At 44.9% G+C, this 72,089-nt stretch overlaps 1 long non-coding RNA gene across 1 annotated transcript; it reads left to right on the plus strand.

Annotated features, from left to right (window-relative positions):
* Positions 1 to 24,534: 24,534 nt before the first annotated feature.
* LOC148148103 (uncharacterized) lies at positions 24,535 to 38,296 on the plus strand. Its single transcript, XR_015759315.1, has 3 exons — positions 24,535 to 24,611; positions 35,011 to 35,093; positions 38,219 to 38,296. It is a non-coding gene; the product is annotated as an uncharacterized LOC148148103 (long non-coding RNA).
* Positions 38,297 to 72,089: the final 33,793 nt, after the last annotated feature.

Genomic DNA, 72,089 nt, shown 5'->3' on the forward strand with positions numbered 1-72,089 from the left:
GACACACACACTCACAGCGAGGGAGGGACACACACACACAGCGAGGGAGGGACACACACACACAGCGAGGGAGGGACACACACACAGCGAGGGAGGGAGGGACACACACACAGCGAGGGAGGGACACACACACTCACAGCGAGGGAGGGACACACACACTCACAGCGAGGGAGGGACACACACACTCACAGCGAGGGAGGGACACACACACACAGCGAGGGAGGGACACACACACACAGCGAGGGAGGGAGGGACACACACAGCGAGGGAGGGAGGGACACACACACACACAGTGAGGGGGACACGCACACACTGCAAGAGTCAGAGACTTGCACACACACAGCGAGGGAGGGACACACACACACACACACACACACACTGAGGGTGGGACAAGCACACACACAGCGAGGTTGAGGCACGCAGACTGGTTGAGGGTGAGACGTGCTCAGAAAGCGAGAGGGGACACACACACACACCGCGAGGGGACACACACACACAAAGTGAGGGAGGGTGACACGCAGACATCTGCACACACAAACACACACACACAGTGAGGGAGGGAAATGCTCACACACAGAGTGAGGGAGGTACAAACACACAGTGAGGGAGGTACAAACACACAGTGAGGCAGGTATAAACACACAGTGAGGAGAGTTACACACACACAGCGAGGGAAGTGGACATACACGCATACACACACACAAACACAGAACAATGGAGGGACACGTGCACACACGTGTCTCCTCGGACGGGTAATCGTCCAGCTCTCACTCCAGTCTGCTCCCTCACAGGGTCACCATCTCTGTGACTCCCAGGTACAACTAGGCCTCGATCCTCAGTGCTAATTTATATTCTCCCAGGTGAGAGTCAGCCTCAAGCTCCTGCTCCAAGTTGTTCCCTCACACGGTCACTCCCTCTGTGAATCGGTGCTGATTTTGAGCCTCCTGCTCTGCTTTTTATCCAAATCCAGGTCCCAGTCGGCCTCGACCCTCGCTGCTGATTTATATTCTCCCTCTCTGTGCTGCACTCGCTCAGGGTCTCTCCCCTTGCGACTCCCAGGTAATGGTCTGCATCAAGCCTCAGCTGAGATTTATAACATCCCATTCCGCACTGCTCTCTTACAGGATCGCCGCTGTGCCTGAGGACAGTGGGAAAGAGGAGGATTAGACAGAGCAGAGGGTGTTACAGTGATTGAGGGAGCTGTATGGGGATGAAACAGGTTATCTGGGGAGCTAGGCAGACCTGCAGCAACTAAAGAACGTTACTGGAAGATACAGCGAGAGTTGCAGACACTGAAGAAGGCAAAGGAAACAAAGAGATGGTGGCTTGTTCATGACGGAGCTTTGTAGAGTCTCAAGGGCTTCAAAGTTTGTGAGAAGATTTGTAGCTCAGGTGCTCGTTGTTGTGGTACTGTTTGCCGAGTTGGGAATTTGTGTTGCAGATGTTTCGTCCCCTGTCTAGGTGACATCCTCAGGGAGCCTCCTGTGAAGCGCTTCTGTGATGTTTCCTCCGGCATTTATAGTGATTTGTACCTGCCGCTTCTGGTTGTCAGTTCCAGCTGTCCGCTGCAGTGGTCGGTTTATTGGGTCCAGGCCGATGTGCTTATTGATTGAATCTTTGGATGAGTGCCATGCCTCCAGGAATTGCCTGGCTGTTCTCTGTTTGGCTTGTCCTATAATAGTAGTGTTGTCCCAGTCGAACGCACGTTGCTTGTCATCTACGTGTGTGGCTACTAAGGATAGCTGGTCGTGTCGTTTCATGGCGAGTTGGTGTTCATGGATGCGGATCGTTAGCTGTCTTCCTGTTTGTCCTATATAGTGTTTTGTGCAGTCCTTGCATGGGATTTTGTACATTACATTGGTTTTGCTCATGCTGGGTATCGGGTCCTTCGTCCTGGTGAGTTGTTGTCTGAGAGCGGCTGTTGGTTTGTGTGCTGTTATGAGTCCCAGTGGTTGCAGTAGTCTGGCTGACAGTTCAGAAATGTTCTTGATGTATGGTAGTGTGGCTCGTCATTTGGGTTGCGGCATGTCCTCGTTCCGTTGTCTTTCCCTGAGGCATCTGTGGATGAAATTGCGTGGAGGTTGACCCCACCTGCAGCTCACCAATAGGATAAACAACACACTGAGAAACCTACAAAAAAACGGACAGATAACCAGGTTTGACCTACAGAGAATGAAAACTGAAAGCAACAACACCCCAGATTCTATGGACTACCTAAAGTGCACAAACCAGACATCCCACTCAGACCCATAGTATCACTACCAGGGACACCATCACACAAACTGGCTAAAGAACTACAGCAGAAACTGAGACACCTGATCTGCGGATCCAGACACTCTATACAATCAACACAGGAATTCTTCGACATCATCAGAAATATACACATAGCCAAGGAAGAAACTATGGTCTCATTCGATGTAACGGCACTGTTCATCTCTGTCGACAAAACCCTAGCCAGAGAAACAATAGCCAACCTGCTGGACATACAGAACAGACAACAGGACATTGAACCTATCAACAAAGACGGCACACTCAATACTGGATCTGTGCCTCACAACACACTTCACATTCAACAACCAAATATATGAACAAATCCACGGCACACCCACGGGCTCACCCATCTCTGGATTCATAGCAGAAGCGGTAATGCAAAGATTAGAACAAACAGTCTTACCGCAAATTCAACCCAAACTCTGGGTCAGATATGTGGATGACACCTTTGTAATCATTAAAAACACAGAAATAGAGAACACACACCGGATCATCAACACCACACTCACAGGAATCCGATTCACTCGAGAGAAAGAAAAGGACAATCAACTCCCATTCCTAGACGTGACGGTACAGAGAACACCGAACGGAGAATTCACCACAAAGGTTTACAGGAAAGCCCCACACACAGACCAAGTCCTGAACTACGAAAGCAACCACCCCAACACACACAAAAGAAGTTGCATCAAGACACTGTTCAAAAGGGCCACAACGCACTGCAGTACACCAGAACTGCAAAAAGAGGAAGAAGAACACCGATATAATGTATTCGCCAAAAACGGATACCCCCGCAATTTCATTAGGGATTGTCTGTATGGATTTGCGAGACGACTGTCCTCTGCTGGGGATGAGGGCCGTGCAGATGATGTGGTTTATATGGAGTTCATTAAGGTCTTTGACAAGGTCCCACACGGAAAGCTGGTCCAAAAGGGAAGATCCCATAGGATCAAAGGTAAGTTGGTACATTGGCTCCACAATTGGTGGAGGGTTGGTTTTGTGATTGAAAGCCTTTGCCTAGCGGATGTACCACAGGGATCTGTGCAGGAACCATTGCTGTTCATTATGGACATTAATCACTCGGATGTGAAAGCAGAAGGTATCATTAGTAGGTTTGCTGATGACATGAAAGGTGAGGATGTTGTCCACAGTGAGGGGGATGGTCTCAGGCTGCAGTCTGATATCGATCAGATGATAACCTGAGCAGAGTAATGGCAGACAGAGTTTACTTCTGATCACTGTGAGGTAATGCACTGTGGCAAGTCTAATAAACGAATGATATACATCATGAATGGTAGGTCCTCCTGGAGTACTGAGGAACACAGGGACCTTGGTGGGCAAGTCCCTAGATGTCTGAAGGTGTCAGCACAGGTAGACAGGGTGGGGAATACACCTGAACTGGGAGCAGGAGGGGGACCCACATCTTAGTGGGTAACGTTGCTGGAGCTGCTCGAGAGGACTTAAACTCGTCTGGCAGGACTGTGTGACCCCAAAGAGTCATAAGGCCAGAAAGAAAGTTGAGGCTGGTACAAATGTTCAAGAGAGCAATATAAGTCGGCAAGGCAGGCAAGAACATAGCAGACAATTAGGGAAAACTGGTGGATTAACCTGCAGTTATTTCAATGCAAAGGGCCAGACAGATAAGGCAGATGACCCCAGAGCATGGATGGGAACATGGGACTGGGATACCATAGGTATTACAGAAACACAGCTGAGGGAGCGACAGGACCAGCAGCTGAATGTTCCGGAGACAGATGCTACAGGAAGGATAGAACAGGAGGCAAAACAGGAGGAGAGCTGGTGCTTTTGATTGGGGGAAACATCCCAGCAGTACCTAGAGGGAGCATTCATGTAGGATTGTCCAGTTAAGCGATATTGGTGGAACTGAGAAATAATAATTGGCTATTAGTTTTCTACGGTCGTTCTACAGCGATAGGCAATGGGAGATAAAGGAGCAAATATGTCAGGAGATTTCAGATATCTCTTATAATAATAGGGTTGTAATGATAGGGGATCTTAACCGTTCCAAACCTGGACTGGGATTGGTACTAAGTTAAACATTTGGATGGAAGAAATTTGTTAAGTGTGTTCTGAAAACTCCCAGTCATTATGTAAGTGGCCCAACTGGAGAATGGGGCTAAACCTGACCTCCCCTTGCGAAACAAGGTAGGTAACGGCACTGGGGTGTTAGTGGGGGAACACTTTGGAAAGTTACCACAATTATATTAGTTTGAAAATAGCGATGAAAAAGGACAGGCCTGGTCCACAAGTTAAAGTTATTCAATGAAGCAAGATAGTATTAGACACGAATTTTTAAAGTAGATCTGGGGAGGCTATTTGCAGATAAAGGGAAGTCTGGCAAGTAGGAATATTGTAAAACCGAGATAAAAGGAGCGTTCAGCGCCAGCGTGTTCCTGTTAGTGTGCAGCTCAATGCTGACAGAATTCGGAACACTGGCTAAGTTTTGAGGCTCTGGTCACGAGAAAAGGAGTCACATGTCAGATATAACTGGCTGACTCAAGGGAATCCCTTCAGGAGCATCGGGGCAGTAGAAATACACTTAGGATGGAAATCAGGAATGTAAAAATGGGACACGAGATAGCTTTGGCAGAGAAAGTTAAGGAGAATCCAAAGAGACTCTACAAGTGTATTAAGAGCAAAAGAAGAGCTCGGGACAAACCTGATATCCTTAATGATCAATGAAGCCAACGATGTGTGAAACTACAAGATCCGAAACAAATATTTCACTTTGGAGCTTACTGTGGATAAAGACTGGGGCGCTCTGCGAAGTAAACAGTGTTTGGCCTGACCACTATTGGAATACTGTGTGCAATTCTGGTCTCAATGCCATCGGAAGGATGTCGTGGAACATGAAAGGGTTCAGAAGAAATGACCAAAGATGTTGCCAGGGTTGGAGGGTTTGCGCTTCAGGGAAAAGCCTGAATAGGCTGGGGCTGTTTTCAGTTGAACATGGGAAGCTGAGGAGTTAACCGATAAAAGGTGTTTAAAATCATGATGGTCATCGACAGGGTCAATTGACAAGGTCATTTCCCCAGGCGAGGGAAACTTTTCAAAGGGATCTAAAGGACAACTGGCTCCCGCAGAGTGGATGGAATAAGCTGCCAGAGCAAATAGTGGAGGCTGATAGAAATACATTTAAAAGGCATGTGGATGGGTGTATGAATAGCAAAGGTTTAGAGGGATATTGGCAAAATTGTGGCAAATGCGATTAGAAACGTCATGCAGGAGTTGGTCCGAAGGGCCTGTTTCCGTGCTGTACATCTCTATGACTCAATATCTTGAAATTAGTCCACATTATAGAAAAGGAGGTGCTGGAGGTTTTAAAACACAAAGGTAGATAAATCCCCAGGACCTGATCAAATGTATCTCAAGACATTGTGGGAAGCTGGTGAAGAAATTGTAGGGCTCCTAGCAGAGATATTTGTACCATAGAGTGCTATGTGTGATAGGCTGTTAGACTGGAGGGTGGCATTGTGGACAGTGAAGAAGGTTTTCTAAGATTACAAAGGGATCCGGATGAAATGTGTGAATGGCTGAGAAACTGTAGATGGAGTTCAATCTGAATAAATGCGAGATAATGCATTTGGGACAACAAACACGGGCAGGGCTTATACAATTAATGGCAAGACCTTCGGTAGTGTTGTAGAACAGAGGGGCCTCAGGGTTCAGCTACATAATTCTTTGAAGTTTGCAACATGGAGAGACAGGATAGTTTAAAAAAAGGTGCTTGCCACACTTGCTTTCATTGCTCAGTCCTTTGGATGTAGGAGTTGGAAGTCATATTGAGATTATACAGGCCATTGGTGAGTCCTCTTCTGGAATACTGTGTCCAGTTCTGGTTGACCAGTTATAGGAAGGATATTATTAAGCTGGAAAGGGTTGGGAGGAGATTTACTGGGATGTGGCTGGGTACGAAAGGCTTCAGTATAAAGAAAGGCTGAATAGGTTGGTATTTTCACTGAAACCTGAATGTTGACAGATGACCTCATAGAAGTTTATAAAATCATGAGGAGGATAGATAGAGTTAATGGGAGTTGTCTTTTCCCATGGACAGGGGAGTTTCAAGACAAGGCACTACATTTTTAAGTTTAGAGGAGAGACATTTAAAAAAAAGACATGAGAGACACATTGTTACACAGAGGGTGGGTTGTGTGTGGAATGGTCTTCCCAAGAAAGGGGTGAATGTGGGGACAATTACAATGTTTAAAAGACAGTTGGATTAATACAGGAATAGGAAAGGTTTGAAGGGATATGATCCAGGAACAGGCATGTGGGACGCGATTAGTTTTAGAGTATGGTTAGCGTTAAGCAACAGTGTGGTAAGACTCTCTGACTATAATTATAATGTTGTGTCATTAATTAAAAAAAGGCTGCATGAGAAAGCCAGGGAACTACAGACTGATGAGCGAGACATCAGGGTGGGTCAGTTGTTGGAGGTCATTCTGAGAGGTAGGCCTTACATGCATTTGGAAAAATAAGGCCTGTTTACAGACAGCCAGCATGGCTTTGTGCATGTTATCCCATGTCCCACAAACTTGACTGGAGTTTGCTCAAGATGTGACCAAAAAGATAGACGAAGGCAGAGCAACAGACGTTGTTTCTGGCTTTCGCAAACCCTTGTTCAGGATGTAGCATGATACATTGGTTAGTAGGGGTAGATCACAAGGGACCAGGGAGAGCTAGCCAACTGGATACAAAATGGAATGACAGTGGGAGACAGAGGGTGGTGGGAGAGGGTTGTTGTTCAGACTGGAGGCCTCTGACCAGCAGTGTGCTGTAAGGATTGGTGCTGGGACCACTGTTGTGCACCACTTACATAAACAATTTGAGTGAAAATATAGGAGTCCATGTTAATATGTTTATAGATACCAAGATTAGTGGAAGAGTGGGCAGGGAATATAGTTATCAAAGGGGATGTTAATCAACTGGGCCAAGAAATGAAAGATGGAGTTTAATTCAGGTGTTGGATTTAGTTAAGACAAACCAGGGAGGACTAACACGGGTAATGGTTGGGCCCTGGGCAGTGTTGTAGAAAAGAGAGACCAAGGGGTGCAGTTACATTGTTCCTTGGACTGGCATCACAGGGTGACAGGGTGTTAAAAGTAACAATTGGCACACTTGTCTTCATTAGATTAGATTAGATTAGATTACATTAGATTACATACAGTGTGTTAACAGGCCCTTCGGCCCAACAAGTCCACACCGCCCCGCCGAAGCGCAACCCACCCATACATTTACCCCTTATCTAACACTACGGGCAATTTAGCATGGCCAATTCACCTGACCTGCACATCTTTGGACTGTGGGAGGAAACCGGAGCACCCGGAGGAAACCCACGCAGACACGGGGAGAACGTGCAAACTCCACACAGTCAGTCGCCTGAGGCGGGAATTGAACCCGGGTCTCTGGCGCTGTGAGGTAGCAGTGCTAACCACTGGTCAGAGCATTCAGTACATGAGTTGGAGATATTGGTAACATTGTGGTCAATATTTCTCCTGGGCAGAGGAGGCCACGGGGTGACCTTATAAAGGTTTATGAAACCATGTAGTGTTTAAATAAGGTGAATTGCCAAGGGGAGGTGAGTCCAAAGCTAGAGGCATAAACATGAGGTGAGAGAGCAAGGATTTAAAGAGGGAGCTGACGGGCAACATTATCCGCAGAGGATGGTGCATAGATGGAACGGGCCGCCAGAGGAAATGGTAAAAACAAGTACAATTACAACATGGAAAAGACACTCGGGCAGGGACGTGGAGAGGAGAAGGTTTGAAGGGATATGAGCCAAACACAGGCAAACGCGACTCATTCCATTTCGGAATCATCAGCCGAAGAGTCATGCCGCACAGAAACAGACCCGATGTCTCCAGTTATTGGAGGAGAAGACTATCGAGACAAGGCATGTTGTAGAGACTGAAGCAAGTTATAGCGATACGGATGGCCATCTGGACTGGAGGTTTCAAATATGTGAAATAATTGGTGAGAGGGGAGGAGATGACAGAGATAGGAACTGTTATAGGAGTTAGAATGATTGAAGACACTGGTCCTCAATACAAGCCATAGATACAATGTTGGAGAGGGAATAGGGAACAGAAAGATCCCAGGCAGCATTACCACTCTCTCGTGGGAGGCCTGCATTCCCCTCAGTTGTTCTGATGCTCCCTAAGAAAGCACAGGCCTGGACTGATAACTGGGAACTCCTGATTCTGTCTCATTACAACAAGACTTGCAGCAGGCGTGGTGATTGAGCCTGGGTTGTGTTTGTACTGTGCTCCCCCTCCAGCACTTTCTCTATGTCATGTCTTATTAGCTGTTGTTTGGATCCCCCTTATTACTTTCTGCTCTGTGCACTGGAATGATCTTACCTGGCAGCAGGATTTATTGTAGACTCCCGACCTCCCTGACTTTGTCTTTCTGGCTGACCAACCATCGTCCAAACCAGCAGTTGGCAAGTCTATTGAGTCAGGAACTCCATGAGTACCTGTAGAAGACACAGAAATAGGCAGAATGGGAAATTAGACGAATGCTTTGAGGTTTACACATATAGAATGGCACTGAGACCACAGAGATCTGGAAAATCCCAGTCTCCATTCCTGACCTGTGCTGCCTCATCTCTCTGGAGTGGAGAATTCTGTTGGCTCATGATCTGGAGTAGCTTCAAAAGTGAGAGACGGTGACAGAGGCAGCAATTAGACCCACACAGTGAGGGATACCACATGGTGAGGTACTGAGTCACATCACCAAAGTGCCGGGTCAAATAATTGTGCAGGAAGAAAGGGTTTTGATTCATGTTGCACTGGGATATACAAACTGTGAGCAGGGGAAGTGATGGCCTGCTCACTTTATCCAGAAACTCAGCAAGTGTTCTCTGGACACAGGTTCAAATCCCACCATTGCAAATGATTGAATGTGAAGTAAATGCTTCAAAAACGATGTAATTAAAAACCTGTAAATGAGTATTAAACAATTGCTGATGTTAAGAAAAACCCATCGGGTGCATTCCTGTCTTTAGTGAAGTAATCTAAGATGCGACTAGGATATCACAGGTATTACAGAAACACAGCTGAGGGAGGGACAGGACAGGCAGCTCAATGTCCCAGGGGACAGATGCTGCAGGAAGGACAGAAGGGGAGCTGAGAGAGGAGGAGAGGTGCTGGTTCTGACTGGGTGAACCATCCCAGCAGGACTGAGAGAGGATATTCCTGCGGGACCGCCCAGTGACGCTGTGTCCGAAGGATGAATCAGAAACAATGGGTCTTCCCTTTCCTCTGATTGTTCTACAGACCCCGAGAGCCCCGCCCTCCTGCTCCTTGACCTTCTCAAGATGGCGGCTCTGAGCGCTCCCTCTTCCCTCAAACAAATGGTGGCCGTGACGCTGGGCCGCTTCCCTGATCAAAGAGCGCCGCCTCCTTACCCGGGGCCTGGAGGGTCTTTTTCGAGTTATTTTTAACCTGTATCCAGGACTTGTAAAATCTCTCCGCTCCTTTCTCCCAGTGAGGCTCCCACACACCGGCTCTGAGCGCCGCTCTCTGAAGCCAATCGCAGCCGCTGCCGGAGAAAGCAGCTCCATGTCAGAGAACATAGAACATAGAACAATACAGCGCAGTACAGGCCCTTCGGCCCTCGATGTTGCGCCGATCCAAGCCCACCTAACCTACACTAGCCCACTATCCTCCATATGCCTATCCAATGCCCACTTAAATGCACATAATGAGGGAGAGTCCACCACTGCTACTGGCAGGGCATTCCATGAACTCACGACTCGCTGAGTAAAGAACCTACCCCTAACATCTGTCCTATACCTACCCCCCCCCCCCCCCCTTAATTTAAAGCTATGCCCCCTTGTAATAGCTGACTCCATACGTGGAAAAAGATTCTCACTGTCGACCCTATCTAAACCCTTAATCATCTTATACACCTCTATCAAGTCACCCCGAAACCTTCTTTTCTCCAATGAAAGCAACCCCAAGTGCCTCAGCCTTTCCTCATACGACCTTTCTACCATACCAGGCAACATCCTGGTAAACCTCCTCTGCACCCGTTCCAGTGCCTCCACATCCTTCCTATAGTATGGCGACCAAAACTGCACACAATACTCCAGATGTGGCCGCACCAGAGTCTTATACAACTGCAACATGACCTCGGTACTCCGGAACTCAATTCCTCTACCAATAAAAGCCAGTACGCCATATGCCTTCTTCACCGCACTATTTACCTGGGTGGCAACTTTCAAAGATTTGTGTACATGGACACCAAGATCTCTCTGCTCATCCACACTACCAAGTATCCGACCGTTAGCCCAGTACCCCATCTTTTTATTACACTTACCAAAGTGAATCACCTCACACTTAGCTACATTGAACTCCATTTGCCACCTTTCTGCCCAGTGGTGGCCAATGGCTCTGCAATCTCTTCCCTTGCTTCCCAGAGAATCCTAGGATAAATGCCATCAGGCCCAGGGGACGAATCTATTTTCACCTTTCCAGAATTTCCAACACCTCTTCTCTACATACCTCAAAGCCATCCATTCTACTTAATTGTGACTCAGTACTCACATTGACAACAATGTCCTGTTCCTGATTGAATACTGACGAAAAGTATTCATTCAGTGTCTCCCCAATCTCTTCAGCCTCCACACGCAACTTCCCACTACTATCCTTGACTGGACCTAGTCCTACCCTAGTCATTCTTTTATTCCTGACATACCTATAGAAAGCCTTAGGGTTTTCCCTAATCCTACCAACTAAGGACCTTTCATGTCCCCTCCTTGCTGCTCTTAGCTCTCTCTTCAGGTCCTTCCTGGCTACCTTATAACTCTCAATCGCCCCAATTGAACCTTCACGCCTCATCTTTACATAGGCCGCCCTCTTCCATTTAACAAGGGATTCCAATTCCTTATTAAACCAAGGCTCCCTCACACGACCCTTTCCTCCCTGCCTGACGGGCACATACTTATCAAGGACACTCACTAGTTGCTCCTTGAACAAGCTCCACATATCAATTACACCCTTGCCTTGAAGCTTACTTTTCCAGGCCACACATCCTAAGTCATGCCTCACAGCATCATAATTTCCCTGCCCCCAGCTATAACTCTTGCCCTGTAGTGCACACTTATCCCTCTCCATCACTAGAGTAAAGGTCACCGAATTGTGGTCACTGTCCCCAAAGTGCTCACCTACCTCTAATTCTAACACCTGGCCTGGTTCATTACCCAGAACCAAATCCAGTATGGCCTCACCTCTTGTTGGCCTATCTACATATTGTGTCAGGAAACCCTCCTGCACACATTGGACAAACACTGACCCATCTAACGAACTTGAGCGATAGCTTTCCCAATTAATATCAGGAAAGTTAAAGTCCCCCATAACAACCACCCTATTACTTTCACTCTTCTCTTGAATCATCCTCGCAATCCTTTCTTCTACGTTTCTAGGACTATTAGGAGGCCTGTAAAAAACTCCTAACAGGGTGAGCTCACCTTTCCTATTCCTAACCTCAGCCCAAACTACCTCAGATGGCGAGTCTTCATCCATCGTCCTTTCCACAGCTGTAATACTATCTTTGACAAGCAATGCCACACCTCCCCCTCTTTTACCCCCACCTCTGACCCTACTAAAACATTTAAACCCTGGAACCTGCAACAGCCAATCCTATCCCTGTTCTACCCATGTCTCCGTAATAGCCACAACATCGAAGTCCCAGGTACCAACCCACGCTGCAAGTTCACCTACCTTATTTCGTATACTTCTTGCATTGAAGTATACACACTTCAAACCACTTTCCTGTTTACAGGCACCCTCCTTTGAAATTGATGCCATGTTCCTAACCTCCCTACATTCCAGGTCCTGCACCCTAAAGCTACAGTCTGGGATCCCATGCCCCTGCAGAGTTAGTTTAAACCCCCCAAGAGCACCAGCAAACCTCCCACCAAGGATACTGGTGCCCCTCAGGTTCAGGTGTAGACCATCCTGTTTATAGAGGTCCCACCTTCCCCAGAAAGAACCCCAGTTATCCAAATACCGGAATCCCTCCCTCCTGCACCATCCCTGTAGCCACGCATTTAACTGTTCTCTCTCCCTATTCCTCGACTCTCTATCACGTGGCACGGGTAACAAACCAGAGACAACAACTCTGTTCGTTCTAACTTTGAGCTTCCAACCTAGCTCCCTGAAAGCCTGCCTAACATCCTCAGCGCTCCACCTACCTATGTCATTGGTGCCAATGTGGACCACGACTTTGGGCTGCTCCCCCTCCCCCTTAAGGACCCGGAAAACACGATCAGAGACGTCACGTACTCTTGCACCTGGGAGGCAACATACCAAACGTGAGTCTCTCTCGTTCCCACAAAACCTCCTATCTGTGCCCCGAACAATCGAGTCCCCAATTACTATTGCTCTGCTCTTCTCCACCCTTCCCTTCTGAGTAACGGGGACAGGCTCCGTGCCAGAGGCCTGAGCCCCGTTACTTGCCCCTGGTAAGTCGTCCCCCCCACATGTATCCAAAACGGTATACTTGTTCTTGAGGGGAACGGCCGCAGGGGGTCCCTGCACTGGCTGCTTCCTCCCAGTCCCCCTCACTGTCACCCATCTATCTGCCATCTTTGGAGTTACTACTTCCCTAAAGCTCCGATCTATGACCCCCTCTGCCTCCCGAATGATCCTAAGTTCATCCAACTCCAGCTCCAGTTCCCTAACATGGTCTTGAAGGAGCTGGAGATGGGTGCACTTCCTGCAAGTGTTGTCAGCAGGGACGTCCATGGCATCCCTCACCTCAAACATGTTGCAAGAGGAACATTGCACTGCCTTCACTGCCATCCCTCTGAAAGTAACCTTTTCTAAAAAAAAAACTGGGTCTAAAGAATACAACAAGCAAAATGCAGCACTTACCTACTTACCACAACGGGTTTTATTATTTAGGTTAGAGGAGAAGGGCGGGTGGGAGACACTACCTCTGTAGTGCCTCGGGTTCTTCTCCTGCGCGCTTTTAAAGGGAAAAAAAAACCTACCCGGCTGCCCCTCTGGTCTTCGTCACTTCCCCCTGCTGCTCCCGCTCTTTCTGTAAAGAGAGAAAAAAAAACACCGCTGCCCGCTACCGGTAAGTAATTTTAAAACAAACTGTCTTACCTTCGCTGCTGCTCGCACTCAAAGTGCACTCCCTCTCCTCTGATCAGTATGACACTGCGCATGCTCTACATAGAAACCAAACTGCGCGTGCGTCTGAGATTATCAGTGAGTTTACAGAGAATATTCATATCTGCACAGGATCATGGGTGAAATATTAGCCATTAACAATTGCTCTGTCGAGTTACAGTCATTGAGCTGATTACTATACAAATAGATTATTCGGTCCAACTTAACCATACTAGCCAGGTATGAAAATTACCAATCGTTCTGGGAGTTTGAAAATAAGTTTCTTACTCGAGTTGTGTAAACCGAAGAAGGGCTTATGCCCGAAACGTCGATTCTCCTGCTCCTTGGATGCTGCCTGACCTGCTGCGCTTTTCCAGCAACACATTTCAGCTCTGATCTGCAGCCCTCACTTTTTCTCTGTGAATTACTCACGCCGACCTGTGAATTATTCTCAGCTCGTCCCCTACGCTTTTGCAAAATCACCCATGTGTTTATCTAAGGATTGTATAAATCTACCTAATGTCCGTTATCAGATTTACATCTCAACCATTTCTTAAAAATCTCACATTGATTCATGGGAGAGGTTTAATGCTCCACTATGTCGTGAGAATGATCAATCTTGCAAAATAGTTTGCTTTCTGACCAATCCTGAAGCGTTCACTCCCCGAGAATGCTTTGGCGCCGCTCCTCACTCACTCTGGCTCGACGACCGGCCGCTGCTCGGTCCTCCTGTTCCGCCCCTTCCTCCCAATTGCGGACTTAATTCAGGCGCGACTCATCAGGCTAAGGGACAAGGGAGGTTAGAGTCGATGCCTTGTGATGTGGTGAAAATATCCGGAATCTTGGATCGAGAGGTCTGAGTTTATTCCCCAGCTTGTTCAGGTGTGTGTAATAACAACTTGATGAAGAAAAAACAAGGGAAGGCAGGAACAGAGTAAAAACAATAGAACATGCAGACAATGTGGTGCGGCTCTCAATGCTCTGGTGATTTTAGCCTTTACCATGTGTTTCAGGGCCCCAGGGCATCCCAGTACAGACTGTGCCACTCCTCCTTGTGCACAGCCAGATACCACGATTGTGGGGCAAAGTGATGTGATGGGGTACAGATTCTGGATTAATGGTGCTGGAAGTGCACAGCAGTTCAGGCTGCATCCGAGGAGTAGTAAAATCGACGTTTCGGGCAAAAGCCCTTCATCAGGAATAAAGGCAGAGAGCCTGAAGCGTGGAGAGATAAGCTAGAGGAGGGTGGGGGTGGGGAGAAAGTAGCATAGAGTACAATAGGTGAGTGGGGGAGGGGATGAAGGTGATAGGTCGGGGGCAGTCGGAGGATGGAGTGGATAGGTGGAAAAGAAGATAGGCAGATAGGACAAGTCACAGGGGACAGTGCTGAGCTGGAAGTTTGGAACTGGGATGAGGTGGGGGAAGGGGAATTGAGGAAACTGTTGAAGTCCACATTGATGCCCTGGGGTTGAAGTGTTGCAGGGCGGAAGATGAGGCGTTCTTCCTCCAGGCATCTGGTGTGAGGGAGCAGCGGTGAAGGAGGCCCAGGGCCTCCATGTCCTCGGCAGAGTGGGAGGGAGAGTTGAAATGTTGGGCCACAGGGCGGTGGGGTTGATTGGTGCTGGTGTCCTGGAGATGTTCCCTAAAGCGCTCTGCTAGGAGGTATCCAGTCTCCCCAATGTAGAGGAGACCGCATCGGGAGCAACGGATACAGTAAATGATATTAGTGGATGTGCAGGTAAAACTTTGATGGAAGGCTCCTTTAGGGCCTTGGACAGAGGTGAGGGAGGAGGTATGGGCGCAGGTTTTGCAATTACTGTGGTGGCAGGGGAAGGTGCCAGGTTGGGAGGGCGGGTTGTGGGGGGGCGTGGACCTGACCAGGTAGTCACAGAGGGAACGGTCTTTGCGGAAGTCAGAAAGGGGTGGGGAGGGAAATATATCCCTGGTGGTGGGGTCTGTTTGGAGGTGGCGGAAATGTCGGCGGATGATTTGGTTTATGCGAAGGTTAGTGGGGTGGAAAGTGAGCACCAGTGGCGTTCTGTCCTTGTTACGGTTGGAGGGGTGGAGTCTGAGTGCGGAGGTGCGGAATGTGGACGAGATGCATTGGAGGGCATCTTTAACCATGTGGGAAGGGAAATTGCGATCTCTAAAGAAGGAGGCCACCTGGTGTGTTCTTTGGTGGAACTGATCCTCCTGGGAGCAGATATGGCGGAGGCGGAGGAATTAGGAATACGGGATGGCATTTTTGCAAGAGTTAGGGTGGGAAGAGGTGTAATCCAGGTAGCTGTGGGAGTCGATGGGTTTGTAAAAAATGTCAGTGTCAAGTCAGTCGTCATTAATGGAGATGGAGAGGTCCAGGAAGGGGAGGGTGGTGTCAGAGATGGTCCAGGTAAATTTAAGGTCAGGGTGGAATGTTTTGGTGAAGTTGATGAATTGCTCAACCTCCTCGCGGGAGCACGAGGTGGCGCCAATGCAGTCATCAATGTAGCGGAGGAAGAGGTGGAGAGTGGTGCCGGTGTAATTATGGAAGATCGACTGTCTTACATAGCCAACAAAGAGACAGGCATAGCTGGGGCCCATACGTGTTCCCATAGCTACCCCTTTGGTCTGGAGGAAGTGGGAGGATTCGAAGAAGAAATTGTTAAGGGTGAGGTCCAGTTCAGCCAAACAAATGAGAGTGTCGGTGGAAGGGTACTGTTGGGGACGTCAGGAGAGGCAAAAACGGAGGGCTTGGAGGCCCTGGTCATGGCGGATGGAGGTGTAGAGGGATTGGATATCCATGGTGAAGATGAGGCATTGGGGGCTGGGGAAACGGATGTATTGGAGGAGGTGGAGGGCGTGGGTGGTGTCTCGAACGTATGTGGGGAGTTCCTGGACTGGGGGGATAGGACAGTGTCGTGGTAGGTGGAGATGAGTTCAGTGGGGCAGGAGCATGCTGAGACAATGGGTCAGCCAGGGTGGTCAGGCTTGTGGATCTTGGGAAGGAGGTAGAACCAGGCAGTGCGAGGTTCCCGGACTGTGAGGTTGGAAGCTGTGGGTGGGAGATCTCCTGAGGTGATGAGGTTCTGTATGGTCTGGGAGATGATGGTTTGGTGATGAGGTGGGGTCATGGTCGAGGGGGCAGTAGGAAGAGGTGTCCTCGAGTTGGTGTTTGGCTTCAGCGGTGTAGAGGTCAGTGCGCCAGACTACCACTGCGCCCCCTTTATCTGCTGGTGCAATGGTGAGGTTGGGATTGGAGCAGAGGGATTGGAGGGCTGCGCTTTGTGAGGGTGAGAGATTGGAATGGGAGAGGGGGTAGACAGGTTGATGCGGTTAATGTCCTATCGGCAGTTGGAAATGAAGAGGTCGAGGGCAGGTAATAGGCCAGCGCGGGGTGTCCAGGTGGATGCAGTGTATTGGAGGTGGGCGAAGCGGTCCTCGGAGGGTGGGCAGGAGTCCTGATTGTGAAAGTAAGCAAAGAGATGGAGGCAACGGAAGAATTGTTCGATGTCACAGCGTGTATTAAATTCATTGATGCGTGAATGGAGGGGGATGAAGGTGAGTCCTTTGCTGAGAACTGATCGCTCGTCCTCAGTGAGGGGAAGGTCTGGAAGGATGATGAAAACTCAGCAGGGCTGGGAGCTGGGATCTGGTGTGTGTGTGGAGCTGGGAGTGGGGGTGGAGCCTGTAACTGGAGTGGGTGAATGGAGGTGGAGTCATGAGCAGGGGTCCACCCCCATTCCTCCCACGCTGATGTCATCATCCTAGGAAAAATACTTCCATTGTCTACCTTTCTAATCCTCTGATCATCTTGTATGTCTCTATCAAATCCCCTCTAGCCTTATTCTTGCCAATGAGAAGAGTTTCAAGTCTCTCAGCCTTTCCTCACAAGACCTTCTCTCCAGACCAGGCAACGTTCTGGTAAATCTCCTCTGCACCTTTTCCAATGTTTCCAGATCCTTCCGGAAATATGGGCACCAGAACTGAACACAATATTCCAGGTGTGGCTACACCAGCGTTTTGTATAGTTGCCGTATGGTATTTCAACTTCGGAACTCAATCCCTCCACGAATGAAACCTAACACACCGTTTGCCTTCTTAACAGCACTATCAGGAGAAAGTGAGGTCTGCAGATGCTGGAGATCAGAGCTGAAAATGTGTTGCTGGAAAAGGTAATTATAGATGAGTGAATCTTCCTGAAGAAGGGCTTATGCCCGAAACATCGATTCTCCTGTTCCCTGGATGCTGCCTGACCTGCTGCGCTTTTCCAGCAACACATTTTCAGCTAACAGCACTATCAATCTGGGTGGCAACTTTCAGGGATCTATGTACATGGACCCTCTGCACACCACACGACCAATAATTTTTCCATTGACCCAGTATTTAGCCTTCCTGTTATTCTTCTCAAAGTGCATCACCTCACATTTAGTTGCATTGAACTCTATTTGCCACCTCTCAGCCCAGTTCTCGGTTTATCCAAATCCCCTTGCAACCTTTAACATTCTTCCACACTGTCCATTACTACACTGACTTTAATGTCGTCTGCAAATTTCCTAATCCATTCACCTATACCTGCAGTGGTCCCAAAACAGATTCTGGTGGCACGTGACTAGTAACTGGACTCCAGGCTGAATATTTTCCATCAACCACCACTCGCTGCCTTCTTTCAGAAAGCAAGTTTCTAATCCAAACTGCTAAATCACCCTCAATTCCATGCGTCTGCATTTTCTCCAACAACCTACCATGTGGAACCTTGTCAAAAACTTTATTTTAGTCCATGTGTACCACGTCAAATGCCTTACCCTCAACTACAAGCTTGGTGACCTTCTGAAAAAACTCAGTGAGGTTTGTGAGACATGACCTGCCCTTGACAAAACCAAGTTGACTATCTGAAATCAAATTGATGTTCGCCAGATGATTATAAATCTTATCTCTCATAATCCTTTCCTAAACCTTTCCTACAACAGAAGTAAGGCTCACTGGTCTATAATTACCTGGGTCATTGCCCTTCTTGTACAAGGGCACAACATTTGCAATCTTCCAGTTCTCTGGTACCAAATCTGCAGACAATGACAACTCAAATATCCAAGCCAAAGGCTATGCTACCTTCTCCCTAGCTTCCCAGAAAATCTTCGGATAAATCCTATCCAGCCCAGGGGACTTGTCTATTTTCATTCCTTCCAGCATTGATAACACCTGTTCGTAACTAACCTCGATCCTTTCTAGTCTAATATCTCATAAATCATTCTCCTCCTCTACAATATTTTCCTTTTCTTGAGTGAAAACCGATGAGAAATGTTCATTTAGCATCTCTCCGATCTTCACAGGGTCAACACTCATCTTCCCATTCTGTCTGTGATTAGCCCTATTCCTACCCTAATCATCTTTTTATTCCTCACATACCTATAGAAAGCTTTAGGGTTCTCCTTTATTCTATTTGTTAAAGACTGCTCGTGTCCACTCTTTGCTCTTTTTAACTCTCTCTTTAAATCCTTCTTAGCTGATCTGTAATTCTCCATCACCTCATCTGAACCATCTTGCCTCATCACCACCTAAGCCTCTTTCTTCGTCGTAACAAGAGATGCAGTTTCCGCAGTAAACCAAGGTTCCCTTACCTTATCACTTCCTCCTGCCTGACAGGGACATACCTATCAAGGAAACGCAATATCTGTTCCTTAAACCAGCTCCACATTTCCATTCTCTGCATCCCCTGCATTTTGATACCCCATTCTGTGCATCTAATTCTTGCCTAATAGATTTATAATTGCCCTTGCCCCATCCATAACCTGTGGCATGTACTTATTCCTTTCCATCGCTAAACTAAACTTAACTGAATTATAGTCACTCTCTCCAAAGTGCTCACCTACAACTAAATCAAACACCTAATCTGGTTCATTACCAAGACCAGATCCAATGTGGCCTCCCCTCTTGTCGGCCCTTCAACATACTGTGTCAGGAAACCCTCCTGTACACATTGGATAAAAACCGATTCATCCAACATATTAGATTTAAAGCATTTCCAGTCAATTTTGGGGAAGTTAAAGTCCCCCATAATGACCACCATGTAACTTTCACTCCTATCCAGAATAATTTTGCTAATCCTCTCTTCCACCTCCCTGGAACTCTGCAGAGTTCCTCCAAGCAGTGTGACCTCTCCTCTTCTGTTTCTAACCTCAGCCCACACTATCTCAGGAGACTAGTCCTCATCAAAAGTTCTCTCAGCCACTGTTATACTCTCCTCGACTAACATGACATGCATGGACCCATTGCAGTGCTTCAAACTCCATGAGGCAGCCATACTCTCTGACAGACAGAGTCAGTCTGGAACCTCCTCTGTCCTTAAGACCTTATGCACTGCCTGTGCTCCTCCATTTCCCCTTCGCACATTCCCATTCCAACCCACCCCACCTGCGTCACTCCACGAATGGTGCTATCAAGGGCAGAAGTCTGTAGAATACCCTCCCTAACCTTCTCTATCCTCCTTTAAGATGTATTTTAAAATCATTCTCTTTAATCAACGTTTTGATCATCCATGAAGCACCTTAGGAGATTTGCCATTGTGAAAGATTCCATGCAATGCAAGTAGTTGTTGTTATTGCTGTACATTAGGAGAAACAGGAATGATGCTTTCAAAATTCTAACAAGTCACTGATAGGCATAGTGTGCAGGCCATCAAATAATAACATCACATTGGGATGGGCAATAAACAAAGAAATATCTATTGCCTGTAAAAATGGTACGGCTATTATCATGGGTGGTTGTAATCTACATGTAGATTGGTCGAACCAGCTCAGTCAGGATAGCCTTGAGTTTATGAAGTGTATCCATGATAGTTTACTTGAACAGTATGAAATAGAACTGACAAGGGAGCAATCTATCCAGCATCTGGCCCTGTGCAATGAGACAGGAATAATTAATGACCTCAGAGTTAGGGATCCTCTTGAAAGAAGTGATCACTGTATGGTTGAATTTAGAATACATATGGAGAGTGTGAAGATAAAATCTAATACCTGGGTCCTGTGCTTCAACACAGGGAACTACAATAGAATGAGGGAGAACCTGGATAAAGTAGACTGGAAACAAAGGTTTTATGGTGGGGCAGTTGATGAGCAGTAGAAGATTTTCAAAGGCACTTTACAAAGTGCTCAGCAATGGTATATTCCAGTGAAAAGGAAGGAATGTAAGAAAAGGCATACTCTGCGATGGGTATCTAAGGATAGCGATCAAATTGAAAGAGAAGGCATGCAAAGTGGCCAAAAACAGCCTGAAACTAGAACTGGGAAAACTTTAAAGGTCAACAGAAAGCCACAGAGAAGCTATAAAGAAACGTAAGATAGAACATGAGAAAAATAAACTAGCACAGACTATAAAGACAGATAGCAAAATTTTATATTGAATGAGAAAAGAGTGGCTAAAGTAAATGTTGATCCTTTGGAAAATAAGAAGGAACATTTAGTTATGGGATATCACAGTGGAGGAAATTAATATATTGCCAATAATTAGCAAAGAGTCAAAGATAGGTGAGGATTTGGAAACTATCATTATTACGGAACAGCGAGTGTTGGACTGTTGGAGTTAATTGAGGTAATGACAGAAAAGTCTTCTGACCCTGAAGGAATGCATCCCAGGATGCATCCCTAAAGGAGATGCCAGGAGAAATAGCAAATGCACTGGCAGTAATTTTCCAAAATTTACTGGACTCTGTGGCAGTCCCAGCAGATTGGAAAGCAGCAAAAGTGACGCCACTTTTTTAAAAAGGAGGTGGCCAAAAGGTGGGGAATTATACACAAGTTAGCTTATTCTCTGTCGTGGGAAAGATGACTGGGTCGATTATCAAGGAAGAAATAGCAGGGAATCTTAATAGAAATTGTCCCATTGGACAGACAGAGCATGGGTTCATGTAGGTCAGGTCATGCTTCACAAATCTTTTGGAATTCTATGAAGACATTTCGAGCAAGGTGGACAACGGGGACCCAGTGGATGTGGTGTACCCGGTATTCCAAAAGGCCTTCAACAAGGTGCTGTGCAAGAGGCTGTTGCATAATATAAAGGTGCATGGCGTTACGAGTAGAGTATTAGCATGGATAGAAGGTTGATTAACTAACAGGAAGCAAAGTGTGAGGATAAATGATTACTATTCTGGCTGGCAATCTGTGACTAATAGTGTGCCACAGGGATCAGTGTTGAGACTGCGATTATTTAGAATTGATACAGATGATTTGGAGTTGGCAACCACATGTAGGGTGTCAAAGTTTGCATAAGACACTGAGATGAGTAGCAGAACAAAGTGTGCGGAGAACTGTGAAACTTTGCAGAGGAACATAAATACATTGGCAATGGTCTGGCATTTGGAATAGAATGTTCATAAATGTAAAATCCTACTGTTTGGTTGGAGTAACATTTAAAATTGAAGTAATAATCTATTTTTTAAAAGTTGCATCATTTGCTATGCAGGGGTCACCTGAGTAACCTTCTGCATGAAGGTTGGTCACCAGGTACAACAATCAATTCAGAAAGCAAATGGAATTTTAGCCTTCATTGCTGAAGGGATTGTGTTTAGAAGCAGAGGTTATGTTCCAGCTGTATTGGGTGCTGGTGAGGCCACACCTGGAGTACTGCATGCAGTGTCTGTCCCTTACTAGCTCAAGGATGTACTGGCACTAGTGGGGGTGCAGAGGAGGTTAACTAGGTTGATTCCGGAGTTGAGGGGTTTGGCTTAACAGAGACTGAGTAGATTGGGATTATATTCATTGGAAATCAGAAGAATGGGAAACATATAAAATAATGAATGGAATGGATAAAACAGAAGTAGAGAGAATGTTTCCACTGGCAGATGAAGCCAGGACAAGAGGGCATCACCTCAAGATTACAGGCAGTAAATTTAGGATGAATTGAGAAGCAACTTCTTGACCTCTATGGAATTCATTGCCCAGGGATGGGGTTGATGCTAGTTCAATAAACATTTTTAAAGCTAAGGTGACTTTTTTTTTAAAGAAATAACTAATTAATTAAGGGATATGGTGAGAACGTTGGTAAATGGTTCTGCGTCCATGAAATGATCAGCCATGATCTTAAAGAATGGCAGAGCAAGCTCAAAGGGCAGGACGGCCTTCTCCTGTTCCTAGGTCTTTAGTTGTTATATTTTGCATTCCTCCCGCACTCTTGACTTTCAGGTGCTGGTGTTGGATTAGGATGGACAAAATTAAAATTCACAGAACACCAGGTTATAGTCCAACAGGTTTATTTGGAAGCACTAGCTTTGCAGCTTCTTCATCAGGTGGTTGTGTGATTTTTAACTTTGTGTCTCACTCTTGTAACTGATAAATAGCAACAAAAGCCACGAAGCAGTGCGCATGCTCCAGGCAACAATGGGCCCCTGGTGGTTGATGTCAGCGGAAGACCAATGGAAAGGCAGGGGCACAGCTGGAGGACCTGGCGGGGCATTTGGTCCTCCGACCAATCAGAGTAAATGAGGGACGGGACTAGACTATACCACGTGATCATCCTCATGGTGGGCGCGGATGTGCGGGACGTGTGGATGGAGTGCTGTTGGTAAGGAAAGAAATAAACAACAGGAAGTTGGACGGAAATGGTGTTGGTATGGGCTGAGAGATTTTACATACATTTGGTGCACATCGCAAAATAAAAATTTGAAATTTACAGTCCCGTTTTTGCAGTAAACTGGAAAATAACCTGATCGTGTGATCGCCGCCATCTTTATTCGGGGCAAAGATTCATTGGACACGTGCGCGGCCGTCAACTTTGTCGGGGGCAAAGTTCAGAGGGGTGTATGTGCAGCCCTCCCTGGTAGAGAGTCATAGGGCAGGATATACCCAGAGCACATTCAAACCCAGAGAAATGGATGTTTTGTTTTCCTGGATTTGTTTCTTCATCCATTTAAATGATTTGGATGTGAATAGAGCTGGTACGGTTCGTAAGTTTGCAGATGACACCAAAATTGGAGGTATTGTGGACAGTGATAAAGGTTGTCTCAGAATACAATGGGATATTGATCAGAAGGGCCAATGGGCTGGGGAGTGGCAGATAGGGTTTAATTTAGATAAATGAGAGGTGCTGCATTTTAGAAAAGCAAATCAGAGCAGAAATCACACTGAATTGTAAGGTCTTGGAGTGTATTGCTGAACAAAGAGACTTGGAATGCATGTTCATAGTTCCTTGAAAGTAGAGTCACAGGTAGATCGGATAGTGAAGAAATTGTTTGGGATTCTTCCCTTTTTTGGTCAGAGCATTGAGTAAAGGAGCCGTACAGGACATTGGTTGGGCCACTTTTGGAATATTGTGTGCAATTCTGGTCTCCCTCTTATCAGAAAGAGGCACTGAAACATGGACGGTTTGAGAATTGATTTTTTAAGGATGTTGCCAGGGTTGGAGGATTTGAGTTGCAGGGAGAGGCATAATCGGCTGGGGCCATTTTTCCTAGAGTGTCATAGGCTGAGGTGTGATGTTGAAGAGGTTTATAAAATCGTGAGGGGCATGGATAGCGTAAATAGACAAGGTGTTTACCCTGGGGTGGTGGAGCCCAGAACTTGAGGATATAGGTTTAGGGTGAGAGGGGAAAATTCAAAAGGAGCCTAAAGGGCAACCAAAATTGTAACATTTAAAAGGCATTTCAATAGGAAGGGTTCAGAGGGATGTCGGTCAAGTGCTGGTAAATGGGAATAGTTTAGGTTAGACTATCTGGTTTGCATAGATGGGTTGGACTGAAGAGTCTGTTTTTGTGCTAGACATCTCTGACTGTGGGATCATAAAAGTGAATACTGCTCTGATTCACCTCTGGGCTCCTTGATGTCCACTTGTTCGTTATCTAGCTTCCTCAGTCTCACATGAGTGTATTTTTGCCATGTTTAGTATTTTACTACTACGTTCACAGATCTTTTTGTAAATGAATTGTCCACTGCTGCCTGACTCCTGACCGTATGCTGCTCCATTATCAGGTTATTTTTTCCACAATATCTTTGACAGTCAAGAATTATTTTTTCCAATAGTGAGTGGATTTTTCTTCCATTTCTGACAGTCACATTCTGCACCATTTTCATTCCCTATAATTCACATTGCACTCCCTGAAACATCATGTGTATTTCTCCTTCCACAGACACCAGTGATCATTGCCAAAGCCGTGTTGCCTGTGGAGAGGGTGATGTTTGACTTCCTTGTACAGCTGCAGTTTGAATGGTGAAGGCGCTCCCACAACGTGGTTGGGTAGGAGACATTACAGATTATTCACTCAGCGATAGTGAAAAGTAGAAGATATCTGTACACATCAACATGTTTTTAATTTCACAAAAATAGAGAACTTTTGACATAAGGCTTCAGCTGGACAATATTATGTCCAGTGACCAAAACCATTGCCAAATATGCAATTTTTCAGGAATGCCTGAAAGGAAGAAAGCAGATCTTAGAGGGTGGGAATTCCAGACCATGCTGCCTTGGAATCTATAGAAACAGTCACACAGCTGAACTTAAAAATAAACACATCATTGGGAGTCTAAGCTAAAATGAGTTATTGAGATATGAAAGGGTGTGTGGTGCAGGGAGATAGGAATGATTACAGCCAGGAATTAAGTCAAGGGTGTGAAAGTAAATTGTTGTTGCTTATAAATGGGAGTCTTTTGATGGATCAGCAAGTTCTGGTACAAGTGAACACTTGGGCGGTAGAGTTTTCAATAAATCTGGAGATTAGAGGGAGGGTGATTGTGGGATTCTGGCCAGGAGTGGGTTTAGATAATGAAATCTAGAGTTAGCAAAATGAATGAATGAGAGTTTCAGTAAATGAGCTGAGACTGTGGTGAGGTCAGGTGATATCACTGAAGTCGAAGTAGTGGTCTTGGAGTGGGACTGGGCTATCACCCTCCCCTCACCTCTGGAATTCAGCTGTTTGTCAGTTTGTGAATCAAGTCTGTAACAAGATCAGGAACTGAGTGGCCCTGACAGAACCCAAACTGGGTATCACAGAAGGTTATTGCTGAGCAGCTGCGTCACAGCACTGTTGATGACATCTTCCATCACTTCACTGCTGAGCGAGTGTGGACTGATGGAGGGAAATTGCCTGGGTTGGCTCTGTCCTGCGTTTTTGTGTTGAACATCCCTGAGAAATGTTCCACAATGTCAGTAGGTGCCAGTGCTGGACTTGTCTTGGTGGGCAGCAATTTCTGGAGCACAGCCATCAGTATTATTGCCACAATGTTGGTAGGGCCGACAGCCTTTACACTACTTCTCCATTTCTTGATCTGATTTGAAATAAGTTTTCAACCAAATTGATTCACGTCTGTGATGTCAGGGACCAATGTAGAAAGCTTATCCACTTGGCACTGCTGGCTGAAGATTGCCGCAAATGCTGTTGCCTTGTCTGTTGCATGGATGTGTGAGACCCCTCCATCAGTAAGGTTGGGGATATCTGTGATGCTTCCTGCAGTGAGTTGTTTAATTGCCCATCACCATTCCTGACTAGGTGTGGCAGAACTGCAGAGCTCAGATCTGATCCATTGGTTGTTGGATCACATAGTTCTATTTTGTGTAGCTTGCACTGTTAGGCATGCAGGTTGGGTAGCTTCACCAATTTGGCACCACATTTTTAGGTATCCCTGGTATTGCTCCTGGCATGCCCTGCGGAACTCTCCATTGAGCTAGGGTTGATCCCCCAGGCTTGATGTTAATGGTTGAATGGGGGATATACCAGGCCATGAGATTTCAGATTGGGCTGGAGTACAGTTCTGCTGCTGCTGTTGGCCCACAGTGAGACAGAAGTTTCAGGGTCAAGAGGGCTGATTGTGTTGTTGTATTTTCCAGCGTGTTGGTAGATGTAATGTGGTCAATCCAGTTTCATTCCTTTGTTGAGACTGTGCAGTGATTAATACAATGAGTGATTTGGTGGGCCACTGTCAGGAATGCAACTTTTTAAAAAAAGGTTTTGTGATTTACACATGAAAGAAGTGAAACTATCATGGTATTCAAATAGATGAAAGACTCAACAGACAATCAAGGTATTTTTCATTGGATAATTTCAGTTATATCACACTAAAATTTTGCTATAAATTCTGTGCCTTAGAATTGTGCTCTCCACAATCACCTGATGAATGTGCGGTGCTCCGAAAGCTAGTGTGCTTCCAATTAAACCTGTTGGACGATAACCTGGTGTTGTGTGATTATTAACTGAGAATATTATAGCACTACTAAGAGGGCTGTATGTAAACAGGCTCAGTCCAGTTAATCAATACATTCGGAAGGATTTTCTCCAAGTTTGATAATGCAATATTCGTCAAAACCGTCAACTTCAACCTGCAATGTTGTTGTTTACAAAAACTTCAGGCTGACACAAAACTCGCCACCCCACTGCAATGTGGTAACTGGGCCCGGCTCAGGAATTGGAACGGGGACATTTGTGGACTGTTATCTTAAAGGAAGGGAGCAAACACAATTCTGATATATTAGTCCTCAAAGTAGTCCTGAGTAGCAGGTTTGAGACAAGGCAGGTGGTATACCATCTTGCACTTAGCTTAATTGCATTTCTTATTTACAGTCGTGTTTTGCAAAGTATAAAGAACTATGTGTTTTTTTTTCATGGTTGGGGAGTTTTATTCCAGTTGATCACAGTTGCTGCCTCTCGCTCCCCAAGCCAAATCATAGGATCGATAACAAAACAATAAACTGCAAGTGCTGGAGATCTGAACCCCAGAAACATAGTGCTGGAGAAACTCAGCAGTTCTGAGGGCATCGATGAAGAGAAAAATAATGTTACATTTCAATTTCAGTGTCTCTTCGTCTGAACGAACAAATGGTCATGAGACTTGGAGCTTACAATGTTTAATTCCCCTCAGAGATGCTGCTGGACCTGCGGTTCCCCAGCACTGTGCTTTCTATAGTGAACTTTATTTACAAAACAGATTGAAAAAATACTAATCTCCAAAAGTGAAAGGTTCATAGCAAACATGAGCATAGTTTCAACACTTGAGTTACACAAGCACGCCTCAGTTTAAAAACAGGATTTCACTCAAAATAATATTCCATCTCAAAAATAGCCAAGTTACACCAGTAATAAAGCTCATCCACCCAATGAGGCACTTCAGCACAACATCCTGCAGTGTTGTACACAGCCACCTTTACCAAAGAATGATCACATGTCACAAAATTGAAGGCCAAGAGCATGTCTCTTTAAAGGAGCTGAAGTCAAACTCAATTTTTGGAAGGATTTTTATTAAACCTGATTGAGCTTTTAAATCTCAGAGCATAATCTTTGCTTTTTTAAACAAAGTCTGTGTGGGAAACATCCCACATCTTGCTGAAGGTTCAGTTCGGCCTGATGCACAGAGCCAAAGGTCAAGCAAACATCACACTTTCCATTCACTTCTACAAAGGGCTGACATCACATTTCTTCAGGATTTAACGTATTTTATAAATTGTTTGTAAAATCATTAGTCACATTAAAGAACTGGATAATAAATGTCGTTGTATACAATAAGAGTGAAGCCTGTGACAACAGATATGGCTTTGGAGGGCAGTGTATGCACATTCTAAATTCTAACTTTGGGAGACTACTCCCAGATGGTGACAGTGAGCACATCTGGAATGCACTGTTTAGATTTGGGAATCCATGGGAAACAATCTGTGCTTTCACTAATACTTGGCTTGCGTTGTTGGTGTACAGTAAGCAATTCATAAAGTTACTTATGTATTGTTGTTGACTATCTGAATGGTATTCAAATCTGCCTGGTTGCCTTAAATAGTGTGAATGCATTTATTGTAAATATTTGGAATATTCCAGAACTGCCCAGTGCTTGGCAAATTCAGGGGGGACAAAAAAATCACATTGAGTAATTAAGAATCCAAGAGGACGTAACCACTGAATTATTCAATTCAAATAGTTAAATGGAGTGTTCACATTTAAAATACCTGTTATCCATATGAATGGATGGACTGACAGAATTGGGACCAAATTCCTGGCTGGGGCGTGTGAAATGTGTTTTGATAAATTCACCTGCATTTACCAACAATAATTTGGCAAACTCGGAAATTTAAAAAAACAATACGAGTTTCATTGCTGCTCCAGTCGTGTCCCAAGCTCTGTGAAAAAATAACAATGTTCAGGTTTATTGCATACACTCTGAAACACATGTTTCTTCTACAGATCCTGCAAGTTTCCTCAATAAGCATAGTCCATCCAAATGATGTCGCTAACGTTGGCCAACTCATTTCTTTCCGAGCCTCTATCGCCTGAAGAGTGACCAGAAGCAATTACTCCACAAATGTGGGAACATTACTGACGAGGATTCTTTTCCTTCCGAATTGACTTCCATATATTCAGTGCCCAGAACAGATAAAAAGCTTGTTACCTGATATAGAGCAATGATTCAGTGGGAGTAAAACGCTAACCTTTTCTTGCTTAACAATCACGCTGCCAAAATTTTAAACATGAACACTTCTTAATAGTTCACCAGATCCTGACGAAATATTTTGTGTGAAACAAATCACATGGTACATAGTTATTCAGATAATAAAACAAGATTGTTCATTGAAGAACCCAGAGGAAAAGGTCATGAAATAATGTGAGTTTGATATACCTCAATCATCATTGCAATTGCATTCTCTACATAAATTCTCCTTTTCCTCCTCGAAGTATTCAACTTCTTGAATAACTGAGAGAATGAAGTCACAGTTGTACAACACAAAATCAGACCCTTCAGTCCAACTTGCCCATGCTGACCAGATATCCAAAATTAATCTAGTCCCATTTGCCAGCATTTGTTCCATATCCATCTTAAACCCTTTCTACTGATTATCAGTTTATTTTACTTAATCAGTACTTGAAATACTGACATTTTTTCTCCCAACATTGGTTAAAGAAATCATAAGTTCATTCATCCAAGTTAATTTTGTAATCTTTCACAAAGAAACAAGTGAGAACAACATATAGCTGAGCACAAAACAAAATACTGCAGCTGAGTGTTATCTGGGAACACTCGAAAGGTGAGGCACTGATGCTGCACAAGTTTGTCAGCACGGTTTCAATTACTGACAATAATGTAGTAATGTCTTAGCCTTCACATAGTTAAGGTAAATGTGAGATATCTGAATTTCACGAATTGGTTCCTATTGCACTTTGATCAGCAAAAATTGTTCTTGGTTGAATCTACTCAAAGGTGAAATTGACGACCAAAGAAGCTGGACATCAGAGTCGAAAAGTGTCATGTTGGAAAAGCACAGCAGGTCAGGCAACATCCGAGAAGCAGGAGACTTGATGTTTCGGGCATAAGCCCTTCATCAGGAATCACAGGCTTCAGAAAAATAACTGGCATAGACTTATGCCAATACATATGTAGAAGGGTCAGAGTATGTTACTATCAGATTAGAGACTAATTTCAGATTTGGTACCATTCAGTGCAACATTTCAGTATGATATTTACATATGTACCTAAAGGAGAAGTTGTCTAAAATTACAAGCTCTAGAATGATTATAGAATTAAATCTGGTGAACAAGAATGGCAAAGTGAAGTCCCATCAGTATCGCCTTGGGCAGTTTCAAGTAAGAATTTGACAACAGGGTTGCCACTTTGGTGTAACCTGCAGTCTGGTCAAATTGCAGCAAACATCTGTTCAATTTTATCTGCAAACTATTGAATGCAAAATTGTCATTGCACAATAATGAGGCAGCATTTTCGGATGTCATTTTTAACATATATTATTTTTAAAGTTACTCACAATTAAGAGTGATCACTTGGTGCTGTCTGCATAACAGTACAAAAAGGAATTAACAAAAAAAAAATTCTAACCCTAATTCAGAGTCACTAATTCATTGATATTGCATGGGTCCAGCATTTATAAGTAATCAATTTTTAAAAATAAATACAGATACATTTACTAACTATATTGGAGTACAGTCAAGTTTCTTACTGAACAGTGACAGGATTGGACAGAGTCCGCATGGATTTAAGAGAGTGGAATCATACTTAGCAAATCTACTGAAAGAATCTACAGAATATTAAAGTAAGAAATTGCAGGACATTTAGAAAAGCTTATCATTAAACATGGTAGATTGGGTTTTGTGGAAGAGAAACTATAATTGACAAATTTACGACAGTTCATTGAGGAGATAACAAGCAGGGCTGATAAAGGGCAATCCAATGATGTTCTGTATTTGGATTTCAAAAATGCAAATGATAAGGTGCTAAATAATACTTTATTGCACAATTTAGGAGCTCATGGTATCAGGGTAATGTATTAGCATGGACTGAGGATTGGTTAACCACACTTGCTGTTGTTGAGTTCTCACTTGAAGTACTGTATACAATGTTAGCTCCCATATTTAATAAAGGATAAACCAACATCAGAGACCATTCAAAATAAGATTCACTTAGCTGCTTTGAGGACAATAGGGTTCACCTATCAAGAATAGATAAGCAGGGGTGATCTTATCGAAACAAGATTCTGATGAGTTTGACAGGGTGGATGTTGACTGGATCTTCGAGCACCAGTGAAGTCTCAAACCAGGGGACATTACATAAGGGAACATTCATTTTAGAAAAAGTACAGAATTTTTTCTCTCAGTGAATGGCTAAGAATTTTCTAGTGAATGAAGGGCGGAGCTAAACTAAACCATGTGATCACTCGCGCGCGGCGCAGAGTCGCTGTAATGAATGCTCGGGAAGTTATGGAGAGAAAGGATACGGTAAGGAAAGAAATAAACAGGGAAGCGGAGAAAAAGTGTGTTGATATGAGCGGAGAGGTTTTACAAACAAATTGTGCGCGTCGGAAAACACAAATTTGAACGTCCCAGTCCCGTGTTTGCAGTAAATGAGGAATGGCCACAGCGCGGCTGCAGGCCTGAGTGAGCGCCGCCATCTTTATTCGGGACATGTGCGGAGCCGCCATCTTTGTAGGGGGCAAGGTGCAGCCAGGCGCATGTGCAGACTTTCTCCAGTATTGAGTCATTGGGATCACAGCAGCCCATACTGCTCTGATTCACCTCTGGGCTCCCTCATCACCACTTTGTCAATATCTAGCTTCCTCAGTCTCGAACCATGGGTGTATTTTTGGTCTGTTTACGACTGTATTGTTACTTTTATAGAACTTTTGTAAATTAGTTTTTCACTGTGGCCTAGCCCCTGACCATGTACTGCTCTGTTATCAGATTATTTTCTAAAATATTTTTGACAGTCAAGAATTCTTTTTTCCAACAAGCAAGTGTATTTTCCTTCCATTTCTGACTATCAAATTCTGCACCATTTTCATTCCCTGTAATGCATTTTGCATTCCCTGAAACATCAACTGTGTTTCTCCTTCCACAGATAGCAGTGATTAATGCCAAAGCCCTGATGCCTGTGGAGAGGATGATGTTTGACTTTCTTGTACAGCTGCAGTTTGTGTGGTGAAGGTGTTCTCACAGTGTGGTTGGGTAAGTGGCATTATAGGTTATTTTAAAATCATCACTGTTGCTGAATGAATAATGTCCAAATCAACAACAGTTCGTATTTTTATTATCATGCTTATAATTTCACAAAAATACTATTGAGAACTTTAGACATAAGGCCAGAGATGGAGATATTAGGTCAGGTGACCAAAAGCATTGCCGAAAAGCAGGTTTTGAGGGATGTCTTAAAGATGGAAAGCAGACCTGTGAGGTTTTGGCTGCGAATTTCAGATAATGCTGCTTCAGCAAATGTAGAAATAGCCACACAGGTGAAGTAATGAATTAACAAATGGTTGGGAGTCTCGAAGAAAATGGGTTGTCAAGGTCTCAAGGTGGTGCAGGGAGCTAGGGATTATCACATTCTGGATCAGTGGTGCTGGAAGTGCACAGCAATTCAGGCAGCATCCGAGGAGCTTCGAAATCGACGTTTCGGGCAAAAGTCCTTCATCAGGAATAAAGGCAGAGAGCCTGAAGTGTGGAGAGATAAACTAGAGGAGGGTGGGGGTGGAGATAGAGTAGCATAGAGTACAATAGGTCAGTGGGGGACGAGATGAAGGTGATAGGTCAGGGAGGAGAGGGTGGAGTGGATAGGTGGAAAAGGAGCTGGGCAGGTCGGACAAGTCCGGACAAGTAAGCAAATGTGGCTGTAGTAGCGGGTTTATTTCAGGACATGGTTGAAGAGCTTCAGGGTAGAGGAAATGACCTGGGAGTTGCAGTGGGAGAGAGACTCCCTGAGATTCTTGTAGAGAGAGGAGGAAAACTTCTTCAAGGCAGGCATCCTTGCAGAGGATTCGCAGTAGGGATAATACCTTAGGGATTATCACGCCAGGAATTAAATCAAGTGTGAGAATTTTAAATTGAGGGATATTGGCCAGGTGCTGGCAGGTGAGACTAGATTGGGTTGGGGTATCTGGTCGGCATGGATGGGTTGAACCGAAGGGTCTGTTTACTTGCTGTACATCTCTATGGCTGTATGCTGTTGATTCTAATTAGGAGCCTTTTGATGAATCAACAAGCAGCGATTAAGACTTTCTTGAGATTACAGGGAGGTTGAATGTGGGAAGCTGGCCCTGAGTGTGTTTGGAAAATGAAGTCTGGAGATAACACACGATGGATGAGAGTTTCAGTATATGAGCTGAGAGGAAGGTGGAATCAGCTCGAATTAGTGGTCTTGGAGTGGGACTGAGCTGTCACTCTCACCTCACCTCTGGGATTCAGCTGGCTGCCAGATTGTGAATCAGGGCGGTACCACAATCGGGAGCTGAGTGGCCCCGGTGGAGCCTAAAATGAGTGTCGCTCAGCTGGCTGTTGCTGAGCAGCTGCTGCTTGATAGCCCTGGTGATGACATCTTCCATCACTTTACTGCTGATCGAGTGTGGACTGACAGATGGAAATTTCCTGGGTTGGATTGCCCTGTGTTGTTGTGTTGAACATCCCTGGGCAATGTTCCACATTGTCGGTAGATGCCAGTGCTGGAGCAGTACGTGGCTTGGTGGGTGGCAAGTTCTGGAGCACAAGCCATCAGTATTATTGCCAGAATGTTGGCAGGACCCATAGCCTTTGCACTACTTAACCATTTCTTGATGTTATTCAAACTGAATCGAACTGGCTTAAAACTCACATCTGTGATGTTGGAAACCACTGGAGAAGGCTGAGATGGATCATCCCACTTTGCACTTCTGGCTGCAGATTGCTGCAAATGCTGTCATCTTATCTGGTGCATGGATGTGTGAGGCCCTTCCATCAGTAAAGGTGGGGATTTCTGTGATGCTTCCTCCAGTGAGTTGTTTAATTGTCCATTGCCATTCTCAACTGGGTGTGGCAGAACTGCAGAGCTCCGATCTGATCCATTGGATGTAGGATCACTTAGCTCTGTTGCTTGCTGCTGATGCTGTTTGATATGCAAGTAGTTCCGTTTGATAGCTTCACCAGGTTGGCAGTTCATTTTTAAGTCTGCCTTGTGCTGCTCATGGCATGCCCTCCTTTCCTGTCCATTGTGATGGGTGAGACCGGGATTTGCAAATCCATGAGATTACAGATTGTGCTGGAGTACAGTTCTGCTGCTGTTGATGTCCCACAGTGCCTCAGAGATACCCAGTTTGAGATCCTACATCTGTTCAAAGTCTGTCCCAATTAGAACGGTGATAGTGTCACTCAACACAATGGAGGTTTTTCTCAACTTTAAGCCAAGACTTTGTCTCCAAAGGAAATGTGTGATGGTCGCTCGTACTGATACTGTCATGGACAGATGTATCTGCAGCTGGTCAATTCATAACAATGAGATCAAGTATGTTTTTCCCTCTTGTTGGTTCCCTCACCACCCGCTGCAGTCTCAGTTGAACAGCTATGTCCCTTAGGACCTGACCAGCTCAGTCAGTAATTCTGTTGCAGAGCTAGTCTCGATTGTGGACATTGAAATCCTGCACACAGAGTACTTTTGACACCATTTTATTGCCTGAGTGCTTCCTCCAAATGTTGTTCAACTTGAAGGAGAAGTGATTCATCAGCCAGTACAGTATATGGTAATCAGCAGGAGCCATGAGGCATCCTGGTCTCCGGAGTCAATGCTGTGTACTCCTAGGGCAAATCCTCCCTGTCTGTACACCACTGTGCCACCACCTCTGCCTGGTCTGTCCTGCCGGTGGGACAGGACATATCCAGAGATTTCAGGAGAAAGGGAACACTGCAGATGCTAGAGATCAGAGTCAAGAGTCTGGTGCAGGAAAAGCACAGCAGGTCAGGCTGATGAAGGGCTTAGGCTCCAAACGTCGATTCTCCTGCCCCTCGGATGCTGCCTGACTGTTGTGCTTTTCCAGTACCACACTCTCGATATCTAGATATGGTGATGGTGGTGTCCGGTCATTGTTTGTAAGGGATGGTTCCGTGAGTATGACTATGTCAGGCTGTTCCTTGACTTGTCTGTGAGACAGCTGTCCACATTTTGGCATCAAAAACCATATGTTAGTGAGGAGGATGTTGCACCATCGAGAGGGCTGATTCTGTGGTTGTAATTTCTGGTGCCTTGTTAGTTGGCACATGGTCCATCCAGTTTCATTCCTGTGTTGAGACTTTGCAGTGATTCGTACAGTGAGTAGCTGGCTGGGCCGCTGATAGATTGGCAGGATTTTTTTCGCCATTGACAATGGTTTCATGGAGATCAGGAGATTCCTAATACGTTGTTTTTTCTCTTGAATCCAGATTCCACCATCTGCCAAGATGGGATTCGAACCAGGACTTCAGTCGTTTGTTTTAATATTCTGGATAAAAGCTAAATACATCAGGTTTGTTCACTCATTTTAAATATCACAAACCCTGGTTTTGTTTCTTTGTGAAACACTGTCCATCATCCTGTCTCCTCCATCCTCCCCTCCAACAACGAGTGAGGAAGACATGGAGCTTCTCTGTCACTAAGACTGAGAAAATCCGATCTGCTGCTTCTCTCCCTCCCACTAGCCCACCGAGCCAAACTGCCTCAGGTGATGTTCCTGGTTTTTGTCCTAAACCTACATCTTTCTCCAGTTTCTTGTCAAGCCTTATCAGAGCTTAACTTGACCCTTTACTCTAATCTCACTAAACTCACTTCCCAACTCTCTAACCTCATCTGCCGCCTTATCACCCCCCCTTGCCAATTCATAGATATTGTTCCTTGTTCTGTCTGTTGGTCTTTTCTGGTTATGTCCTTCTCTCCCATTCTGTAAAAACTAATATTTGACCTCACCGTTGTTGGAAAATCCTGCTCCATCTCCACTCTCCATTTCCTTTCTGAATTCCTTGCATTTTGTGTCCCTCAACGATCTATCCTTGGTCTCTCCTGTATCTCACGTACATAGTGCCAGGAGGTGATATCGTCCAAAAACACTGTTCGGTTTGACATGTACACTGACGATGTCCAGCTCTCCCTCCCCATCATCCCTCTCCATTACTTCACTGTAACTCAGTTATCAAACTGCTTATCACATTCCCACTACTCGATTAGCTGCAATTTCCTCCAATGAAACATTGTCACGGTTAAACCCATTGCCTTACCTTTACCTTTCTGCTGAGCCCCTCCCTCCCACTGGGAACTCTCTGAGGCAGAACGACACTCTTCACAATATTGCTGTTATATCTGACCCCAAGGTGACCTTCTGATCAGACATCCACACAATCACAACACCAGGAATTTCAGTCTCTTAAACGTTGCTTTTCTCCACCTCACCCCAGCTCCATTGCCACCGAAACCTCTTACCCGTGTCTGTGTCGCCTTAACCTTGAATCCAAACCAGAACCCTTGATTCCGTGACTCAGAATCTGGTTTCAGACTCCCCTCTCAGTATTTACCGTCAGACACATCCTCTCTGTATTTATCCTGTCAAACCCCTAAAGAATCCCATCTGTCTCAATGAGATCACCTCTCTTTCTCCAAAATCCAGTGAGTAGAGTCCCAACCTTTTCAGCCTTTATTTAAAAGATAATCCCTACAAACCAGGGATCATCTCATTGAATCTTCCCTGAAATGCCTCCAATAAAGTGACATATTTCCTTATCTAAAGGGACCAAAACTGTTCTCATTACTGCAGATATGGTGGTCTCACCAGCACTTTCACACAATACTCTCAGGTATATATTCCAAACTCTAATACTAAAAACCTTTGAAACAAAACATTCCATTCCCCTTCCTGGTTCCCTGTTGTAACTATGTGGTAGCTTTCTGTGTTTCCTGAACAATTAACCCTGGTCCCTTTGTTGTGCAGCTTTCTACAGTTTCCACCATTTAAATAGTACTTTGTTCTTATATTATGAGCAACTTCCCATTTTCCCAAGTTACGCCCCATCTGGCAACTTGTTGCCCCCTTCTCCTGTGCATCTCTCTCTTTTCATAATCCTCTTAGACCTTTACAGTTATGCCTTTTCTAGGAGATATCCCCCCTTCCCATTCTTCCAAACATTTCCTGGGAGCACTGGGCAGTGGGAAGCAGGCAGAGTTGCTATCTTTTTAGGGATACGCTTTGGAGTGATTGGGAGGATCTTCCTACCCATTGGTCAGGATGGAGACAACTTGCCCATCGTTAGGCATTAGCCTTTCACACCCATGTCTTATTGATGAGGCAGAGCGGCAGCACGGAATGAAAGAAAAGAAAGTAATTCTTGTTCCCCATATCTCACTGACGCTTGGACCATTTTGTCCAATGTGTGAAAGAACTGCTGTGTTCAGTCACATGAGATCTCCAGCTGGAATCTCCTAGAAACCCACAGATTTCCCCCTGAGTTGACTGCTGATGTTCTCAAGGGTAATATATACAGTCATCCTGGGACACGAGGAGGGGATGGTGTGGGTTCTAACTTGAACTGATAGTGACAGATTTTATAAACTTGTATTACAGGATATTACAGGTGGACATTCAGATGGTAATCTCAGTAAATGTTCTGCCAGACTCTGATTGAATTACTCAGTACATTCGCATTGTGTGTGTGAGTGTTGTGTTCCAGATCAATCCCATTTGCTGCTTAAAAATTCTCCTTTGAATCATCGCATTCTCTCAAAAGGTCTCCCCAAACCTTCAATGTGTCATGTAATCGTCTTATAATGACCTGATGAGTGTAAGGTTTTTTTCGAATGTGTAATTTTTGTATAAGGATGTCTCAGAGAGTGAGCAGAATATTCTTAAAGGGGAGAATAACCATTTTGCGGGGAGGCTGTTGTTTATTGGTATCAATGACATCGGAATAGAAGAGTTCACATTATTAGATCATTGGAATCTCTTGTGGGGTAGAATTGCCCTCCATCAGAAGGATGGATTGTACTGGTACTGGAAGAGAACAGTTGCTAGTGCTATTCAAGAGGCATTAAACCAGTGAAGGAATATGGGTAAACCCAGAGAGAGAGTGAGGAAGAGCTAAGTCTGACCCTGGTACAGTTCAGACGTCAAACAGTCGAGGCAGACAAGGGCAAGGCACAGAATGAGCAGTTACACTGCATTTATTTCAATGCAGGAGGCCCGATAGGTCGGGCAGAGGAGCTCAGGGTATGGTTTTGAACATCACACTGGGATATTATAGCAATTACAGAGGCATGACTTAATGATGGATAGGACCAGCAGCTTAATGTTCCAGTGTATAGATGCTATAGCAAAGATAGAAAGGGGGCAACAGAGCAGGGGGAGAGGTAATTTTGATTAGGGATAACATTGCAGCTGGGCTTCAAGAGGGTATTCCTGGGAGTACATCCAGTCAGGTTATACAGGTGGAACTGAGAAATAAGAAAGGGATGATCTCCTTATTGGGATGGTACTATTGACCCCTCCCCCCCTCCCCCTTCCCCAATAGTCAGCAGGGAGTTGAGAAGCAAATTTACGAAGAGATGACTTCTCTGTAAGAATAGTATGGTTGTGTACAAAACTTGACCTTCTTTGTTATTCATTCACAGGATGAGGGTGTCACTGGCTGGGCCCAAAGGGCAGTAAAGAGTCAACCACATTGCTGTGGGTCTGGAGTCACATGTCGGATGGCAGATTCCTTCCCTGAAGGATATTAGCGAATCTGATGAGGTTTTGTTTCGCAATAATCAACAATGGATTCATGGTCTTTAATAGATTCTTAATTCCAAATTTTTATTGAATTCATATTCCACTGTCTGGCATGATGGGAGCCAAACCCTGGGCCCCAGAACGTTTTCTGGGTGTCTGGATTATCCATCTAGTGATCATCTCACGAGGCCATTTGGCAGGGTGAGTGACTGAGGTATCCGTGGGGCAGCACAACAGCACCAAAGATCCCATGGTCTCTGCGGAAGATAGAAAGGGCTGGGGAGGGAGATATATCCCTGGTGGTGGGGTCTGACTGTAGTTAGCGGACATATCAGAGGTTAATGGAGATTAGTGGGTGGCAGGTGAGGACTGGGGGGTTATATTCTTATTGTGGTTGGAGGGGTGGGGGGAAGGTGGAGGTACAGGAAGTGGAGGATATGCGTTGGAGTGCATTTTTGATCAAGTGGGAGGGAAATCCGGTCCTTGAAAGAGGAAACCTTTCTGGGATGTCCTGGAGTGGAATTGCTTCTCCTGGGAGCAGATATGGCAGAGGCGGAGGAATTGGGAGTACAGAATCACGTTTTTACAGGAATATACTCGAGGGTAATCAGGAGAGCAAAAAGGGGACTTGAAATATCTCTAGGAAATAGTTTAAGGAGAATCCAAAAGAGATTCTACAAATACATTCAGGATAAAATAAGAACCAGATGGAGAATAGGACCCCTTAAAGATCAACAAGGCCATCTATGGAACAACAGGAGGTGGGAGAGATACTATGCTATTCTGTACTAGAGAGTTTGGAGAAATAAATAGTGATAACTTGAAAAGTGTCTATATTACAGAGGAGGAAGTACTGGATGTCTTAAGCAGTAGCAAGGTGGATAAATCCCTGGGACCTGATCAGGTGTATCCCAGAAATTTGTGGAAAGCTAGGAAGGTGATGGCAGTGCCCCTCCCTGAGGTATTTATATCATTGTTTGTGACAGATGAGGTGCTGGAAGATGGGTGCCATTATTTTAAAAAGATGGTAAGGAAAGGCCAGGGAACAAGAGAACAGTCAGCCTAACGTCAGTGGTAGGTAAGTTGTTGGAAGGGATTCTGAGGGACAGGATTTACATGTATTTGGAAAGACAAGGATTGATTAGGGATAGTTAACGTGGCTTTGTGTGTGGGAAATTCTCTCTCTCTAACTTGATTGAGTTTTTTTGAAGATGTGACAAAGATGATTGATGAAGAAAGATTGTGGACGTTGTCTATTTGGACACTGAACGATGTTCCACAAAGCAGATTGGTTAGCAAGGCTAGATAACATGAAATGTTGGGAGAACTAGCCATTTGGATACAAAACTGACTTGAAGGTAGGAGGCAGAGGGTGGTGATGGAGGGTTGCTTTGCGGACTGGAGGCCTGTGAGCAGCATTATCCTGCAGGAATGGATGTTGGGTCCTTAAATAAATGACTTGGATGTGAATATATGAGATATGGTCAGTGGGTTTACAGAAGACACCAAAATTGGAGGTGTAGTGGACAATGAAGAAGTGGACAAGTTCAGAATGCAACAGTATCTTGACCAGATGGGCCATTGGAGCGAGGAATGGCAGACTGGGTTCAATTTAGACAAATGTAAGCTGTTGGATTTTGGAAAGACAAATCAGAGCAGGACTTGTACACTTAATGGGAAAGTCCTTGGGAATGTTGCTGAACATAGAGACCATGGAGTGCAGGTTCATTGTTCCTTGAAAGTAGAGTCGCAGGTAGGCAGACTAGTGAAGGTGGGGTTTGGTATGCTTATAGTTATTGGTCAATGCATTGAGTGCAGAAGCTGGGACGTCAAATTATGGTTGGGCAGGACATTGATTAAGCCATTTCAGGAATTCTGTTTTAAGTTCAAAATTCCCTGTTCTGGAAAGGATGTTGTGAATCTTGAAAGAGTTCAGACAAGGTTTACAAAGACTTTGCTAGGGTTGGAGCATTTGGACTACAGGGAGAGGCTGAATAGGCCAGGGTTAATTTCCCTGGAGAGTCAAAGACTGAGAGGTGACTTCATGGAGATTTATATAATCATGAAGGGCACGGATAAGGTGAACAGCCAGGGTCTTTCCCCCCAGTTAGGTGGGTTCAAAATAAGATCACATGGGCTTAAGTTGAGAGGGCAAAGATTAAAAACGGATCTAAGGGGCAAGGTTTTCAAGCTGTGTGTGGTGTATGTGTGGAATGAGCTGCCAGATGAAATAGTGGAAGCTGATACAATTACAACATTTGAAAGGCATCCGATTGGGTACATGAATAGGAAGAGTTTCCAATGATACGGACCAATAGCTGGCAAATGGGGCTCCATTTTTTGAGGATCCCTATTTGGTATGGACAAATTGGACCAAAGGTCTGTTTCTGTGCTGTACATCTCTATGACACTAATAAATGAAAATAAGATGTGTTCCTCTTTTGTGGAGAGCTAGCAGAAGCACAGATAATTGTCCTTGGAGCTGAGAAGGTTAAGCAGTGATTTTGACCAGGTGCAAATTTGTTTCTAGGATATCTAATCTGCAGAGAGAGTGGAATTGTTAACAATGTCACAATTTTAGGAACTATTTTCAGGTAATTGGCAAATAATGTGAACATTATTTTATTTAGTAAGTTCTGAGTATCTGGAACAGTCTGAATGGCAGCTGGACACAGACTCAGCAGTTATTCATAAACAGATTTGGAATTTTACTTTTTATGGGAAGATTTGGGGGGCTATGGGCAAATGGGAAGGGAATTGGGACAGATTTGCAGCATCTCCAGAAGGAGAGTGTACATCCCAAATGGGCTGAATAGCCCCAGACCCTGTGCTCTGTGATACTGCCCCATTGACTGTGAATGTTGAAGCTCATCCCAGGGCAGAGAGAGGGAGGATCCCACCACTCACCTCACAATGGGCCCCAATGATTGATGTCAGTGCAGGCCAATAGGGGGCAGAGGGTAGTACTGGAGGACCAGGTCGTACCAGTTTGTCCTCCAACCAATTGTAGTGAATGTGGGCATCCTCAAGGCTGGAACTATAGAAAGGCACATGTCGCAGAGATTTGAGAAACTGGAGGACATGAGATAGGGAGCGTTCTGTGGCTGGTGAGGAATTATATAAATAAGGAAGAGTTTTTTGAAGCTGGATGAAGTGACAGTGATTGGGAGAGTTGAGGATGGAGGAATTTAGAGTTAGTGAGGATTAGGGTCATAATGTTATACAGCAAGGAAACAGGCCCTGTGGTCCAACCAGTCCATGCCAACCATAATTCCAAACTGAACTAATTGTACCTGCCTCTGTCTGCTTAGTCCACATCCATCCAAATATTTCCTATTTATGTACTTATCTGAATGTCTTTTAAATATTGTAATTGTACTCACAGCTACCACTTCCTCTGGAAGTTCATTTCACACGTATAATTTTTTTTTTAAAACCCTAATGTCTTTTCTCAAATCTTTCTAATTTCTTCTCAAAATGAATGCACCCGAGATTTGAACACCCCCTCTCCCCCGGCTATTCACCTTATCTACACTCTTTCTGATTTTATAAACCTCTAATAAAGTCACCCCTCAACCTTGTGCATGCCAGTGAAAAAAATTCCCAGCCTCTCCTTAAAACACAATCCCTCCATTCATGGCAACATGCTCCAATTTAATAATATCCTTCCCACAACAGCACAAACAGAACTGGACAGAGTATTCCAGAAGAGGCCTCCCCAACGTTCTGTACATCCTCAACGCAACGTCCCAACTCCTGTACTCAAAGGTCTGAACAATGAAGGTAAGTGTGCTAAGCATCTTCTTAACCGCCCTGTCTACATGTAACACAGACTTCAAAGACGTGAACCCCTTGGTCTCTTTGTTCCCGTATCACTACTTTTATTGAGTGTAAGTCCTACCCTCGTTTGTTTTGTCAGGATGTTATATTTTGCATTTATTCCAATCCAAAAAATTTTTGAGTATAAAGGCAGTAGGAGTATAATTAAGAGGGAAATCAGGAGGCAAAAAAGGGACGTGAGATAGCTTTGGCGAATAGGGTTAAGGATAATCCAAAGGGCTTTTGTAAATACATGAGGAACAAAAGGCTAACTAGGAAGAAAATAGAGACCCTCAAAGATCAGCAAGGCAGCCATTGTGTGGAGCTGCAGGCGATGGGCGAGTTAGGAAACAAGTATTTTGCATCAGTGTTTACTGTGAAGAAGTACATTGGAGATTGAGAATGTGGGGAAATAAATGGTGACAACTTTAAAAATGTCCATATTACAGAGGAGGAGGTGCTCAATGAGTGGCTAAGGAGCTGGTGCAGGGGAAAAGGATACACGTTTTGTGGATCGTTGTGATCTCCTCTGGAGTAGAATTGACCTGCATAAGAAGGATGGATTGTACCTGAATTGGAAGGTGTCTAATGTCTAGGCAGGGAGACTTGCTGGTGATACTCGGGAGGCATTAAACCAGTGAGGGAGTGGGTGTAAACCCAAGAAGATAGTGAGGAAAGAGATATGTCTGAGGCTGGTACAGTTCAGAAGTTAAATAGTCAAGGCAGTCAAGGGCAAGGCACAGAATGAAGTCGGACTGAGCAGTTGCACTGCATTTACTTCAATAGAAGAAGCCTGACAGGGAAGGCAGAGGAGCTCAGGGTATGGTTTTGAACATGGCACTGGGATATTATAGCAATTACAGAGGCATCACTCAGAGATGCATAGGCCTGGCAGCTTAATGTTCCAGGGTATAGATGCTATAGGAAGAATAGAAAGGGGGACAAGAGAGGAGAGGGAGTGGCATTTTTGATTCGGGATAGCATTATGTTTTTGCTTAGGGAGGATATTCCTGGGAGTACGCCCAGTGAAGTTATTTAGATGGAACTGGGAAATAAGAAAGGGATGATCACCTTATTGGGGTTTTCTGCATGGACTTCGTCCGGGTGCTCTGGTTACCACCCACAGTCCAAAGATGTGCAGGTTGGGTGGATTATCCAGGCTGATTTGCCCATAGTGTTCAGGGATGTGTAGGTTGGGTGGATTATCCAGGCTGAACTGCCACAGTGTTCAGGGATGTGCAGGTTGGATGGCCCTGGGAAATGCAATGTTACAGGGGGAGGTGAGGAGGCTCTCCAGGTCAGTATCAGTCTGATGGGCTGAATGACCTGCTTCCACACTGTTGGGAGTCTCTGATAATTCTACGAGTTTTAAAATAGTTATAGAAAATAATATACCAGATCTAAACGTTAAGGTTCTGAATTTGACAGAGGCCAATTTTGATGGCACAAGGCAAGAACTTTCATCTGGCCCCTCAAGCCTGCTCTGCCATTCAATAAGGTCAGGCCTGAGCTTTTCATGGCCTCAGCTCCACTTTCCTGCTCTCTCACCATAACCCTTAATTCCTTTCCTGTTCACAAATCTACATTTTGCCTTAAAGGCATTCAAGTTGATAACGTCAAATGCTGCACTCGACAGGGAATTCCACAGATTCACAACCCTTTAGCTGAAGAAGCTCCTCCTGAACTCAGTCCTAAATCTGCTCCCCCTTATTTTGAGGTAATGCTCTGTAGTTTGACCCACCCCCAGTGGAAATAGCCTGCCTGCTTCAGTCTTATCTATTCCCTTCATAATTGTATTGTTTCCTATCCAATCTCCCATTCTTCTAAATTACAATGACTATAGAACCAGTTTTCTCAATCTCTCCACATACACCAATCCTCTCAACTCCCAACTCAAACTAGTGAACCTCCTCTGGACTCCCTCCAGTGCCAGTACATCCTTCCTGAAGTAAGGAGACCAAACATGTACACAGTACTCCAGGTGTGGCCTCCCCAGCACCCTGTACAGCTGCAGCATAACCATCCCTCTGGCAATGAAGGACAATATTCCTTTCACTGCCTTAATTACCTGCTGCACTTGCAAACCAACTTCCTGTGATTCATGCACAAGGACACCCAGCTCCCTCTGTACAGCAGCATGGTGCACGTTTTCACCATTTCATCATCCAGTTTGCTGTTGGTCCAACCAAAATGAATGACCTCACATATCCCAACATTGAACTCCATCTGCCAGATCCTTTCCCACTCACGTAACTGATCTGTATCTCTGTGCAGACTTACAGTGGCCTCTGCACACATTGCTCTACCTCATCTTTGTATCAAATGTGAACTCTGACACCGTACACTTGGTCCTCAACTCCAAAACATTTGTGTAAATTGCAAACAGTTGTAGTGCCAACACAAATCCAAACACCCATTTATCCCCATTCTTTACTTTTTGTTGGTTAACCGATCCTGTATCAATGATAATTACCCATAATGCTGTGCAACTTTACCTTATTCAGCAGCCTTTTATGTGGCAACTTACAGAATGCCTTCTGGAAATCCAGGTACACCACATCCACCGAGTCCCCCTTGTCCAACGCACTCATCGTATCCTCAAGTAATTCCAGTAAACGTGTTAAACGTGACCTGCCTTTCATGAATCCATGCTCAATGAGACAATTTCTACCCAGATATCTCACCACGACTTCCTTGAAAGGTTCAAGCATTTTCTCCACTACAGAAGTTAAGCTAACGGATCCTTTTTGAAAAATAGTGGCACCACATTTGCAGCTTCCAGTCTGTCAAAACCAGACATCCAACAAATTTTAGTGAATTATCACGAGGTCTATTTGTTATTCTCTCCCCTCTTTCCCCCCCACCCCCCACCCACCCAACATCTCTTTTAGTCCCTGGGATGCATTCCATCAGAGTCAGGGACTAAAAGGGACCATCAAACCCATCTGCCTTTAGGCTGTTATCTTTCCTAACATTACCTCTTTACTGAGAATGATTGCTTCTGTATCCTCATCTGCCATTGCCTCCATAGGCCTGCGACAATGAGAGTATATAGACAGTATGTTCCTGTTAAGGCCAAGGCTGGTAGGTGTAAAGAGTGCTGCCTGACGAAAGAAATTGAGGGCCTGGTCGAGAAAATGAAGGAGGGATATGGCAGGTACAGAGAGCTGTGTTTGTGTGAATCCCTAGAGGAGTGTAGGGGCAGTAGGAGTACACTCGAGGTAAACCATGAGGGCAAAAAGGGGACATGGGATAGCTTTAGGAAATAGGTTTAAGGAGAATCGAAGGTGATTGTACAAATACACTAAGGACAAATGAGTAACCAGGCAGAGAATAGATACCCGCAAAAATCATCAAGGCTGTCTGTGGAACCGCAGGAGGTGAGAGAGATTCTGTATGAGCGGAGAGGTTTTACAAACAAAATGTGCACGTCGGAAAACACAATTTGAACGTCCCAGTCTCGTGTTTTCAGTAAACGGGGAATTGCCTCAGTGTGGCTGCAGGCATGAGTGACCGCCACCATCTTTATTTGGGGCAAGAATTCACTGGACACGTGCGGAGCCGCCAGCTTTGTAGGGGGCAAGGTGCAGCCAGGCGCATGTGCAACCTTTCTCTGGTACAGAGTCATTGGGCAGGATTTTCTCAGAGCACATTCAATCTCAGAGAAATGGATGTTTATTTCTGGATTTGTTTCGTCATTTATTTAAATGATGTGGTATCGAAAATGAGTTTGCAGGTCATACAAAATTGGAGGTATTGTGGATAATGAAGGTTACCTCAGATTACAATAAGATATTGATCAGATGGGGTTTAATTTAGATAAATGAAGTGCTGCAGTTTGGAAAAGCAAATCAGGGCAGGACTTATACACTGAATGGCAAGGCCCTGGAGACGTTTGCAGAACAAAGAGACCTTGGATTACAGGTTCATAGTCCTTGCAAGTCAAGTTGCAGGTCGATAGGATGCTGAAGAAGGTGTTCAGTATATTTTCCTTTATTGGTTAGATCATTGAGTATAGGATGTGGGAGGTCATGTTGCTGTACAGGACATTTGTTAGGCCACTTTTGGAATAGTGTGTGCAGTTCTGGCCTGCCTCCTATCAGAAGGGTTCTGTGAAACTTGAAAGGTTTCAAAAAAGACTTACAAAGATGTTGTTGGGGTTGGAGGATTTGAGCTGTAGGGTGAGGCATAAAAGGCTGGGGCTGTTTTCCCTGGAGTGCCATAGGCTGAGTGGTGATGTTATGGAGGTTTATACAATCATGAGGGGCATGAATAGAGTAAATGAACAAGGTGATTTCCCTGGAGTAGGAGTGACTAGAAGTAGAGGGCATTGCTTTAGGGTGAACGGATAAAATTTCAAAGGGACCTAAAGGACAACTCTTTCATGCAGTGGGTGGAAAGAGCTGCCAGAGGAAGTGGTGGAGGCTAGTACAATTAAAACATGTTAAAGGCATCTAAATAGACACATGATATGATTAGGAAGCATTTACAGGGATATGGGCCAAGTGCTGGCAAATGGGAATAGATTAGGTTTGGATACCTGGTTGGCGTGGATGAGTTAGACCGAAGGGTCTTTGTCGGTGCTATACATCTCTATGACTGTGGGATCACAACAGCTTATACAGCTCTGCTTCATCTCTGGGCTCCCTCATGACCACTTTGTCAATATCTAGCTTCCTCAGTCTCAAACAATGCGTGTATATTTGGTCTGTTTAGTATTTTACTATTACTTTTACAGACATTTTTGTAAGTTAATTTTTCAGTGCCCCACAGTCCCTGACCATATGCTGCTTATTATTTTTTTTTTCTGGAAAATCTTTGACAGTCGAGAATTCTTTTTTTCCAATAAGCAAATGCATTTTCCTTCCATTTCTGACTATCAAATTCTGCACCATTTTCATTACCTGTAATCCGTTTTGCACTCCCTGAAACATCAACTGTGTTTCTCCTTCCACAGATTCCAGTGATTAATGCCAAAGCCCTGTTGCCTGGGGAGAGGGTGATGTTTGACTTTCTTGTACAGCTGCAGTTTGTGTGGTGAAGACACTCCCACAATGCGGTTGGGTAAGAGACATTACAGAGTATTCATTACAGCAACAGTGATGATTTGAAGGTAATGTCCAAATCAAGAACAGTTTGTAGTTTTATTATCCTGCTTATAATTTCACAAAAATATTATTGGGAACTTTAGGCATAAGGTCAGAGACTGATGATGTTAGGTCAGGTGACCAAAAGCATTGCCAAATAAGCAGGCTTTGAGGATTGTCTTAAAGAAGGAAAACAGACCTGTGAGGTTTTGGCTGCGAATTTCAGAAAATGTTGCTTTGGCAACTGTAAAAGCAGCCACACAGGTGAAATAATGAATGAACAGATCATTGGGTGTTTCAAACACAATGGGTTGTCGAGGTCTTCAAGGATGTGTGATGCGGCGAGCTAAGAATGATCACAACCAGGAATTAAATCAAGAATGAGAATTTTAAATTGAGGGATGTGGGACTGATGCTGGCAGGTGAGACTACATTGGGTTGGAATATCTGGTCGGCATGGACGGGTTGGATTGAAGGATCTGTTTCCATGCTGTATATCTCTGTGGCTCTATGTTGTTGATTATGAATAGGAGCCTTTTGATGGATCAACATGTTTTGGTACAAGGGAGTACTTGGGCAGCAGAGATTTAGTTTTTCTTGAGATTACAGGGAGGTTGAATGTGGGAAGCTGGCAAGAGTGTGTTTGGATAATGAATTCTGGAGATAACACAAGGTGGATGAGAGTATATGAGCTGAGACAAGGGTAGAATCAGCTAGAAATAGTGATCTTGGAGTGGGACTGGGCTGTCACCCTCACCTTATCTCTGGAATTCAGTTGGTCGTCAGGTTGTGAATCAGGGCGGTAACACAATCGGGAGCTGAGTTGCCATGGTGGTGCCTAAAATGAGTGTGGCTCAGTTGGCTGTTGCTGAGCAGCTGCCGCTTGATAGCCCTGTTGATGACATCTTCCATCACTTTACTGCTGATCGAGTGTGGACTGATAGAGGGAAATTGGCTGGGTTGGATTGCCCTGTGTTGAACATGCCTGGGCAATGTTCTACATTGTCGGTAGATGCCAGTGCTGGAGTGGTACTTGGCACGGTTGGTGGCAAGTTCTGGAGCACAAGCCATCAGTATTATTGCCAGAATATTGACAGGGCCCGTAGCCTTTGCACGACTTAACCATTTCTTGATGTTATTCAAACTGAATCAAACTGGCTTAAAATTCTCATCTGTGATGTTCGAAACCACTGGAGAAGGCTGAGATGGATCATCCCACTTTGCACTTCTGGCTGCAGATTGCTGCAAATGCTGTCATCTTATCTGGTGCATGGATGTGTGAGGCCCCTCCATCAGTAAGGGTGGGGATTTCTGTGATGTTTCCTCCAGTGAGTTGTTTAATTGTCCATCACCGTTCACAACTGGGTGTGGCAGAACTGCTGAGCTCCGATCTGTTCCATTGGTTGTGGGATCGTTTAGCTCTGTTGCTTGCTGCTGATGCTGTTTGAAATGCAGATGGTCCAGTTTGGTAGCTTCAACAGGTTGGCACTTCATTTTTAGGTCTGCCTGGTGCTGCTCATGGCATGCCCTCCTTTACTGTCCATTGTGGTGGGTGAGAGCAGGATTTACAAACCCATGAGATTACAGATTGTGCTGGAGTACAGTTCTGCTACTGTTGATGTCCCACAGTGCCTCAGAGATAGCCAGTTTGAGATCCTACATCTCTTCAAAGTCTGTCCCAATTAGAACGGTGATAGTGTCACTCAACACAATGGAGATTTTTCTCAACTTTAAGCCAAGACTTGTGTCTCCAAAAGGAATGTGTGATGGTCACTCTTACTGAAACTGTCATGCACAGATGTATCTGTAGCTGGTCAATTCATAACAATGAGATCAAGTATGTTTTTCTCTATTGTTGGTTCCCTCACCACCCGCTGCAGACTTAGATGAACAGCTATGTCCTTTAGGACCTGACCAGCTCTGTCAGTAACTCTGTTGCAGAGGTAGTCTCGATTGTGGACATTGAAATCCTGTACCCAGAGTACGTTTGACACCATTTTACTTCCTCAGTGCTTCCTTCAAATGTTGTTCAACATGAAGGAGAACTGATCCATCAGCCAAGGGAGGAGGGGATGTGGTAATCAGCAGGAGCCATGAGATTTCCTGGTGTCCGGAGTCAATGCTGAGTACTCCAAGGGCAAATCCTCCCTGTCTGTGCCACGACCTCTGCCTGGTCTGTCCTGCTGGTGGGGCAGGACATATCCAGAGATTTCAGGAGAAAGTGAAGACTGCAGATGCTGGAGATCAGAGTCAAGAGTCTGGTGCTGGAAAAGCACAGCAGGTCAGGCTGATGAACGGCTTAGGCTCGAAACATCGATTCTCCTTCTCCTCGGATGCTGCCTGACCTGTTGCGCTTTTCCATCACCACAATTTCAATATCTTGGGATGGTGATTGTGGTGTCTGGTCATTGTCTGTAAGGGTTGATTTCATGAGTATGAGTATGTCAGGCTGTTCCTTGATTGGTCTGTGAGACAGCTCTGCACATGTTGGTACCAAAATCCAGATGTTCGTCTGGAAGACATTGCACCATCGAGAGGGCTGATTCTGTGGTTGTATTTTCTGGTGCCTTGTTAGATGCCGAGTGGTCCATCCAGTTTCATTCCTTTGTTGAAACTTTGCAGTGATTATTTCAGTGAGTAGCTTGCTGGGTCACTGTCAGGTTGGCAGGATGTTTTTCGCCATCGACAATGATTCCATGGAGTTCAGGAGATTCCTAATTCCAGTTATTTTTTCTTGAATTCAGATTCCAACATCTGCCAAGATGGGATTCGAACCAGGACTTCAGTCGTTTGTTTTAATATTTTGGATAAAATTTAAATACATTAGGTTTGTTCACTCACTTTAAATATCACTTACCCAGGTTTTGTTTCTTTGTAAACACTGTCCATCCTCCTGTCTCCTCCACTCTCCCCTCCAACAACAAGGGTTTGGAGCACATGGAGTTTCTCTGTCACTAAGACTGAGATAATCCGATCTGCTGCTTCCCTCCCTCCCACTAGCCCACTGAGTCAAACTGCTTCATGTGGTGTTCCCGGTTTTTGTCCAAACCTACATCTTTCTCCAATCTCATCTCATGTCAAGCCTTATCAGAGCTCATCTTGACCCTTTACCCTAATCTCACTAAACCATAGACTTTCCAACTCTCTTTTCTCCTCCTCCATATCAGTCCCCCTCACCGATTCACAGACATTGTTTCTTGTTCTATCTTTTCTGGTTATGGTCCTTCTCACCCATTCTGTGAAAAACTGACATTTGACCTCACGGTTGTTGGAAAATGCTGCTCCATCTCCACTCTCCCTTTCCTTTCTGAATTACTTGCATTTGGTGTCCCCCGTGGATCTATCCTTGGCCCCTCCTGTATCACACCTACATACTGCCAGGAGGTGACATTGTGCAAAAGTACCATGTTGGGTTTCGCATGTACACTGACGATGCCCAGCTCTCCCTCCCCATCATCCCTCTCCATTACTCCACTGTTACTCAGTTATCAAACTGTTTACCATGCTCCCACTACTCGATTAGGTGCAGTTTCCTCCAATAAAACATTGTAATGGTTAAACCCGTTGCCTAACAAGTTCATTTCCCTAACTGCTGAGCCTCTCCCTCTCACTGGGAACTATGAAGCAGAACTAGACTCATCACAATACTGCTGTTATATCTGACGCGAAGCTGACCTTCTGATTAGACATCTACACAATCACAAACACCAGGAAATCCAATCTCTAAACCATTGCTTATCTCCTCTTCACCCTTGCTCCATTGCTACTGAAACCCCTTACCCGTGTCTGTGTTCCTTAAACTTGACGAACCCAAAGCAGAACCCTTGATTCTGTGACTGGCTCAGAATCTGGTTTCAGACCCCCCCCCCCCCCCCCCCTCCTCAGTATTTACCTTCAGACACATCAGTATTTATTTGGTCAAACCCCTGAAGAATCTGGTGGTGCAGTCTGATTGTAGCTGGTGGAAATGATAGACGATGATGTGTTGTATCTGGGTGGAAGGTAAGGACTTGGTGGAGGGGAGGGGTTCTCTCCTTGTTGCAGTTGGAGATGTGGGTTTCAAAGGCAGAGGTGCAGGAAGTGGAGGAGATACATTGGATGGTATTGACCACATGGGAGGGGAAATTGCAATCCTCGAAATATGGGGCCATTTGGTATGTTCTGGCTTCACTGGGACACAGCAGTAAGCATGAAATCGAGATGTTGGCCAGGGAACAGGCTCGTGTGTTTAAAGTGGCAGGCAGCTGGAAGCTCGGGGTCTGTTTTTGCAGCAAAACGTAGATCATCAGTTGTCATTTCGGCCACCTCCACTGAGATGCTGCCAGACACAGGTTCCTGTCCCCTCCATTAACAGCTATGCACCCTCCCAGCCAGATCGTAATCCACTCATTTTTCTTTCCAAATGTTCCAGTCTCTCTTTGGGTTCTGTCCCTCCCTGTTATTTACACTTTAACACCTATCTCCTGCAATACAAAGATCTGCAGGTTAGTTGAATTGGCCAAGCTAAATTTCCCATAATATTCAGGGATGTGTAGGTTAGGTGCATTAGTTAGGAGAAATATACAGTAGTAGGGTAGGGGAATGGGTCTGGGTGGAATACCCTTCGGAGGGACGCTGTGGACATTTTGGGCCGAATACCTGTTTCCATGCTGTCAAGATTCTAATTTTCCCAGCTCCCATCGGATCCGAGGAAGGGCCACTGGACATATTTCTGTTCCCAGATGCTGCCAGACCTGCTGAGCTTTCCCAGTACCTTCTGCTTGTTGTTCCTGATTGACGCCATCCATACACCTTCCAGGTTTGATTCAGACAGGGGGAGGATCCCAGCACTGACCTCACAATGGGGTCCAGCTGATTGATGGCAGCTTCGGACCAATAGGAAAAGGTGGTGGGACTGGTGGACCAAGTGGAACCAGCTGGTCATCCAAATAATGGGAGTGAATGAGGGGCGTGGCCAGTGGGATGACACGTCACCAATAACTCAGCCGATGCAGTGGCACGTGACTCGGCCGTTGGTGAATGTGGGAGACGCAAACAGGAAAGGGGAGAGTGGCCTCAGAGACAGGGAGATAATGACTCACTTTAGACTGGGAAGTTTTAATTACACTCTGTGTGGTTCGTAAATCTGAATTAGAAACTCTTAATCCCGCGTTTGCAGCAGATGGGAAAATGGCTGCGGCCCTCAGGCGGTGAAAGGTTCTTGGATATGGCCGCCATCTTTATTGGGGGTAAGGTACAGTGAAGCGCATGTGCATGTCCCCTTCCTATGATGGGTGGGGGGAGGCGTGCAACTTGAAGAGAGGCATTTACACATCAAGCACATACCAAGAAAAAAGTATGTCTTTATATTCTTCCTGTACTGACTGTGAGTTTTGTTTTGTGAATTCATTTCATCGGATATTAAATCAGAATAATTGAGGCTGGGATCTCAAAAGCAAGTTTTTACAGTCAATGGAGTCATCAGGATCTGAATATCATTGGCATTAAACTGTGGAAGGAGAAAGATTTGTTCTGTTTGTGGGAAGATATCTCCAATATTTTTGTTAAGCAGAAAGGTGTACAAATTCGTGGTTGGATCACCCTTTGGGTGTGTGCTCTGTTCTGGGCCCTGCAGCTGAGGAAGGAGATATTGGCCTGCGACGGAGCACAGATTTATCCAAATTACACCTCGTCTCTTTGTAAGAACTCTCAGATTTAGACCCAACCACCCACTTCATGATGCTAACCTGCAAAATTCATGTTTTCAATTACCTGCAAACTTCCCATTAAAAATCCTTTTGGACTCAAATTCCAGTACCTTTTCAGGTGGAATGTTCCAGCTTCTGAAAAACTGTCTGTTCATTCAGAAACTGCTGACGTCCATGTTGACTCTGGGGTTACAAAGGGCTGAATTGAAAGATGAGGTGCTGTTCCTGAGCTCCCATTGAGATGCATTGGAACAGTACAGGAGGCTGAGGGCAATGAAGAGATAAAATACTGCAACGTCCATGTGTCAGCCTCTCCGAAAGGTCAATGAAGAGCAGACAATGAAGATGACAGGGCTGCAACTGTGAGGGCTGCTTGGCTCAATGAGAGTGTTCTGGAGTTGGGTGTAAACAGACTGATGTGAGACAGGGAGAAGGTGAAGCTGAAACTCAGTTTTATTTCAGGCCCTTCAGATATTCACATGGTCCCAATGTGAACAGCTAGTTTTTAAGTGATACCTGCGGAATATTTGTGAACAGTTTGTAAAGTATTTTTCCCGAGGGCAGTTGATTTAACCACATTGCTGTGGGTCTGGAGTCACATGTTGGCCAGACCAGGTGAGGATGACCATTTCCTTCCCTACAGGATATTAGTGAACCAGATGGGTTTCTAACAATCGACAATAGTTTCATGGTCACCATTCACCTTTTCATTCTAGATTGTATTCAATTCCGATGCCACCATCAGCCATGTTGGGATTCTATCCCTAATCCTCGGAACATTGCACATGTCACTCATCTGGCAGGAATACCATTAAGCCATTGCCTCCCTTTTAGCAATGTATAAAAGAAAGTTCCATCATTCTAGGTGTACAATGTGAGATAACATACTGCAACGTCTATGTGTCAGCCTCTCCGAAAGGTCAATCAACAGAAATTTGTTTGTGGCCAAATATTTCACTTTTTTTTTGGGGGGGGGGGGGGGGGGCGGGGGTGTTTATTAAACAAAAATGAATAAAAAAAAATCATATGCCACGGACATGTAATTTCTGAAGCCGGAGGGGGATTACGGAGACAGGGAGGGTTGTGGGGCCAGAGGGTAACTATTTTCCAAACATCACTGTGGTGTACATGGACTGCAGCATTTCAGGGAGGCGGTTAACCACCACTTTCTCCAAGACAAGTAAAGGTGGCCAGTAAATACTGGTCTGGGCAGCAAAGGCAATCCCCAGTGAGTAAAACCAAGCAGTGACCTCTCTAAGCTGACTTGCTCTGAAGTTAAAAACTCTCTGAAAATGGAGTGGGCAGAGAAGAGAAACAGTGACATTTCACAGCTGCCCTCCGAGAGACCTCGCCCTTGGAAGTACTCCGAGCTGGGGATCAGATCAGTGAGTTTCAGTCTCTTCAAATGTCAATCTTAGCCGGTTTTATTTTATTCAATCTCCAATAGTGAGTCAGATGAGGATTTCTTTTTAATGTCTTCGGGTCTCTTGATTAAATGTTTAAGATATGAAACATAAAGCATTGTTATTCTCGGGCAGTATTTTTCGAGCAGTAAGACTGTGTCTTTGTTTTGGTCTGTAGATTGTTAAGGCGGAGAGATGGCCTGTTGTAGAGTGGCGTGCTTTTCCTGTCGGATGTGGGAGATTAGGGAGAGTTTCAATGATCCTGATGATTATATCTGCAGCAAGTGTGATTGCAAATCCTTTTGGATCGCATGGATTGGTGGAGGAGTGATTAAAGGCAGTGAGGAATTGACTGGAGCCGGGGGATGTGATAGGTGGCAGTCTCAGGAATGCAGGATACTGCAGATACAGTCAGGTAGATGGGTTACCGCCTGGAAAGCTAGGAGGGGTAGGTCGGTACTGCAGGAGTCTCCTGTGGCTATCCCCATCTCAGACAAGTATACTGTTTTGGAAAATGTAGGTGGTCATAGACTTTCAGGGGAATGTAGCACTGACAATCAAGTTACTGGTACTGAGACTGGCTTTTAACATAATATGAGGTATATTCAGTTCCACACGATCGATGGTGATAGGGGACTCTCTAGTCAGGAGCACAGTTTGCTGTTTCTGCAGCTGACAGTGAGACATCAGAATGGGGTGGTGCTGCCCTGGTGCCAGTGACAAGGATGTCTCTGAGGGAGCAGACTATTCTCAAAAGGGAAAATAACCAGTAGGAGGACATTGTACATTGGTACCAATGGCATAGGAAGGGGAAAGCATGGGGTCCTGACGAGCAGGGAGATTTGCTAGTGCCACTCGGGAGGCATTAAACCTGTGAGGGAGTCACGGTAATCCTAAAGAGATAGTGAGAAAAGAGGTGAGTCTGAGGCTGGTACTGTTCACCAGTCAGACTGTCAAGGCAGACAAGAGCAAGTCACAGAATGAGGTGCGACGGACCGGTTGCACTGCATTTATTTCAGTGCAAGAGACCTGACAGGTCAGGCAGGTGGGCTCAGGGTATGGTTTTGAACATAGTACTGGGATATTACAGCAATTACAGAGGCTTCACTCTAGGGAGGGATAGGACTATCAGCTTAATGTTCCAGGGTATAGATGCTATAGCAAGGATAGAAAGGGGCCAACAGAGCAGGGAGAGAGGTGTTTTTGATTAGGGATAACATTATGGCTGGGCTTTGGGACGATATTCCTGGGAGTACATCCAGGCAAGTTATTTGGTTGGTACTGAGAAATAAGAAAGGGATGACCATCTTACTGGGATTGTATTTTAGACTCTCTCCCAATAGTCAGCGGGGAATTGACACAATTTTACAAGGCGACCTCAGTTATATGTAAGAATAATATGGATGCAATGATAAGTGGTTTTAACTTTACAGCACTCCGAGGCTATGTTGGTAGCGTTAAGGGCTTGGATGGAAAGGTATTTGTTCAGTGTGTACGAGAACATTTCAGATTCAGTTTGTAGGATGTACCTACTAGAGAAGGAACAAAACCTGACCTGTTTTCTTTATTCATTCACAGGATAAGGCTGTCACTGGCTCGGCCAGCATTTATTGCTGCGTTTACCCAGAGGGAAGTTAAGAGTCAACCACGTTGCTATAGGTCTGGTGTCCCATGCAGACCAGACCAGGTAAGGATGGCACTTTCCTTCCCTAAAGGTCGTGAGTGAACCACATTGGTTTTTCCAACAATTGACAATGGATTCCTTGTCGTCAATAGATTATTTTTTTTCCAGATATTTATTGAATTCACATTCCAAAATCTGCCGTGATGGGATTCAAACCCGGGTCCCCAGAACGTTATCTGGATTTCTGGATTAACTGTCTAGCGATAATGTCACTCCGTCATCACTGCCACTTAGGAAATGAGGCAGGGTGAGTGACTGAGGTATCAGTGGGGCAGCCCATCAGCACCAAAGATCCCACAGTATTGTGGCTCAGTGGTTAGCGCTGCTTCCTCAGCACCAGGGACCTGGGTTTGATTCCAGCCTCAGGCGACTACTTGTGTTCAAGTTGGCACATTCTCCCCAGTGTTTGTGAGGATTTCCTTCGGGTGTTCCAGTTTCCTCCCACAGTCCAAAGATGTGTAGGATAGTTGGATGATCCACATTATATTTCCCATAGTGAACAGATGCAGTATATGAGATTTTGGGATGTGCAGGCAAATCTCTGCCTGATGTGAAAAGATCCTTTTGTGGTCTTGGACAGAGGTCAGAGGGAGGTGTGGCAGCACGTTTCACATTTCCCATGGCGGCAAGGGAGGGTCAAGGGTGTGGAGGATGGGTTGGTGGGAGGGTGTGGACCGAACATGGAGGTGCAGAGGGAATGGTCTCTGCGGAACGCAGATAGGGTTGGAGAGGGAAATATGTCTCTGGTGGTGGGGTCTGACTTTCTGTATCAGAAATAACAGAGGTTAATGTGCTGTATCTGGAGGTTAGTGGGGTGGAAGGTGAAGACCGCAGGAGGGGTGGGGTACAGGCGGAGGTGCGGGAAGTGGAGGGTATGTGTTGGAGGGCATTGTTGATCAAGTCAGAGGAAAATTACGGGCCTTGAAGTAGTCCTTTCTGGGATGTGCTGGAATAGAATCCAAAGAGATTAAACAAATATATCACTGACAAAAGATTGACTGGACCAAAGAATAGGACCTCTGAAAGGTCAACAAGGCTGTCTATGGAACCACAGGGTGTGCGAAAAATATGCAAATATGTTACTTCATTTTTACTGGCGAAGTATATGGAAGTTCAAGAGTTTGGAGAAATAAACAGTGATAACTTGAAAAGTGTCCATGTTACAGAGGAGGTGGTACTAGATGTCTTAAATCACATCAAGGTGGATAAAGCCCTGGAACCTGATCAGGTGTGCCCTGGAACTTTATGGAAATCTAGGGAAGTGATTGTTGGGCCTCTCCTGAGATATTTGTATCGTTGATAGCGACAGGTGAGGTGCCATTATTTTTAAAAAGGTGGTAAGGAGAGGCCATGGAACAAGAGAACAGTGAGCCTGAAGTCAGTGGCAGGCAAGTTGTTGGAAGGGATTCTGAGGGACAGGATATCCATCTATTTGGAAAGGTAAGGAATGATTAGGGACAGTCGATGTGGCTTTGTGCATGCACAATTGTCTGTCACTAACTTGAGTGAGTGTTTTGATGTGACAAAGAAAATTGATGAAGCCAGGCGTGAATGTTCTTTATATGGACATTCAACAAGGTTCCACAAAGCAGACTGGTTAGCAGGGTTAGATAACATGGCATGCAGGGAGAGCAAGCCATTACAAAACTGTCTTGAAGGTTGGAGACAGAGGATGATGGATGGTTGCTTTGCGGACTGGAGGCCTGTGAGCAGCAATGTGCTGCAAGAATGGATATTTGGCCCTTAAATAAATGACTTGGATGTGAATATGAGGTATGGTCAGTAGGTTTACAGAAGACACCAAAATTGGAGGTGTAGTAGACAGTGAAGAAGGTTAGTTCAGAATACAATAGGATCTGGATCAGATGGGCCATTGGAGCAAGGAATGGCAGACGGAGTTCAATTTAGATAAATGCGAGCTTTTGTATTTTGGAAAGGCAAATCAGGGCAGAACTTATACACTTAATGGCAAAGTCCTGGGGAACATTGCTGAACAAAGGGACCTTGGAGTGCAGGTTCCTAGTTCCTTGAAAGTATAGTCACAGGTAGGCAGGGTCGTGAATGCAGCATTTAGTACGCACCCTGTTATTAGTCAATGCATTGAATGCAGCTGTTGTAACGTCATATTGTAGCTGTAGAGGGCGCTGATTACAGCTCTTCTGGAATTCTGTTTTAAGTTCCAATCTCCCTGTTCTTGGAATAATGTTGAGAAACTTGAAAGGGTTCAGAAAACATTTGCAAGGACTTTGCTAGGATTGGACGGTTTGAGCTATTGGGAAAGGCTGAATAGGCTGGGACTATTTTCCCTGGAGAGTTGGAGGCTGAGAGGTGATCTTATAAAATCATGAAGGGCATGGATAAGGTGAGCAGTCAGGGACTTTTTCCCAAGTTCGGTGGGTCCAGAACTAGAGGGTACAGGCTTAAGGTGAGATGGAAAAGATGTAAAAGGGATGTAAGGGGCATCTTATTCATGTTGAGGGCATTACAAGTATGGAATGAACTGCCAGAGGAAGGGGTGGAGGCTGGTACAATTGCAGCATTTAAAAGTCCTCTGATTGGGTACATGAAGAGGAAGACTTTAGAGGGATAAGGGTGAACCGCTGGCAAATGGGACTCCATTAACGCTCTCCGTTATTGGTCAATGCATTGAATACAGAAGCTGGGATGTCATATTGTGGCTGAACAGGACGTTGATTAAGCCACTTCTGGAATTCTCTTTTCAGTTTGAATTTCCCTGTTCTGGGAAGGATGTTGTGAAACGTGAAAAGGTTCGGACAAGATTTACAAAAACGTTGCCAGGATTGGAGGATTTGGGCTACAGGGAGAGGCCGAATAGGCTGGGGTTAATTTCCCTAGAGAGTCCAATACTGAGAGGTGACTTAATGGAGATTTATAAAATCACGAGGGGCATGGATAAGGTGGGCAGCCGGGGTTCTTTTTCCTGAGGTTAGGTGGGTCCAAAACTAGAGCACATGGTTAAGAGGGCAACGATTTAAAAGGAATCGAATGGCAATGTTTTCAAGCTGAGTGTGGTGTGTGTATGGAATGAGCTGCCAGATGAAGTAGTGGAGGCTGATGAAATCACAACATTTAAAAGGCATCCGATTGGGTACGTGAACAGTAAGTGTTTGATGGATACAGGCCAATAGCTGGCAAATGGGACTCCAGTAGTTTAGGATTCCTCGTTGGCATGGATGAATTGGACAGAAGTTCTGTTTCTCTGCTGTACATGTCTACGATGTTAATAAACTAAGATGTGTTCCTGTTTTGTGGAGAGCAAGCTGAAGCACAGATAATTGTCCTTGGAGCTGAGAAGGTGAAGTAGTGATTTTTGGCCTGGTGCAGATTTGGTTCCAAGATATTGAATTTGCGGAGAGAGAGGAATTGTTAACACTGTCGCAACGTTTAGTAACTAGTTTCAAGTAATTGGCAAATAATATAAAGTGAAAATGTGAATATTATTGTACTCAGTAAGTTCTGAGCATCTGGAACAGTCTGAACGACACAGATTCAGTAGGTATTCTGAAACAGACTTGGAATTTTAATTTTTAAGGAAAGATTTGGGTGGATGTGGGCAAATAGGAGGGGAATTGGGACAGGTTTGCAGCATCTCCAGAGGGAGAGAGTACAGACCCTGTGCTCTGTGATACTGCCCCATTCACTGTGAATGATGAAGCTCATCCCAGGGCAGAGAGAGGGATGAGCCCTCCACTCTCATCACAATGGGGCCCGGCTGATTGACGGCAGTTCCAGACCAATGGGAGGAGAGTCTGTGTGGTCCTACAGCCAATGGGAGTGAATTAGGGGTGTGGCCAGCAAGATGACACATGTCCATGAGCTGTGCAGGTGCAGTGTCACTGTTTGGGATTGGGAGAGACAGCAGAGACTGGGACAGAGGCTGTTGGACCTGAATTACAATTCCCGGTAAATTAAAGCCAAAAGAACTGTGGAAGATGTAAATCAGAAACAACAACCAGGAGGATCTGAAAAGCTCAGCAGGTCTGGCAGCATCTGTGAAGAGCAATCAGAGTTAATGTTTCAGATCCGGTGTCCCTTCCTCCGAACTGATACTGAGAGAAAAAAATATTGGTTTATATGCAGAAGGTAGGGTTTAGGGGAGGATGTAAGGAGTAAAGGAAAGGTGGGGATAGAGCGAGAAGAAGGGTTGGATAGAGGAGTCGATAATGATCTGGCTGGGGGAGGGCGACTAGCTGTTAATGGAGACTGTTAGTGGCTAACCTTAAGTAGTGTGTAATGACAGGCTGTGAGAACAAGGCCTGGTGTGGTGGGTCGGGGACAAGGATGGGATTGCTAAACTATGGTTAGTCAGTAACTGTCTCCGTTGTAAGCTGTTCTCAACAGACATCACTCTATGATCATAGCTGCAGATGGGCGGCATGGTGGCACAGTGGTTAGCACTGCTGCCTCACAGTGCCAGAGACCCGGGTTTTATTCCCCCCTCAGGCAACTGTCCGCGTGGAGTTTGCACATTCTCCCCGTATCTGCGTGGTTTCTCTCCCACAGTCCAAAAATGTGCGGGTTAGGTGAATTGGCCATGCTAAATTGCCGTAGTGTTAGATGTAGGGGAATGGGTCTGTGTGGGTTGCTCTTTAGACGGTTTGTCTAAGTAATCTAATCTAAAAAAAAAACCTCTTCACTATCCTTCCTAACCCCCTCTGAACTCCTCAATGATGTATCTTAAAGTTGTTCTCTTTAATCAACGTTTCCAGCATTCGTGAAACACTTTAGGAGAATTGTCAGTGTGAAAGGCTCCATACAATGCAGGAAGTTGTTGTTAATGTCTGACATTAGGAGAAACAGGAATGAACCCTCTCTCTCATACCTGATGAACAGCAGCAAAAGCAGGACGCACTGAGCATGCTCCAGCCCACAATGGGCGTCTGGTGATTGATCTCAGTGCAGGACCAATAAGATGATGGGGATGGGTCCAGGCAGTGCCGGTTGATCCTCCAACCAATCTGAGTGAATGAGGGGCGTGGCTATACTCAATCACGTGATAAGCAACACTGGCAGCACAGTGTTGTTGGGACCAAGCCATTGGATATGTGTGAAGGTGCAGGGCACGGTGAAGGAAAGACCTATTGACCAGCAAGGGAAAGAAATTTTAATGGAATGGTCTGAGACATTTTACAGAACTTAGTGCACATCGGAAAACACAAATTTGAAAATCCCAGGCCCGTGTTTGTGGCAAACCAGAAAATGGTGAAAGGTGTGAGTGATTACCGCCATCTTTATTGGGGGCAGTGATCCACAGGACACGTGTGTGCCGTCGACTTTGTGAGGGGCAAGCTGCAGGAGGACGCATGTACAGCCTTCCCTGGCAGGGAGTGATAGGGCAGGATTTACACAATGTCAGAGTCAGGATGTTTTCAATGTCAGAGTGTGATGCTGGAAAAGCAAAGCAGGTCAGGCAGCAGCCGATCGGTGGGAAGGAAGATGGACATGTAGGCCAGTGCTGAGTTGGAAGGTTGGATCTGGGATAAGGTGGAGGGAGTGGAAATGAGGAAACTGGTGAAATCCACATTGACCCCATGTGGTTGGAGGATCTGAACACAGAAGATGAGGCGTTCTTCGTCCAGGCATCAGATGCCTGGCATTTGGCGGTGGAGGCGGCCCAGGACCTGCATGTCCTTGGTGGAGCAGGAAGGGGAGTTACAGTATTTGGACACAGGGTGTTTGGCTTGTTTAGTGTTTTACTGTTCGTTCACAGAGCTTTTGTAAGTTAATTTTCCTCTGCTGCCCAACCCCTGGCAATGTGCTGCTCTCTAAATGGACTAAATTTTCCACAGTATCTTTGCCAGTGAATAATTGTTTTTTTCAACAAGAGTGCATTTTCCTTCCATTTCTGACCATCAAATTCTGTAACATTTTCATTCCCTGTAAAGCATTTAGCACTCCCTGAAATATCAACTATGTGTTTCTCTCTCCACAGACGCCAGTGATTAATGCTAAAGCCCCATTGCCTGTGGAGAGGGTGACGTTTGACTTCCTTGTACAGATACAGTTCGTGTGGTGAAGGTGCTCCCACAATGTTACAGATTATTCACTCAGCGACAGTGAAGAGCTGACAATGTGTGTGCAAATCAACAACAGTTTGTATTTTTATCATTTTTATAATTTTACAGAAATTGAGAATTTCTGACATAAGGCCACAGATGGGGATATTAGGTCAGCTGATCAAAAGTATTGCCAAATAAGCAGGTTTTCAAGAATACCTTAAAGGTGAAAGCAGGTCTGAGAGGGTCAGGGTGGGAATTCCAGACAGTGTTGCCTTGATCATGTCGAAACAGCCAGACCGGTGAAGCAATGAATAAATGCATCTTTGGGAGCCTGAAAGCAAATGAGTTGTCGAGGTCTCACAGGTTGTGTGGTGCAGGGAGACAGGGATGTTCACAGCCAGGAATTACATCACGGGAGAGAATTTTAAATTGTTGCTTGTAAATCGGAGCCTTTTGATGAATCAACAAGTTTTGGTACAAGTGAGCACTTGGGCAGTAGATTTATAGATATTCTTGAGATTATATGTAAGTTGAATGTGGGAGGCTGGCCAGGAGTGTGTTTGGATAACGAAGTCTGGAGATAACTCAAGGATGGATGAATATTTCAGTAAATGAGCCGAGACTAGGGTGGAGTTGGGTCATGTCACTGATGTAGAAATAGCAGTTTTGGAGTCTGGCTCCTCCTCATCACTCCCCCTCACCAATTCACAAATATTGTTCCTTGCTCTGTCTGTCTTTTCTGGTTATGTCCTTCTCTCCAATTCTGCTAAGAACTAATATTTGACCTCAAGGTTGTTGGAAAATCCTGCCCCATCTCCACTCTCCCTTTCCTTTCTGAATTCCTCATATGTGGTGTCCATCCAGGATCTATCTTTGTTCTCTCCTGTATCTCACCTATATACTGCCAGGAGGTGACATCGTATTGGTTTCACATGTACACTGACAATGCCCAGCTCTCTCTCCCCATCATCCCTCTCCATTGCGCCACTGTTACTCATTCGTCAAACTGCTCACCACACGCCTACAACTCGATTGGCTGCGATTTCCTCCAATGAAACACTGCAATGATTAAACCTATTGCCTTCAGTTGCTATTACAAATTTCTTTCCCTTACTGCTGTGCCCCTCCCTCTCACTGGTAAATGTCTGAGGCAGAACTACACTCTTCACAATATTGCTCTCATATTCTGACCCCAAGGTGATCTTCTGAACAGACATCTACACAATCACAAACACCAGGAATTCCAATCTCTAAAATGTTGCTTTTCTCCACCTCACCCCAGCTCCATTGCTACTGAAACCCCTTACCCATGTCTATGTTGCATTAAAGTTGACGAATCTAAAACAGAACCCTTGATTCTGCAACTGACCCAGAATCTGGTTCTAGGTTGCTCATGATGGGACACATCCTCTCAGTATTTACCCTGTCATACTCCTTAATAAGCCGCTATGTTTCAATAAGATCCCCTCTCATTCTCCGCCGAATCCAGTGAGTCGAGTCCCAACTTCTTCAGCCTTTTCTTAAAAGAGAGTCCCTGCAAACGAGGGATCATCCCAGTCAATCTTCTCTGAATGCCTCCGATGAAGTCATATATTTCCTTAAATAAAGGGACCAAAACTTCTCTCATTACTCCATATGTGGTCTCACTCGCAGTTTATAAAGTGGCTCTCAGGTATATACTCCAAACTCTTATACTGCAAATCCCTTCAAACAAGGAACAACGTTTCATCTCCCTTCCTGATGACCTTTTGTACCTGTGTGCTAGCTTTCTGTGTTTCCTGCACAATTACCCCTGGTCCCTTTGTGGTGCAGCTTTCTACAGTTTCCACCATTTAAATAGTCCTCTGTTCTTTTATTATCCCCTCCAAAATGAACAACTTCACATTATCCCAAGTTATGTTCCATTTGCCAATTTGTTGTCCACTTCTCCAACGAATCCCTCTCTGTAAACTGTTAATAATCCTTTTGGAAGTTTACTGTTCTGCATTTTCTAGGAGATTCCCCCCTCATCCTTCTAAACCTTTCCAGGGAGCACCAGACAGTGGGAAGCATGCTGAGTTGCTGTCTTTTCAGAAAGACTCTTTGGAGTGACTCGGAGGATCTTGCTGCCCATTGGTCAGAATGGAGACAACTTGACCATCAAGCTGCATGAGACTTTCACTCCCCATGTCTTATTGATGAGGCACAGCAGCAGCATGGAAGGAAAGAAAAGGAAGCAAATCCTGCTCTCCGCATCTCATTGACTCTTGGAACATGAGGATAATGAAGCTAGAGGGACTCTGTCCCATGTGCCAAACATCTGCTCTGTTCAGTCACATGATGTCCCAAGTTGGAAACTCAGAAACCCACATAGATTTTTCCTTGAACTGACTGCTGGTCTCCACAAGGGGTAATTTGCACAGTCATCCTGGACCAGGAGAAAGGGATGGTGTGAGTTTCTAACCTGACCTGACAGTGACGGATTTTATAAACTTGTATTAGAGGATACTACAGGTGGATATTCAGATGGTAATCTCAGTAACTGTAACGCCAAACTCTGATTGAATTACTCCATTCGTCAGGACCTGGATATTTGCACTGTGTGTGAGTATTTTATTCCAGCTCAATTCCATTTTCTGCATAAAAATTCTCCTTTGAATCAAACCATCCTGTCAATAGATCTCCCCAAAATCTTCGATATGTGTCCAGTAATCATTTTATGATGAGTTGATGAGTGTACGGTTTAACATCCAAATGTATATGTTTTGTAGACACTTATCTCTCAGCTCCCCTCAATTTCCTTTGCTACAAGGAGAACAATTTGTTTTCCCAAATCCCTGATTCCCCAATGCCTGTTTGCTCTCTATAAGGTACACATCAGGGTTGTGTTGGAACATTCTCCACTTGCCTGCATCAGTGCAACCCTCAACAATATTAAAGAAAGTGAACATCCTCCAGGACAAAGCACTGTACCTCAGTGGTGTCCCATCCACCACCTTCAGCATTCCCTCTCCCCACCCCCGACGCACAGTGGCATCACTGTGTAAAAGATAAAGGCAGCATTGTCCTACCAGACCATAGGGCTGCTCTCTTATTAGAGAGAGATGTCTGGTGGTGGTTTAACCTGAAGGTTACCACAGCCCAGGCAAGGGGAGAGGTTGGAAGGAGAGTCCATCTTTGTAGATGGATGTACTTGATATGTATTAACAATACCCATGTCCCTGCAACTAAAATCCCCCATTCCTTGAACCATCCTGGGAACTTTCCTGTGCACCCTCTCAGGGACCCTGCCATCCTTCCCAATGTGTGAGCGATCTCTGGTTTGCACAGACCCAGCTGCTCTGTGTTCCTGTGGGTGATGTCGTCATCGAGCAACAGTTGTACTAAACCTCACTGTCTGTGACGGTAGGAGACACAGAAATCCCGAAAACATTTGAGATGTATTTAGTGTGCACTTGCGATGCCATGATATATGACACTTTCCCACAAGTACTGGAAAATAGATGAGGATAGTTTGGTGGTAGTTTATTTTTTCTCAGAGACCCGATGGGCCACCAGAGCCTTTTTCTGTTCTGTAGACCGCTGAGATGTTTATTATAGGAATGTGACAGGCTCCATTGGACATCAGGTCAGAAAAGGTGATACGAGAATAGATGACACGTGATTGGTCGATATTTTTGGGAGGAAAGTGAGACGCAGAGGTTTAAGTGGAAATTCAGAAGCTCAGCGCAGGAATTGGAAAGGGCCATCATCATGTGAGAAATAAACATTGGACATCCTGAAAGCTGGAAATAAAGAAAGGCACATATAGCAGAGCTTTGAGAGACTGGAGGGGATTAGACATGGGGAGGATAATGAAGCTGGAGGAGATGCAAGTTGGAAAGGATTGTGAGGATGGAGGATTTTACAGAGATAGAGATATTTGTGATAGAGATTTTTGGATTTTGAGGCTGGAGAGGAATTATAGAGATGAGGAGGATTTGTAAGGCTGGGTGAGGTGGCACTGATAGGGAGAGATCCAAGCATAGAGGAATTTACAGAGGTAACGAGTCATAAAGTTATACAGCATCGACACAGACCCTGTGGTCCAACCGGTCCGTGTCGACCATAAATTCGAACTGAACTAATCGCATCTGCCTCCACTTGGTCCAAGTCCATCCTAGCATTCCCTATAGATATGTGTCCAAATTGTTTTTCCTATTAGAATCCCATTCCCCTACCCTTTTGCTCTACATTTACCCCTGACTAATTCACTCAACTCAATCATTCCTGAACACTATGGGCAATTGAGCGCAGCCAAATCACCTACCCTGTACATCTGTGGATTGTGGAAGGAAACGGGAGCACCCTGAAATTGTAATTGTATTCACAGCTGCCACGTCCTCTGCAAGTTTATTCCACATGTGAACCACTCTCTGTGCAAAAACAAAAAATAAAATCCGGAACTTATTTTTAAAGCCTTCCTTTTCTTACGTTAAAAAGTATGTCCCCAATCTTGAATCGCGCCGCCCCCCCCCCCCCCCGGAAAGGGCACCTGCTGTTCACATTACTGAAACTCTTTAGGATTTTACAAACCTCTAATATGGTCACCCCTCAGCCTCCTGTGCTCCAGTGAAAAAGAACCCAGCCTATCCAGACTCTGCTTATAATTCAATCCCTCCGTTCCCATCACCATCCTGGTAAATCTCGTCTGAACCTGCTCCGATTTAATAATATCCTTCCTATAACAGCACAACCAGAACTGGCCTCACCAACATCCTGTACAACCTCAACATAACGTCCCAACTCCTATATTCAAAGATCTGAGCATTGAAGGCAAATGTGCTAAACCCCTTCTGAACCACCCTGTCTGCATGTGGCACATACTTCAAAGATCTGAACCCCTCGGTCTCTTTGTTCCATATCACTGTCCGAGGCCCAATCAGTGTAAGTCCTGCCCTCGTTTGTTTTACCAAGATGTAATATTTTGCATTTATTTCAATCCAAAAATCACAACATCCTTCGAGTATAAAGGCAAGAGGAGTATACTTAAGAGTAAAATCAGTAAGGCAAAAGGGGGACAAGATTCCGCTTTGGCGGATAGGGTAAGAAATAGGGAAAGGGTTATTAGAAATACATTAAGAGCAAATGGGTCACTAGAGAGAGAATAGGCCACCTCAAATATCAGCAAGGCAGCCTATGTGTGGAAACGCAGGAGATGGGGTTGTTGGGGGACACTAAACGAGTGGCATCAGTGTTTACTGTGGAGAAGGACAGATTTGTGGGGGTTGTCAAGATTAGAGATCGTGAGGGTGATTAGATGGGAGGAGATTGGAGGATGTTACAGAGATGTTTGTGATACCAGAGATAGTGATGGTTCTGAGGCGAGAGAGGATTTCTAGAGATTAGGAAGAGTTTAGTCTGGATGAGGTGACAGTGATCTGGGGAGTGTGAGCATGGAGGAATTCAGTGATAGCGAGAGTTAGTCATAATGTTATACAGCACAGTAACAGACCCTGTGGTTAAACCAATCCGTGTCGACCATAATTCCCAACTAATCTAATCGCACCTGCCTCCGCTTGGTCCACATTCATCCAAATATTTCCTATTTATGTACTTGTCTAAATGTCTTTTAAACATTCTAATTGTATTCATAGCTGCCTCTTTTTCTGGGAGTTCACTTCACACATGTAAAAGTAAAAACAAATCCCCAATTTATTTTTTAAACCTTTCTCATCTATTTTCAAATTGTATGCACCCAGGTCTTAAATCCCCCCTCTCCCCCACCCTTCACCTTATCTACACGCTTCATGGTTTTATAAACCTCTAAGGTCATCCCTCAACCTCCTACGATCGAGTGAAAAAGCATCCCAGCCTATCCAGCTTCTCCTTGTGACACAATCCCTCCATTCATGGCAACATCCCGTTTGGTCTCTTCCGAATCCGCTCCAATTTAATAATATCCTTCCTATAACAGCATAACCAGAACTGGACAGGATATTCCAGAAGAGGCCTCCCAAACATCCTGTACAGCCTCAACCTAAATTCCCAACTCCAGTACTCAGAGGTCTGAGCAATGAAGGTAAGGGTGCTAACCACCTTCTTTACCACCCTGTCTACATGTGACACAGGCTAAGAAGACCTGAACCCCTCGGTCTCTTTGTTCCATATCACTACTCAAAGCCTTACTTTTAATTAGTGTAAGTCCTGCCTTCGTTTGTTTTATCAAGATGCAATATTTTGCATCAGTATTTACTGTGGAGAAGGACACGGGAAATGTAGAATGTGGGGAAATAAATGGTGACATCTTGAAAATGTCCATACTACAGAGTATTGGATATCTGGAAACGCATAAAGGTAGATCAATCCCCAGGCTTTGATCAGGTGTACCCTAAAATTCTGTAGGAAGTGAGGGAAGTGATTTCTGGGCCTATTGATGAGATTTTTGTATTATTGATAGTCACAGCTGAGGTGGCAGAAGACTGCGGTTTGGTTAATATGGCGCTACTATTTAACGAAGGCGGTTTGGACAAGCCTGGGAACTACAGACGCTGTGCTAGACTAGGTGTTGGAGGGAGCTCTGAGCGACAGGATTTGCGTGTATTTGGAAAAGCACGGACTGATTAGGGATAATCAGCATAACGTTCTCCATGGGAAATCATGTGTCACGTACTTGATCTGGTTTTTGAGAAGTAACAAACAGGATTGATGAGGGCAGAGCAGTCGACGTGATCTATATAGACTTCAGTAAGGCGTTCGACAAGGTTTCCCATGGGAGACTGGTTAGCAAGGTTCGATCTCACGGAAGTAGCCATTTGGATATAGAACTGACTCAAAGGCAGAAAACAGAGGGTGGTGGTGATGGATGATTATTTTTCAGACTGGAGGCCTGTGACTAGTGGAGTGCCACAAGGATCGGTGCTGGGTCCACTACTTCTCATCATTTATATAAATGAATTGGATGTGAACACAGGAGGTATAGTTAGTAAGTTTGTAGATGGCACCGAAATTGGAGGTGTAGTGGACAATGAAGAAGGTTACCTCAGATTTCAATGGGATTTTGATCAGATGGGCAAATGGGCTGAGGAGTGGCAGATGGAGTTCAATTCAGATAAGTGCGAGGTGCTGCATTTTGGAAAAGCAAAGCTTAGTAGGACTGATACACATCATGGTCACGTCCTGGGGAGTGTTGCTGAACAAAGTGACCTTGCTGTGCAGGTTCATAGCTCCTTGAAAGTAGAGGTAGATAGGATAGTGAAGGTGTTTGGTATGATTTCCTTGATTGGTCAGGGTATTGAGTAAGAGAGTTGGGAGGTCATGTTGCGGCTGTTCAGGACATTGGTTTGGCCACTCTTGCAATATTGTGCGCAATTCTGTTCTCCACCTATCAGAAGGATGTTGTGCAACTTGAAAAGTTCACAAAAGATTTATCAGAATATTGCAAGGGTTGGAGGGTTTGAGATATAGGGAGAGGCTGTATAGGCTGGGGCTGTTTTCCCTGGAGTGTCAGAGGCTGAGGCATGATCTCGGAGATTTATAAAATCATGAGCATGGATTAGATAGATAGACAATGTATTTTCACTGGAATGGGGGAGTCTAGAACTAGAGGGCATCGATTTAGCACGCGAGGGGAAAGATATAAAAGGGACCGAAGTGGCAACTTTTTCATGCGACGGTGGTGCGTTTATGGAATGAGCTGCCAAAGGGAGTTATGAAGGCTGGTACAATTGCAACATTTATTAGGCATCTGGATGGGTATATGAATAGCAAGGCTTTACAGGGATATCGACCAAGTGCTGGCAAATGGGACGAGATTAGTTTCTGATATCTGGTCGGCATCGATGAGTTTGACTGAAGGGTCTGTTTCCGTGCTGTATGTCTGTGACCCACAGCCGGGGATCAGCTCAGTGGGTTTCATTCTCTTAAAAAGGTAAATCTTACTCTGTTTTTCTTTTTAAAATCCGCAACATTCAGTAGGGTGAGTGTTTATTAGTTTAAATGCCTCTGTTATGATCTTTTGGTTGAATGTTTTAAATATAAAATACAGGTACTAATGTATTCAAGAGTAGTCTTTTGTAAAGCTGTAAGACTCTGCCTTTTTCTGGGTCTACAGATTAAGGTGCATAGATGGCCATTCGTACAGTGATGTGCACTTCCTGGAGGAGAGTAGGGAGAGTTTGAATGATCCTGATGATAGCCTGCAGGAAGTGAAGCAATACCTCTTGGATCACATGCATCTGATGGAGCGGTGCTTAATGTTAATGAAGAATTTACAAGAGTCAGGTGTGTGATAGGTGGCAGTTTCAGGCCTGAAAACTGCAGATACAGTCAGGTAGATGGGTTACCTCTGGGGAAGGTAGGAGAGGGAGATAGGTAGAGCAGGAGTCTCCTGTGGCTATCCCCATCTGAAACAAGTATACTATTTTGGATAATGTAGGTGGTCATAGACTCTCAGGGGAATGTTGCACTGACAGCCACGTTACTGCTACTGAGACTGGCTCTACTATAATAAGAGGTATATCAGATTCCAAACACTCAATGATGATAAGGGACTCTGTAGTCGGGCACAGACTGCTGTTTCTGCAGCTGACAGTGAGACATCAGAATGGGGTGGTACCTCCCTGGTGCCAGTGTCAAGGATGTTTCGGACAGGTAACGGAATATTCTCAAAGGGAAGAATGACCAGTGGGAGGTCATTGTACATTAGTACCAATGACATAGGAAGGGGAAAAGATGAAGTCCTGATGAGAGAATATAGCAAATTAGCCTGGAATATAAAAAAAGTAAGTCCTCGGTCATAATATCTACATTACTCCCGATGCTACATGCTAATGAGAGTAGGAATAGCAGGATGGAGGAGATGAATGATTGGCTAAGGAGCTAGTGTAGGGCAGAAGGATTCACATCTTTCGATCATTGTCATCTCCTCTGGAGTAGAGTTGACCTGCATAAGAAGGATGGATTGTACCTGAATTGGAAAGTGTCTAATATCCAGGCAGGGAGATTTGCTCGTGTTACTCAGGAGGCATTAATCCAGTGAGGGTGTGGGGGTAAACCCAAAGAGATAGTGAGAAAAGAGGTATGTCTGAGGCGGGTACAGTTCAGAAGTCAAACAGTTAAGGCAGGCAAGGGCAAGGCACAGAACCAGGTAGAACTGACAAGTTACACTGTATTTATTTCAATGCAAGAGGCCTGACAAGGAAGGCAGATGGGCTCAGGGAATGGTTTTGAACATGGGACTATGATATCATAAATATTACAGAAACGTTGCTCAGGGATGAGTAGGACTGGCAGCTTAATGTTCCAGGGTATTGATGCAAGAGGAAGGATAGAAAGGGGGACATGAGAGGAGGTGGAGTGGCCTTTTTGTTTAGGAATTGCATTACAGTTGTGCTTAGGGACGATATTGCTGGGAGTACATCCAGTGAAGTTATTTTGGTGGAACTGGGAAATAAAAAAGGGATAATCACCTTGTCTGCGTGGGTTTCGTCTGTTTGCTCTGGTTTCCTCCCACTATCTAAAGATATGCAGGTTGTGTGGATATTCCAGGCTGAATTGCCCATAATTTTCAGGGATGTGCACGCTAGGTGGATTAGCCATGGGAAATGCAGCATTACAGTGGTAAGGTAGGAGTCTCTGAGGGTCAATGTGGTTGTGATGGGCAGAATGGCCTACTTCCACGCTGTCAGGATTCTGTGATAATTCTACTAGTTTTAAAATAATTACAGAAAATAATAGACCAGATCTAAACGGTGTTCGAAATTGGACAAAGGCGAATTTTGACAGTACAAGGCGAGAACTTTCAATATTCCTTTGCTATTCCTAGGGAAAGGGATGACTGGAAAGTGGGAACATAAGAACATAAGGAAGAGGAGCAGGAGTAGGCTACCTGGCCCCTCAAGCCTGCTCTGTCATTCAATAAGGCCATGGCTGATCTTTTCATGGCCTCAGGTCCACATTCCTGATCTCTCACCATAATCCTTAATTCCTTTCCTGTTCACAAATCTACCTTTTGACCTAAAGATAGTCAAGTCGATAACCTAAACTGCTGCACTCAGCAGCAAATTCCACATGTTCACAGATTTAGCTGAAGAAGTCCATCCTGAACTCAGT

Source organism: Chiloscyllium plagiosum, unplaced genomic scaffold (genome assembly GCF_037043375.1).
Source record: "Chiloscyllium plagiosum isolate Xiang-an unplaced genomic scaffold, Cpla_swu_hap1 HiC_scaffold_14, whole genome shotgun sequence".
NCBI classification, from domain to species: Eukaryota; Metazoa; Chordata; class Chondrichthyes; order Orectolobiformes; family Hemiscylliidae; genus Chiloscyllium; species Chiloscyllium plagiosum.